This window comes from Nicotiana tabacum, chromosome 20, assembly GCF_000715075.1.
Source record: "Nicotiana tabacum cultivar K326 chromosome 20, ASM71507v2, whole genome shotgun sequence".
In the NCBI taxonomy this organism is placed as follows: domain Eukaryota; kingdom Viridiplantae; phylum Streptophyta; class Magnoliopsida; order Solanales; family Solanaceae; genus Nicotiana; species Nicotiana tabacum.
In genome coordinates, this window is record NC_134099.1 from 86,489,527 (window position 1) to 86,550,474 (window position 60,948).

The following is a 60,948-nucleotide window of genomic DNA, read 5'->3' on the forward strand; positions in this document are numbered from 1 at the left end:
AATAGCCTCAATCAAAAGCCAAGTACATATGGTCTATCATGTGAGAATGCTGCTGGAACTCAATTAGGAAACTACACTTTCACCAAGGATCAATATGATCAAATTGTCCATATGCTAAACAAGATTTCAATACCTTCATCAGACAATTCTGCAGCAAATTTGACAGGTAATCCTAAAGCTCTACTAGTCTCTGATGAATCTTATAATTGGATTATAGACACTGGAGCTACAAATCACATGGTTTCTGATATTAACATGTTAGATAAATCCTCAATAATTGAGATTGAAAATCCAAAAAAAGTCTTCTTACCAAATGGTGATATAACACAAGTCACACATATAGGTTCAAGTTCTCTATCAGATGAGAATACAATTTCTAATGTATTTCATGTGCCACAATTCAAATTTAATCTATTATCTGTGTCTAAGGCTACTAAGGAACTAAAATGTTCAGCAACCTTTTTCCCTAATTTTTGCTTCTTCTGGGATCTCCTCACTGGAAAAGTGAGGGAGATTGGTAAGGAAGAAGATGGGCTCTACATCTTACTAAGACAAATAACGGAGAAGAATAAAAGGATTGCATTAGCAGCCTCAGAAGTTGAAAATCTAAACAAGCAGCTAGATGTGGATCTGTGGCACAAAAGACCTGGTCACTTGTCTACTATAGGATTACAGAAAATTTTACATGTTAGCTTACCATTCATTAGAGAAAAGATCAGCAAATGCACGGTATGTTCTTGTGCTAAACAAACTAGGTTGCCTTTTCATTCTAGTAGCATTAAAAGTACCTATTGTTTTTACATGATACATACAGACTTGTGGGGACTTTACAAAGTGAATACATTTGATGGTAATAGATATTTTCTTACAATAGTTGATGATTACTCAAGAATGACTTGAATATTTCTACTTAAACAGAAATCTGATGTGTTTATATCTTTACAATATTTCCTTACTTATGTTAAAAATCAATTTGATAAGACAGTAAAAATTATAAGAACTGATAATGGAACAGAATTTATGAACTCAATGTGTGATAATATGTTCAAGAACTTAGGGATTATTCATCACAGGACTTGTATTTATACCCCTCAGCAAAATAGAGTAGCTGAAAGGAAACATAGACATATACTTGAAGTAACCAGAGCTCTTACATTTCAAGCTCAAATTCCAATCAAATACTGGGGTCATTGTGTGTTAGCAGCAGTATATTTGATAAATAGGATGCCTAGTTCAGTCATAGGTAACATGAAAAATTATACCAGAAGAAGCCTTCTCTAGAACATCTTAGGGTGTTAGGTTGCTTATGCTTTGCAAAGGTTGTGTAGGAACATGATAAAATTATGCCAAGAGCTAATAAGGTTGTTCATATGGGATACTCAGAGGTCCAAAAAGGATACATTTTATTTGATATTGCTAATCAGTCTTTCTTTGTTAGCAGAGATGTGACATTTAGGGAAGACATATTCCCTTTCAGTTATAGAAACAAAACTGCAGCACAGTCCTTATTTATAGATCCTACTCTGCATACAGGGATAACACTAGATGTTATACCTGAGACTAGTCTTACAAACAACCTTCCAAACACTATGGTTCAACAACAAAATCAAGACTTTGAAGTAGCAGAAACAGATACAAATACAAATACACCTTCACCAATTATAGATGTTCAGGTATACTCTCAACACTTAGAACAAACTATGACAGATCAACAAATACCTCAACAGACTCAACCTCAACAAATTATTGTTAGAAAATCAACAAGAGACAAAAATCCACCTATATGGATGAAAGACTTTGTATCACTGAATATTCACAGAGATGAACCTTATGCAATAAACAATTATCTAGGATATGATCAACTATCACCCAAATATCAATCTTATATGAGTGTGTTTTCTTCTGTTATTGAGCCTGCAAACTATTCTGAGGTAGTAAAAGATCCTAGATGGGTGGAAGCAATGAATGAAGAAATAAAGGCACTTGAGAACAATAATACCTGGGAAATTGTCACACTACCAGAAGGTAAGAAACCTATAGGGTGTAAATGGATCTTCAAGATCAAATACAAAGCTACAGGTGAGATTGAAAGATTCAAGGCTAGATTAGTAGCAAAGGGGTACAGTCAAAAGGAAGGGATTGACTACCAAAAAATATTTTCACCTGTAGTGAAAATGGTAACTATTAGGACAATTTGGCTTTAGCAGCAGCAAAACAATGGCATATACACCAAATGGATGTGTATAATGCCTTTCTTCAAGGAGATCTTCATGATGAAATCTACATGGATTTGCCCCAAGGATTTTCAAGTGAGGGGGAGAATAAAGTAGTATGTAGACTAATCAAATTCTTGTATGGGCTTAAACAAGCACCAAGGCAATGGAATGCAAAGTTGTTAGAATCTTTGTTAAATTTTCAGTTCAGACAAAGTCAATTTGATCATTCTCTATTTATAAAAAGGACAAGTGAGGGAAGTGTAATGGTACTAGTCTATGTTGATGATATGTTAATCACATGAGACAATTTGAAACTAATTGAAGAAAATAAACAGTCCCTGCATAAAGCTTTTAAGATGAAAGATTTGGGAGAGTTAAAGTATTTCTTAGGTATTGAATTTGCAAGGTCAAAGCATGGAATTATCATGCATCAAAGAAAATATGAACTAGAACTCATATCTGAAGCTGGATTGTCAGCAGATAAGCCTGATGTAACTCCTATAGACACCAACATGAAGCTCACATCAAAAGCATATGATGATCAGATTGGAAAAGGTATCAAATCTGAAGAAGATCCTCTTACTGATCAACAAGTTTACCAAAGACTCATTGGTAAACTGTTATATCTAATAGTAACAAGACCTGACATATCATTTGGTGTACAAACACTAAGTCAATTCCTTCAACAACCTAAGAAGTCTCACATGGATGCAGCATTGAGGATTGTAAAATATATAAAAAATCAGCCAGGTCAAGGAATACTTTTATCTAGCAAATCCAGCAACATTATTACTGCATATTGTGATGTAGATTGGGCTTCTTGCCCTTTTACCAGAAGATCTGTAACAGGATTCCTTATTAAAATTGGAGATTCTCTAGTTTCATGGAAATCTAAGAAACAAACTACAGTCTCAAAGAGTTCAGCAGAAGCTGAATACAGAAGCCTAGCAACAAGTGTAGCAGAGCTGATTTGGCTCATTGGACTACTGAAAGAAGGGGATGCAGATAGTAAACTACCAGTTGAAATATATTGTGACAGCAAAGCAGCTATTCAAATAGCTACTAATCTTGTATATCATGAAAGGACCAAACACATAGAAATAGATTGTCACTTTATAAGAGAAAGAGTTCAACAAGGCTTGGTAATCACCAAGTATATTGCAACAAAGGACCATCCTGTTGATCTCCTTACAAAAGGGTTTAGTAAAGTTCAACATGAATATCTAAACTCCAAGCTAGGTGTTTTAAACATCTTCATACCACCTAACTTGAGGGGAAGTGTTAAAGTATAAAAGGGTAGTTTAGTCATTTCCTATTTAGTTGTTAACTTCTTTAGCTTATTTAAACTAACTCCTTTGTAAAAAGAAGTTAAGTTTTCATTTTCTAATACAAGATATAGAAAGCTCTGCCTACTTTCTCTCTCTACTCAAACTCTCTGCTCCATCTTCTTCATACTCTTCATCTCCATATCAATTACATCTTCTTCTTAGCTGAATTATAACAGTTCGGTATTTCGGTTTCAGTTTTTTCGGTATTTCGGTATAATTCAGTATTAAATTTTCGGTTATTCGGTATATCGGTACGGTTCTTGGTATTAAGATTTCGATATTTCGGTATTTCGGTATACCGAAATACCGAATTATTTATGTGCTTTTCCAATCCTAGTCCTACCTACACTGCCTTAACCCAGCCCAAGTTTCTATTTCTAGCCCAATAAAATTAAGCTCAATCCTTTACTCTCTTACTCACTTTCCCTTGTTTCCAAGTTAGAATTAGGTTTCTCTTGTCAAACAAAGAAGTGAAGAACAGAGTACACACCGACTGCTGCGAGTGCTGCGAGTGAAGAACTTTTCAACCTTTTTTTTTACCTTCATTCTTTTGTCTTAAACTTTTCAATGTGTTTACAACTTCTTCGTTCTTTAACATTCAATTTGTATTTTAACAATTTATAGTAATCGTATTTAGTATCTTATATATAATTATAAGTTACTAGTAGTAATACGTTGCAGTGGTGTTGATAAATTTTCCTTCTCGTTGTAAATCCTTTCTCTTTGCAGTGGTGTTGATAAATTAGCACAATGTGATTCATTATGTATCAAACCGAAATCGTACCGAATCAAAATCAGAAATATCAAATCGTACCTAACTACTTTGGTACGGTATTTGGTATATACAATTGATAAATCGAATACTGAAATACCGAACCGAAGTTCTTAAATACCGAACCAAAACACCGAATGCCCACCCCTAGTAGGGGCAATGTGTTTGGATTTATTTCTGAAATAATTAATTGTTTCTGTTGGAAGTTTTGTTTTTAGAAAAACTAAAAGAGAAAATACATAAGTTGCACCCTGAACTTGTCCCGAAAAGTCAGTTTCAGAATCAACCTTTACGGGCATTTTAATACTATCTTATTCTTATCCATAGTGAAATTAATACCTCCTTCAAAGATGAACTGACAAAGAAAGTGGGTTCACGTCACTCAAAGCGCGTGGGAAGATGAAAAAATAATAAAAGCTGCTTAAATTATATAGATGTCATTTCTTTATTGGTTGTTACATTTAATTACACTTAATTAGTTGTATTTAATGTAATACCAACCCTTTTAAATTCTTTTCCTTTTTCTTTTTTATTTTTCCTGTTTTCTTCTCTTTCTCTCTTTCCTTTTCTTATTCCCTCTCCTCCATTTCCGCCGGAGAACACCACCATACAAATAGCCATCGCTACCACCATATAAACATGAAATACTCATCGATGCCACCATACGAACACCCATCCCACCATTGTAAAAGAGTTATCACCAAAAAGCTAGTTTATTGACCTAATAGCACCTTCACTGAAAAATCATCTTCAATGATTATAGTTGGTGCTTCATTAGGATAAACCATATGTTCTGGTAATGAACGATTACATAAAATAAATTTTTTCAGTTACGAAAAAAAAAACCTTCATAAAATAAATTCATTAATTTTTTTCAATTTCTCTTCAATTTATTATTGTTTAGTAAAGAGATAAAATATTGGGCGCTTGTAGATCTAGAAGCGAAAGTGATTTCTCTATCACCAAATAGCTAAACATTAGATTTGTAACAAAGGTTTTTAAATAGACCAAAATTTATAGCTTCATTGTAGGCAACATAAATTGCCATGGAAATTCTAGCAATACATGAGTAAAGAGATGAAAATACTTATTAATATTTGTTCACAATCTCTGTGCATTCACCATAATCCAGAAAGAGACGAGCTGGAAAATTTTCTCTGAAAAAGGAAAAATTAACGATGGGAGGAAGAAAGAGAGAAAGAAAGGTTCGAGTGGGGGGAGGATTATTTCAGTAAAAAGAAAAAAATAAAAAATTATGAAAATACCACGTGTCAACGCGTGTAAACACTGCTTGGGTAGAATTTGGTTGTTACATTTTAGGGGGTAAATAAATTCATCTTGGACAATGATAGGATGGTATTAGAACGCCCATAAAGGTTGAGTCTGAAACTGACTTTTCGGGACAAGTACAGGATGCAACTTATGTATTTTCCCAAACTAAAACATACACATTTGGGTTGCATATTGGTTTTAGAAAAACAATAATAACTGGTTATTTTAGAAAACTAAAAGGTATTTTCCAGGGAAATATAGTTTTTTTTCACTTTTCCCTACTACAAATTGCAAATTAATTGTCACGTCCCAACTCTCACAGGAGCCGCGACAGCGCCTAACACAACTTGCTAGAGTGAGACCATCAATGAACCTCTTGATCCTCTCTCTCTCTTAGTGGGACCAACCATATGGCATGACGGGCCAATTTCGTGAATCTCATCTCATACTAAGTCACAATCATATCTCTCTAGCGTAGCTAATCAAACTCCCTACACAACTCCTCTCTATGAGTTTGTGGAACAAACTTCTCTAAGAAGAGAATTAAAAACTCATGCCACATAAGTAGTGTTGCGCCAGCTGGCCAGTCTAACTCATAATCTCGCCACCATCTGTAGGTTGCCCCTATCAGCTGAAAAGTAGTGAAAGCAACTCCATTTATATGCACAATACCCATTGTGCGAAGAATCTAATGACACCGGTCCATAAAATCTTGAGCATCCTCTGACTCTCCCTCGCTGAACTCAGGCAGATCAAGCGTCCTAAATTGGTCCAACCTCCTCTTCTTTGCATCAGTCATAGGTAGACTAACCTCGGCCCGAGCAGCAACAACTAGTTGTATTGGTAATACCCTTGGTGTCTGATGACCCTGAGCTAGCTGCTCTAGAGTACAGGCAGCGGGAGTACGGGCTCCTCCCTAGCCTGTGAGGTAGCTGGTACAACTGGCATAGAAATCGCCTAAGCCAAGCCCGCACACACATTCAAAATATGAGCCAAAGTCTCCTGAAGGCCAGGTATCACAATGGGTACCGCCGGTGTCAGAGCTGGTCCCACCGGCTCAATGGTATCTGGTACATGCTCTTTCACTAGAAAAACTGGTGGCTCCACAAGTGATGCCCTCGCTGCAGTGTGAGCCCCAACTCGGCCTCTACCTCGGCCCCAGCCTCTCGTGGCCCTAACTGGTGGTACTGGTGACTAATCAGTTGAATGTGTTCTCACCATCTGTGAGAGGATAAAAGAATAGAGGTTCAGACTTCAAAATTAACAAATTAGCATGACAAGAATACAAGAAAGTGAAGTTTTCTAATGGTTCGGTAGCCTCTCGAAGATAAGTACAGACGTCTTTTAACCAATCCGTAAGATTCTACTAAACTTGCTCATGACTCGTGAGTCCCTAGCAATCTAGTGCTCTAATACCAACTTGCCACGACCCAACTCTCATCGGAACCCGGTGGCGCCTAACACTACTTGTTATGCAAGCAAACAATTCCTCTATAGCAGTAAATTCAATAAAACAGAATTTAGTAAACTCAACAGTGAAAATATCATAAAATAATTGCGAAAACAACTATAATGCCACTATAACCATCCCAATAATCTGGTGTCAACGAGTGCCTGAGCACTACTGAATATCAAAATACAAGACCAAATCCTCAATACATTATCTGAACAATAGAACAGTAATAATAGAATTAAATGAAAGAGAACTTCAAGGTATGCGGAGAACATAACAGCTACCTCATAGTCTCCCAAAAACTGGTACCAACATAGCTATAGCAACCATCATGTCTGGAAGTACCTGGATCTGCACACGAAGTGCAGATTATAGTATGAGTACAACCGAACTCATGTACTCAATAAGTAACAAACCTAACTTTGGACTGAAAGAAGTGGCGAGCTCAGAAGAAACAGTCAGAGACCAATATAATTAAATATAAAGGAAACAGTATGTCACGCCTCAACCTCGGGAGGCGCGACCGGCGCTCAAACGAGTAAACCCAACTAAGCAAGTCTTATCAAACACTTCCTACTCAACTCGATACGAATAAGGAAACCATGCTTTCATTCATTTGCTTAGACGAGGAAAGATAGTGCATTCTACAAAGTTAGTTCATTTTAAATCACAACATTAATCCGTAATTAAGTTCCCAAGATTACATACAATTACACTTTAGCAAAATGAGAATTTGAATTACATCATAGTTCGTAGACTCATCCAACGCCCGTACATAACCTACACATATGTCTACGGAGCCTCTAAAGATACCCAAGACAGCGATAACAATGCCGGCAATAAGGCCCCGGCTATACCTCAAAAGAGACATCTATAACAAAAGGCATGACACAAAACCCCTTGAAGGAGGAAGAGTCTCACCAAGAGTTTGAGAAGAGGATGCTCCGCTACACACGATCGGCACTATCCGCTATGGAGCCACCTACATTCATTTAAAAAAAATGTAGCGCCCCCGGCAAAAAGGACGTTAGTGCCATCGAATAGCACTAGTATGTATAACTAAACACCGTCAAATTAGAAAGAACTTTCATACAAGAATAAGAAATCACAAGTATAACTCAAAACTTTAAATGATCACCACATTATCAAATAAAAGAATCATACAACTTTCACATCATTTTCCCATAGCTTTTAGTTTGGGGCATTTCACACTATTCATTATTTGTTCACAATACCACCGCTATCTTGAGCGGAGTTTGATCTCGACCCGATCGGCTAGGTTGCCTCATTTGAGACATATGCTTCAATCACAATCTCATTTTCCTTCTTTCCCGGAATTCATTCACAATACCTTTCCAATACCACCGCTATCTTGAGCGGAGTCCGATCTCGACCCAATCGGCTAGGTTGCCTCATCAAGGCATTGTTCCCTTCTCATAAATCAATTCATTTCTCATATATTATTTCATAGGCACTTGGGGGCCACGACTTATCAAATCATTCTTGGCACTAGGCCGCATTTTACATCGTTCCCAATTTTCAATATTAGTTTTGCCAGTTAGGACAGTAGGTGCACACAAGAGCAATTTAAATTGTAAACATAGATAAGATTTCACGTAGATAGCACAATATATTCAGCTGCAACATTTCCAATACATAATTCATACATTTGCCTCTTTCAAGCTGTCAAGATAGCACGTTGATTATGTTGGGACACATTTTTCACACACATAGGGTTACAACACCAACTCATGTAAAACAATAAGAAATGCAACAATTCAACTTTAATCTTGACATGCCCACACAAACACCGATGAAGCTCAATTTTTAAAAGACGGGGTTTTAGCCATACATACCTCAATAAAACTTTCCTTATTCCTTACAAAATTCTGGAAATTTTAGCACTTCAATCTATTGTGTAAGAATTACAAATTAAATCGAGAATTAGAGACGAGATTGAGATTCTAGCTTATTTTGAGCATACTATCAAACACTAGAGGTGCATTGTGATATTAGGCCCTTTTGAGAGAAGTTTCTATCATTTTATACCCCAATTGCTTTCCTTTTTAGTTCACTACCTCCCAATATTCTATGGTGTGATATGCATGCAAGAAATTCATTCTTATACCCATGAATTACTTCACTTGTGATCCCTTATTGCTAAGCATAGGAATAAGAGCTGAGGTAATGAGTCTTACCTCTTGGGATAAAGATTTAGGTGCCCTCACTTGATTATCTTCAAAGATTTGGCAAGGTTTCATAGAGTAATTTGATTAGAAGCACTTCCCTCTCTAAGACCCTCTCTCTCTCTCTCTATCTCTCTCTCTCTCTCTAAAAGCATCAGGAAATATGCTTAAAATGAGCTATAATACCGAATATATCGATAAGGGGTCGGGTTTAAAATTTAGAAAATTAGAGCCCCGAGCCAGGTATGCGATCGCAAAAGTGGAAATGCGGCCCGCAGAATGGACCGCAAAAGTGCTCCCGAAATCTGAACATTCTGTCTGGGTATGCGGCAGAAATGCGGTCCGTATACCCGTTCTGCGGTCGCATAATGCACCGCAGAACTCTCTTTACAAAATTCCAAGGAAATTATGCGATGACTATGCGGTCCGCATAGATGTGATCGCATAATGGACCGCATATTTAACCTTAAATTTGACTAACACACTGACTCACTTTGCAGCGATTATGCGGTCCGCATACCTGATATGCGACCGCATTCTCGATCGCAGAATCGCATTTTCTGGAAAACATTATTTCTTGATTTATTATATCATAGATCAGTCCAAAAAGGTCCGAACTGCGACGAGCTTAATCCTAACTTGGCACCACGGGATCCTAGCTTGGCACGCATGATCCTAACTTGGCATCACGAGATTCGGGGTTCTAAGTAGGAAATTCACGGGGCCTTATACAGTATAGGTAAATAACTCATTGATATCATGTCCAGCTCGTTCATAATTAAGGAATTTATACATGTTTTCCAAGTATAACAATTAAAGCCCAACACGGATAAGAACATTTCATTTACCAGCTAGCATGAGGAAAAATATATTTCTATGTCTACATGTCAAGTTAATGATTTCTTAGTGATATCCTCAAGTACTCTCATTCTCGGTACATTTGGGGTGCCTCACTCAAATGCCTCACTGCATCACACTCACAATCACTCAACACAGTACGGATGCCTGGCATGTGTGTGTGTGTATGTGTATATATATATATGTATAATGCATGTGCTCAAGCGCTAGTCAAAAGCCAACATGGCCTGTTCCAGCGTGCAACCCGATCCAAATTGTCACGATCCTGGTTCGCCCTCCGTGAACCATCGTGACGGCACCTAGTCTCTACGACTAGGTAAGCCTAACAATACGAAAAATAAACCGATTTGCGGAAGAAATAATTAAAACCCGAAATAGTAAAATAAAACAGTATTTTAAAGTGTCGTTCGGCATACACAATATCGACTCTCGAAAACTAATAATATTTCACAAAACCCCGAATCTCATGATCATAAGCCTTTGAATGTAAGGAAACAAAAGTATAGAAGGGCTAATACAAAAAAAGGGAGAGTAGAAAGAGACTCTTCGGTCTGCGGACGCGGCAGATATACCTCGGAGTCTCTACAAGCGCCTCATCTCACGAGTGATAAGTCTGAATGGAGGTACCTGGATCTGCACATGAAAACATGTGCAGAAAGGGCATGAGTACACCACAACGGTACTCAGTAAGTGTCAAGCCTAACCTCGGTCGGGTAGTGATGAGGAAGGTCAGGGCCCTACTGAGATTAAATGAAATATAAGGTATAACAAAATAAGATAAGAAGTACAGTTGAAAGCTAACAGTAAGAATTAATCTAGGATAATAAGGATAACAACAACTGAAACAGAGACAAAAACAATCACAAGAAAATATCACTCTTCACAAAGACAATAACCGGGGATCTCTCAGTATCCCGAGGATTCTATATTGGTATCCCAAGGATATCTTGGTATCCTTAATATATACTAGGGATATCTTCGTATCCTGAGCATCTCTTGGTATCCTCGATATAGACTAGGGATCTCTTGGTATCCCGAGGATCACTTGGTATCCTCAATATATGCTAGGGATCTCTTGGTATCCCAATGATCTCTTGGTATCCTCGGTATCCCGAGGATCTCTTGGTATCCACAATATACGTGCCAGGGATTTCTTGGTATCCCGCAGCTCAGTTCAGATCATAAATACGTACAGGGGATCTCCCGGGATGTCGTCCTGTAGTCCCAAAGTAAAACACACAGCAATAACACAAAGAATACTCAATTAAACTCAACTTCATACTAAGGTAAAATAGGTAATTCTAACCTACCATGCTTCACATAATACAAATAAGGCAGTTTAAGCAAATAAAGAAGTTAAGTCAATTAGACATGCTTCTCTAAGCTAGCAGCAGGCTTAAATTTCAAGTAATGTAAGCAGGAAAGGAAAAAAACATAATTAAAGTTACTTCGTGAAAACAGGATTTTCAACAATTAGCACAAGTACGCACTTGTCACCTTACGTACAAGGCATTTCAATTATCACAATACAAATCCTAAGGGGAATGTCCCCCACACAAGGTTAGGCAAGCCACTTACCTCGAACCAGCTCAAAATCAACCCGAAACCATGCTCTAGCCATGAGTACTCGACTCCAAATGGCCCGAATCTATTATATTCAATTGAATAATGTAAATAACACTTCAAGTAACTGATTCTACAAATAAATTCTAAGCTAACACGTGAAATTAGGTAAAATGACCAAAATGGACCTTGGTCCCACGTCTCGAAATCGGGTAGAATTTATATTTTCAAAATCCTCATCCTCTCACAAGTTCATGCATACCAAAATTATCCAAATACAAGGTCAAATTCCCAATCAAAATTTGAATTCTATGTCTAAGAACTTTCTTCCAATTTTTCTCCAATTTTCACTTCCAATCCGAAAGTAAATGACAAAACTAACAATAGATTAATGGAATACGACTAGAAAGGGTTAAGGAATTGTTACCCACTAATTTCCTCTTCAAATTTCTCCAAAATCGCCCTCTCTCGAGCTCCAATTTAATTTTTCCAAGTTTTGAACTAAACCCTCGATTATGTCCCTTTTCTGACCAGTGAAACCGCATCTGCGGTCCTGCTTCTGCGAAGACCCTGTCGCATCTGCGACATTTCATTAAAGGGGGACTTCTGCACCTGCGACTGCTTTACCGCAGATGCGATGCGCTGACCGTATCTGCGGTCAATTGCCTTTTTGCCTCAAAGCACTTCTGCGGTTGCTCGACCGCTCTTGCGGTCTCGCACCTGCGGTCCCCAAGCTGCAGGTGCGATTATGACAGCAGCCTTGAAGCTTCAGCTGCAACTCACAACTCCAAACCTTCCCGTCAACCATACGAAATCATCTCGAGGTCCCCGGGACCTTAACCAAAAGCACGAACAAGTCATATACCACTATCCAAACTTATACAAATCTCCACAACACCTCAAATAACATTGAATCAACCAATTAGCATCGGACTCAAGCCTAAGAACTTCAAAAACTCACAAAATACGCTTTCGATCAAAAAGTCTATCAAACCTCGTCCGAATGACCTGAAATTTCACACACACGTCACATTCAACATTACGGAGCTACTCCAACTTCCGGAATCCCATCATGACCCTTAGATCAAAATCTCACTATCAAACCGAAAACTTCAAAAAACTCAACTTTCGGTATTTCAAGCCTAAATTAGCTACGGACCTCCAAAACACAACCCGAACATGCCCCTCAGCCCGAAATCACCCAACGGATCTAATGTAACCAACGAAATTCCACTCCGAGGCCATCTTCACACTGTTCCGACTATGGTCAAATTTCCAAAACTTAAGCTCTCATTTAGGGACTAAGTGTCCCAAAACTCTCTGAAACTCCAAATAAACCTTCTCGACAATAGCAAAAACAAACACAGGGAAAGCAGTTAATAGGGGATCGGGGCATAAATTCTTAAAACAACCGGCCGGGTCGTCACATCCTCCTACACTTAAATATTCGTTCGTCCTCAAACGAGCACAGAGAGATACCTGAAGTAGTGAAAAGATGAGTTGGTAGTGGTTGCGCATATCCTACTCGGTCTCCCAGGTCACCCCCTCGACCGGCTGAACCCGCCAATGAACCTTCATTGATGCGTTGTTCGTTGACCTCAGGTTTCTAATCTCCCTATCTAATACTTCCACTGGCTCCTCAACATAGGATAGATCCTTGTCCAACTAGACTGAGCTAAAATCCAACACGTGTGACGGATCACCGTGATACTTCCAGAGCATTGAAACATGAAATACCGGGTGAACTCCTGCCAAGCTGGGAGATAGGGAAAGCTCATAAGCAACCTCCCCGACATGCCGCAATATCTCAAAAGGACCAATAAACCTTAGGCTCAACTTCTTTTTCTTCCCGAATCTCATAACGCCCTTCATAGGCGATACCCGAAGCAGAACCCGCTCTCCAACCATATAGAAAACATCACAAACCTTTCGGTTCGCGTAGCTCTTCTGTCTTGACTGGACTGGAGTCTATCCTGAATCAACTTAACCTTCTCCAAAGCATCCTGAACCAAGTCTGTACCCAATAATCTAGCCTCACCGGCTCAAACCAACCCACCGAGGATCTACACTGCCTACCATATAAAGTCTCATACGGTGCCATCTGAATGCTGGACTAATAGCTGTTGTTGTAGGCAAACTCCGCCAATGCAAAAATCGATCCCAAAACCCTCCAAACTCAATCACACACGCACGAAGCATATCCTCAAGAATCTGAATAGTACGCTCGGATTGTCTGTCTATCTGAGGGTGAAATGTTGTACTCAACTCTACCCGAGTTCCTAACTCATGCTAAACGGCCCTCCAAAACCATGATGTGAATTGAGTACCTCTATCTGAAATGATGGAAACTAGAATACCATGTAGACGAACAATCTCCCGGATATAAATCTTCGCTAGACGCTCCGAAGAATATGTACTACACACAGGAATGAAGTGCGTGGACCTGGTTAGCCGATCCACAACCACCCAAATGGCATCGAACTTTCTCAAAGTCCGTGGGAGCCCAACTACAAATTCCATGGTGATCCGCTCCCACTTCCACTCCGGAATCTCTATATGCTGAAGCAACCCACCCGATCTCTGGTGCTTATACTTCACCTACTAACAATTGAGGCACCGAGCTACAAACCCAACTATATCTTTCTTCATCCGCCTCCACCAATAGTGTTGCCTCAAATCCTGGTACATCTTCGCGGCACCCAAATGAATAGAATACCGCGAACTATGGGCCTCCTCTAGAATCAACTTCCGAAACCCATCAAAATTAGGTACACAAATCCTACCATGCATCCTCAATACCCCGTTATCACCAATAGTCACATCTCTAGCATCACCATGCTGAACCTTGTCCTTGAGGAGAAGCAAATAAAGGTCATCATACTGGCGCTCCCTGATACGATCAAATAAGGAAAACCGAGAAACCACGCAAGTTAGGACCCGACTGGGTTCCGAAAGATCCAATCTCATAAACTGACTGACTAAAGCCTGAACATCTATCGTCATGGGCCTCTCCGCTGGTAGTAAATAAGCCAAACTCCCCAAACTCTCTGCCCGACGACTCAAGGCATCGGCCACCACATTGGCCTTGCCCGGGTGATACAAAATAGTGATATCATAGTTCTTCAGAAACTCTAACCACCTACTCTGGCGCAAATTAAGATCCTTTTGCTTGAACAGGTGTTGCAAACTCCGATGATTAGTATAAATCTCGCAAGGAACACCATATAAATAATAGCGCAAGATCTTCAGGGCGTGAACAATGGCAGCTAACTCGAGATCATAGATAGGGTAATTCTTCCCATGTACCTTCAACTGTCTAGACGCATAGGCAATCACCCTATCGTCCTACATCAATACCGCTCCAAGGCCAATCCTCGAGGCATCACAATAGACCTTATAAGACCCCGAACTTATAGGCAATATCAAAACTAGGGGTGTAGTCAAAGCTGTCTTGCGTTTTTGAAAGCTCGCCTCACACTTTTTCGTTCACTGGAACGGAGCACCATTCTGGGTCAACCTGGTCATAAGGGCTGCAATCAATGAAAACCCATCCACAAAATGATAGTAATAACCCGCCAAGCCAAGAAAACTGCGTATCTCTGTAGCTGAAGATGGTATGGGCCAACTCTTCATTGCTTCCACTTTCTTCGGATCCACCTTTATCCCCTCACTAGAAACCACGTGAACCAAGAATGCCACGGAATCCAACCAAAACTCACATTTCGAGAACTTAGCATATAACTTCTTCTCTCTCAAAGTCTAAGCACTGTCCTCAGGTGCTCCTCATGATCTTCCCGACTCCGGGAATATACCAGAATATCATCAATAAAAGATAATGATGAATAAGTCAAGATACGACCGAAACACACTGTGCATCAAATGCATAAAGGTTGTTGGGGCATTGTTCAGCCCGAATGACATAACAAGGAACTCGTAATGACTATACCGAGTCTTGAAAGCAGTTTTCGGGATATCTAGCTCCCGAATATTCAACTGATGGTACCTCAAACGCAAGTCAATCTTAGAAAACACTCGTGCACCCTGTAGCTGGTCAAACAAATCATCAATACGAGGCAAAGGATAACGGTTCTTCACTGTAACTTTGTTCAACTGGCGATAATCAATGCACATACGCATAGAACCATCCTTCTTCTTCACAAACAAGACAGGAGCACCCCAAGGTGATACATTTGGCCTAATAAAACCCTTATCAAGCAGTTCCTGTAACTGATCCTTCAACTTAGGAGGAGCCATACGATATGGAGGAATAGAAATGGGATGTGTGCTCAACAATGGATCAATACCAAAATCAATATCTCTATCAGGAGGCATGCCCGAAAAGTCAGCAGGAAACACATCAGAAAAATCTCATATTACTGGGACTGAATCAACGGAAGGGGTATCAATACTGACATCTCTCACATAAACTAGGTACATGTCACACCCCTTCTCAACCATACGTTGAGCCTTAAGGAAGGAAATAACTCTACTGGGAGTGTGATCTAAGGCACCCCTCCACTCAACACGCGATATACCTAGCATAGCCAGCGTTACGGTTTTGGCATGACAATCAAGAATAGCATAATGGGGCGACAACCAGTCCATGCCCAAGATAATATCAAAATCTACCATGATGAGCAACAATAAATCGGCTCTGGTCTCAAAACCACTAAAAGCAACCAAACACAACCGATAAACGCGATCCACAACAAGAAAATCTCCCACAATAATAGAAACATAAATAGGGGAACTCAAAGAATCTCGAGGTACACCCAAATGTGGAGCAAAATAAGAAGACATATAAGAATAAGTGGAGCCTGGATTGAATAGAACTGATGCTTCTCTGTGACAAACCAGGACAATACCTGTGATGACAGAATTAGAGGCAATAGCCTCGGTACAGGCAGGAAGGGCATAGTATCTGGCCTGGCCTCCCCCTCTTGGGTGACCTCTGCCTCCCCGACCTCCACCTTTAGTTGGATTAGCAGGTGGGGTAGCAACTGGAGCTGTAACCATAGCCTGAGAACTCTGCAGGTATGCTGCGGCTGAGAAGTCTATGGAGGTGCACTCCTCCCAAGTCTAGGGCAATCCCTCACCACATGGCGTGTGTCACCACACTCAAAACAAGCTCTGGGAGGATGTGGCAGTGGGAACTGTGTGGTACAGGTACTTTGAGACCCCTGAACACCTGAAACACTGTGTGAAATCTAAGATTCAAACAGAGTTGTCTGACCCACAAAACCTCTACCATGTCATACTCTTCCTCCAAAATAAGGACCAATGGGTCTCTCCAGTCTACGAGGTCTCCTCACTTCCCTATACTCTCTCTCTCTCCTGACCTTGTCTGTCATTTCTCTCCTGGACCCACCTGCCTTCTACTCGGTGAGAGGTCCTCACCACCCGCTGAACTGGGACCACAGGCTGTGTCGCTATGACACCTGGAATCCGACCAATGAGAACTCGCTGCTCTGGAGTGGGGGTGGCGGAAGTCAGGGTCCCTTCCCCGATCTGTGAAGTAGTTGGTATCACCTGAATCAACCCCGCATGAACTAACGTACCAAACATGCTCAGGAACTATGCAAATGTCTCCTAAAGTGCTAGAGTAATAATAGCAGTAGGCATATCAGGTGCCTGGACTCCGGCTGGAACTACTGGTGGCACCTCGGTGGAAGCTCGCGCGGGTGCTCTAGCTGCACTACGTGTGCGTCCTCGGCCTCTACCCCGGCCCCGACCTCTGACGGCTCAGATAAGGGGCGCGGGTGTCTGGTCACCTCCGGTAGCATGTGTCCTCACCATCTTAGGATTGTGATGTCAAAAATCTAGCACGACAGGGAAATCAAATGAAGTGGAATTTTTCTAACGGTTACATAGCCTCTCATAGATAAGTACAGACGTCTCCGTACCGATCCACGAGACTCTAATAAACCAGCTTCTGATTCATGACTCCTATGAACCTAGAGCTTTGATACCAACTTGTCACGACCCCGGTTCGACCTCCGTGAACCATCATGATGGCATCTAGTCTTTACGACTAGGTAAGCCTAACAATGCAGAAAATAAACCAATTTGAGTAAGAAATAAATAAAACTCAAAATAATGAAATAAAACAGTATTTTAAAGTGCTTCTCATCATACACAATATCGACTATTGAAAACTACTATTACTTCCCAAAACCCAGAATCTCATGATCACAAGCGTTTGAATGTCTACACGCATCTAACTCCAGAATATCTAACAAGGAAACGAAAGTACAGAAGGGCTGATATAAGGGAGAGTAGAAAGGGACTCTTCGGTCTGCAGATACGGAAAATATACCTCGAAGTCTCTACAAGTGCCTCGTCTCACGAGTGATAAGTTTGAATGGAGGTACCTAGATCTGCACATCAAAAACATGCGCAGAAAGGGCATGAGTACACCACAGCGGTACTTAGTGAGTGTCAAGCTTAACCTCGGTCGGATAGTGACGAGAAAGGTCAGGGCCCTACTAAGATTAAATAAAATATAAGGTATAACAAAATAAGATAAGCAGTACAGTTGAAAGATAACAGTAAGAATTAATACAGGATAATAAGGATAACAACAACTGAAACAAAGACAAAAACAATCACAAGGAAATACCACTCTTCACAAAGACAATAACCGGGGATCTCTCATTATCCCGAGGATTCTATATTGACATCTCGAGGATCTCTTGGTATCCTCAATATATACTAGGGATCTCTTGGTATCCCGAGGATCTCTTGGTATCCTCAATATAGACTAGGGATCTCTTGGTATCCTCAATATATGCTAGGGATCTCTTGGTATCCTGAGGATCTCTTGGTATCCTCAATATATGCTAGGGATCTCTTGGTATCCTGCACTTCAGTCCACCATATATGCTAGAGATCTCTTGATATCCCGCACTTCAGTTCAAATTAAATACGTACAGGGGATTTTCCGGGATGCCGTTCCGTAGTCCCAAAGTAAAACACACAGCAATAATACAAAGAATACTCAATTAAACTCAACTTCATACTAAGGTAAAACATGTAATTCTAACCTAGCATGCTTCACATAATACAAATAAGGCAGTTTAAGCAAATAAAGCAGTTAAGTCAATTGGACATATTTCTCTAAGCTAGCAGCAGGCTTAAATTTCAAGTAATGTAAGCAGGAAAGGAAAAAAACACAATTAAAGCTACTTCGTGAAAACGGGATTTTCAACAAGTACGCACTTGTTACCTCACGTACAAGGCATTTCAATTATCACAATACAAATCCTAAGGGTAATGTCCCCAACATAAGATTAGGCAAGCCACTTACCTTGAACCAGCTCAAAATCAACCCGAAACCACGCTCTTGCCACGAGTACTCGACTCCAAATGGCCTGGATCTATTCAATTCAATTGCATAATTTAAATAACACTTCAAGTAACTGATTCTACAAATAAATTCTAAACTAACACGTGAAATTAGGTAAAATGACCAAAATGTCCCTCGGGCCAACGTCTCGGAATCGGGTAAAATTTATATTTTTAGAATCCTCATACTCTCATGAGTTTATGCATGCCAAAATTATCCAAGGTCAAATTCCCAATCAAAATTTGAATTCTAGGTCTAAGAACTTTCTTTCAATTTTTTCCCAATTTTCATTTCCAATCCAAAATTAAATGACAAAACTAACAATAGATTAATGGAATACGACTAGAAAGGATTAAGGAATTATTACCCACTGGTTTCCTCTTCAAATTCCTCCCAAAATCGCCCTCTCCCGAGCTCTAATTTGATTTTTCCAAGTTTTGAACTAAACTCTCGATTCTGCCCTTTTCTGACCAGTGAAACCGCATCTGCGGTCCTGGGACCGCATCTGCGATATTTCATTAAACGGGGACTTCTATACCTATGACTGCTTTACCGCAGATGCGGTGCTGCTTTTGCGGAGCACTGATCGCATCTGCGGTCAATTGCCTTTTTGCCTCAAATCGCTTTTGCGGTATCGCACCTCCGGTCCCCAAGCCGCAGGTACGGTTATGACAGCAGCCTTGAAGCTTCAGCTGCAACTCACAACTCTAAACCTTCCTGTCAACCATCCGAAATCATCTTGAGGTCCCCGGGACCTCAACCAAAAGCACGAACAAGTCATATACTACTATCCAAACTTATACAAATCTCCACAACACCTCAAACAACATCGAATCAACCAATTAGCATCAGATTCAAGCCTAAGAACTTCAAAAACTCACAAAATACGCTTTCGATCAAAAAGTCTATCAAACCTCATCCGAATGACCTGAAATTTCACACACGTGTCACATTCAACATTACGGAGCTACTCCAACTTCCGGAATCTCATTCCGACCCTTAGATCAAAATCTCACTATCGAACTGGAAACTTCCAAAAACTCAACTTTCGGCATTTCAAACCTAAATTAGCTACGGACCTCCAAAACACAATCCGAACACACCCCTAAACCCGAAATCACCCAACAGAGCTAACGGAACCAACGGAATTCCATTTCGAGGTTGTCTTCACATGTTCCAACTACGGTCAAATTTCCAAAACCTAAGCTCTCATTTAGGGACTTAGTGTCCCAAAACTCTCCGAAACTCCAAATAAACCCTCCCGGCAACTCACAATAGCAGAAACAAACATGGAAAAAGTAGTTAATAAGGGATCGGGGCGTAAATTTTTAAAATGACCGGCCAGTCGTCACACAAATATAAATCAATATCCAATATGGCATGTTGCGACGTGTAACCCGATCCAAATATCACTCACAATGCAGATCTACGGCCCACATCAGTCAATAATCTCTCAAGTCTCAAAGACACACAACCTCATAGAACTCAGCCCAAATAGTACCACGTATGAAAAATAACAACATGTGATGAATTAAGCAAGTAATATACAGAGACTAAGATATGATATGTAAATCGGGAATCATGATTGAGTATATATAGTTACAGTTGAAGCAAACACCTCAAAACAATAGGAATAGCCCATTATTTCTCAACCAAATAAGCATTTAGCCTAAGCATGATTTCTATCATGGATCATAACTCGAATAATCAAACGAGTAGGAAAGATATGGATATAACAAAGCATGATAGCAATACAAGTCCGACAATAGTTTAAAGTCGACTTGAATCCTGAATACTCTAGTGCAAGCACCCCCAGAGTTAATAACCCTCAAATCCAAGTTTAGATATGTTACTTACCTCAAAACGCAGAAATCAATGGTCCAAAATGCCCCGCACACGCGAATCGGCCTCCGATCGGCTCGAATCTAGTCCAAAACAACTTAATATCATCAATAAGAGCCATAGGAAACAATCTCACATAATAAAGCTAAGGTCTTTAATCAAAATCGAAAAGTCAACCTAAAAAGTCAACCCCAGGCTTGTACTCTAGAACTCGACCAAACTCACAAATTCCACACATCCATTTCATTACGTGTCCAAATACATGTGTTTCATCCAATTCCATCTACAAATCGACCCTCAAATCACCAAATCTCACTCTCCAATAACATAGTCCAAAAATCTCCAAATTATCCTACCTTAGATTCATGAAAATTAGGTATAATAATTAATGGGTAATCAATATCTTATACCAAAATTGAACAAACTTCACTTACCTTTTCAATTAGGATGAAAAGCACTCCAAAAATCGCCTTAGGCTGAGCTCCACAAATCCAAAATGAGAAAAACACTCAAACCCTCGATATTATAGAGTTTTCCAGCAAACTCGCACCTACGGCTCATACAGTCGCACCTACGACGCCGTACTTGCGGACAGTCCATCGCAGGTGGGAAAATTTATTAGTTCCATGACCATGCACACCTGCATTCCTCCCTTCGCACCTGCAGGAATTCTTCTGCGATCCGACTTCCGCATCTGCGAAATCCTTAGGCCTTCATCCAACTCCACTTTTGCGCACTCTCGTCCACATCTGCGGGCTCGCAGAATCGTCAACACCTTCGCACCTACGCTCCTAGCCAGCCTCCATCATACATCGCATCTGCGCACATAGGCCACATCTGCAGCCAACTCAACCGCATATCCGAAAGCACCAGAAGCCAAAGCTTCAGCAAATAACACCAAGTCCTCAAATGGTTCGAGCTCAATCTGAAGTACCCCCAAGATCCTCGGGACCCCGTTCAAATATACCAACCAATCCCAAAATACAATACAAACCTATTCGATGTCTCAAATCACATAAAACAACATCAAAATCACGAATCGCACATCAATTCAAGCCTAATAAAACTAATGAACTTTCAACTTCCAAAATTCATGTTGAACCATATCAAATCAACTCCGAATGAACTCAAATTTTGTGTGAAAGTCCCAAATGACACAACAGACCTATTACAACTCCTCGAATCAAAATTCAAATCTGATATTAACAAAGTCAACTCCCGGCCAAACTTCTCAACCTTTCAAAACTTCAATTTTCCAACTTTTGCTAACAAGCATCAAACCAACCTAAAGACCTCCATATCCAAATTCGGACACATGCCTATGTTCAAAATCACCATACGAAACTATTGGAACTACCAAATACCATTCCGGAGTTGTCTACCACAAAAGTCAAATTCTAGTCAAATTTTTCAGCTTAAGGTTAAAGAAATAGAAGTTAAGAAAAGAGTAAAATCTTTAAACGATTGGGAAGAAGAGATGAACAGAGTAAAAAAAAAGTTACGGGATAATATCAGTTCATAATTTAGCTAATATGTTAACTTTACAAGTCTATAGAATAAAAGAGAGAGAGTACCGAGTAGGATTTTCACAAATATAAGATTTAACTGCAAAGAATTTTTACTATTAATGTCCAATAACCGCAACAACTACACCCATCCAGAAAGTTTTGCTAGAAGTCTTACTCAAAATTTAGAAGAATTTATAATAGACATAGATAGTAGATTCTATTCTATAATAGATCTAGCAGTACACTTTATCTACCTAGAAAAAAATAACAGAATCTGTTTAGATAAATATAGAAAACAACTATACCTAATATCGAAAATATTCAGATATCACCAGTCAATCTACTCCCACTATCAGAGAAGAAGGTTTCAAAGAAGGAGAAGAATATACTACTAGACAATTTTATTGTTCGCCAAATATATAAGTTACCATCATCTGATATATATTAGCTATAAGACCACTAGAAATTATAAAAAATATATAAGAATATTAGAATTAGAATTAGATATTTTTAATACCGAGGATTTTCAGAATTTCCTTTTTCATGAAATAGAAAGAACAAGTATTGAAATACAAGAGGAGAAAAATTATATTCAAACAACTAGAAATAAGATAAAATATATTCCACTAGGTTAAAACCATATGTTAAGACAGCATCCTATAGCCAAAGAAATAGCCTTTAACTATTGGCTTTTAAGAAGAGATATAGTCAGAAAAGAAGAGCTAAAGAAAATACTAAAAGGAACTAAAACACTACTATCATCAACTTTAGAACTAGCTAAACAAATAGAAATATCAGATTCCAAAATAAATAGAGAACAAAGTTATATAATTAAAAGAAGTATTAGCTTAGAAACTATATCAGCTTTAGAGTGGGAAATACAAAGTATAGAAGGAGAAATATATTTACAAAATCAAAGAATAAAGTTCTTTAAAAAAAGAAAAATTTGGATACCCTTAGGATAGACAATATAGCTACCTTAAAAAACCTAGAATATTTAGATTTAAAAATATATCCGGAAAAGAAGTATAGAATAGTAAAAGATAATACGGTAATTAAGTGTAATTTTAGCAGTGGAGAACATATATTACATAGCGAAGACAAACAATATAATACAATAGTAGATTTAATAATAAATTTTGGAGAAAAAACACAAGAAAATAATAAAAATTTAATAAGAACACTAGAACTAGTAGAAGCATTACAAATTAAACAGAAAAAGACTCTAGAGAAACTAGAACAAAATTTAGACTTCATAAAATCACAAGAAGTAGAAATAGACAGAAAAATACAATATTTAAATAATAAGTTTAATCTAGAAAAAATACCTACGAAAAACGAAATAGAAAAATTAATTAAAACTATTACGGAAAAACCTCAGGAATTAGAAATACAAACGACCAGGCTAATAGAAAGAATAACAGATCAAGTAGAAGTACTAAAAAGTGAGATAAGTGTTTTAAAAGAAGAAATAGACAAAATAAAGGAAATCGCTCTTTCATGAGTGATATAGAAGTAGATCCAATATATGAAGAAGCATTAAAACTTACAGAAAGAATTCAACCCAACCCAGAAGGACTAACTAGTTATATCCCTCAAGGAAAGGCAGATCAAACAATAATAAAATAAAATAATACTTTAATAATATTACTTCTAGAAATTAATAAAAAACTAGATAAAATTATTAAAGAAAAAGAGATAAAAACAGAAATCCCAAAGGTTGACGTTTTAATAGAATAATTAAAAAGAGTTGAAATAACACCACAAAAAGATAGAATTAAAATAAGAAAACCACAAAAATGGACTTTTTTCCAGGTGGGAGAAACGAAGAAAGATCAAGAGTAAGTTTTTCAGATAATAGAATAGGTAATAATATGTTAGCAAGAATCATAACTAGAAAAAGACAAGATGACAATCAGAGACTAGATGAAATAATAGATATAGACAAAGACATACAGATTTTTCAGCAGAATCAACAAAGGTTACTAAATCCGAAAATATTATATAATACGGGGTATTTTTCAAATAACTCTCATCTATATAGACATTATAGAGAATAACAATTATCAGCTATAGGAAGTAAAGTAGCTACATTAAATTTAATAAATCCAGATTCAGTAAGACAAATAAAGAACTATAAAAGGAATTTAATGCATATGGGATTAATAGTAGTCAGATTAAAAGGATTAACTAGAAAAAACTTAGGAACTAAAGTATTAGTAGTAGTATATGATGATAGATGGTCAGATCAAAAGAAATCCATACTAGGTTTAACAGAAGTAGACATGACAAATAATGGAGGAATATTTTATATCAGCCCAAACTTTATGATAAATGTAGCAGAATTTGAAAAAATATTAAATAAGAATACAGACTAAAGGATATGAAGAAATGAACAATGGAAATAATTTATTAATATGTGTAGGTTTCATAGGAAAAATGGCAACAAATAGTAATACAAGATTCAAAATTAAAGTAGACGATGTAGTCGAGGTAATGAGAAATAAAGGAATAAAACTAATAAAGCCTATTAAAATAAATCCAGAAGAATATGCTGGACTAGAATAGAATTTAGAAGATTTTGCAAAACCAAAAATATTTAAGCCAGAATCGCATTTAATGTACACAAACTCAAAAGGAGAAACCTCAATTAGATTTACTAATTATAATTATTCCACCCAAAAGGAAATAGACGATACAACGGAAAGCACAGTAGAAGATACTGATACTGAGTTTATGAACATAGAAGTAATACCAGACGAATTTGAAGTAGATATAGCACAAGAAAGAGCAAAGAAACTAGTTAAGAAAAATAAAACTCAGACTTTCCAGTGTAAAGGATGTAAACTTAGAAGGCTAACCTTAAGCGAAGTAGAAGAACACTTTAAGAAATGTGAATTGAGAACAGATACTTGGGGATATAGAAAGGAAGATATTTTACAGAAAAAATCAGAGAAATTAGATAAATTTTTTTATGAAATACAAGATAGTTATGAAGAAACAGAAACAGAATCCTTAATAAGCCTAAAAGAATTGATGGAATCAACCAGTTCTAGCCCAAGCTCCTTCCAAAGAACAACCTATCAAAGCACAGTAGATACTAGTACATGAAATGTACCTCGACAAAGAGTTTACAGAATAGATCAAGAAACGGAAATAGAAAATGTAAAACCGTCAGGAAAAAGAATGCCTATAGAAGAACCTATAAGAGTACAGGAAGGAGGAAGTAAGGGTAAAATATTAAATATAGCAGCTCATGTTCCACAAATGTGGAACTCAGTAATAGACCTATGGAAAGGAATAGTAGTAGCGGACTTTATAAAAACTTATAATGATACAGATGCAGAAACAATGTATAAATATATGGAAACTTTCTTAGGAGAATCAACCAAAGGCCTATGGGAAGCCTATAAAATAGAATTTCCACAAGATTTCCAAATGTTAATAGCAATGGGAGCAAATCCTTATAATTTTACAAATAAGATACATAGTTTAATTACAGGAGAAGATTCAAATAGTGGATTAGTAGTATTACAGAAAAATGCTTTAATAAAACTAGAACAATTAAGTATAAGTAGTTGGTTTCATATAAAAAAGTTTTTAAATGACTATTTTTATTATTGTACTATAAGCGGGAATGCTTTCAATCAGAATTTAGGTAAAAAATTATTCAATAAATTACCAGGAGTTTTAGGAAGAGAAATAGAAGAAAGATGGTATAAAAGAGAATGAGTAATACAGAATCCTCATGCAAAATGGTCTATAGGACATAAAATACAACATATAATGGAAGTACTACAAGAAAAATGTACTAATCTACAAATACAGAAGCAATTAAAACAAAATAATATGAATTTTTGTAGATCGACTGTATATACAACGCAGAGTTATGATAAAAATGAGTATAAAAGTAAAAAATATAGAAAATATAAACCGCAATACAAATAAGGATATAATAGAAAAAATTATTATCTTAGAAAATCATCAGCTAGAAAGTCATATTTAGACAAAGATAGACATGTAAGGAAATATATAACAGATAGAAATTATAAAAATAAATTAGAATGCTTTACTTGCGGTAGTGTTGAACATCTGGCAAATACATGCCCAAAGAGAATTAATAATAAAACAAGGAATTCACAGTTAATAGAAGATTTTCAAGAAACTTTAATAAATGTAGATGAATATATGTCAGATAATAAAAGCATATACTCAATAGTAAGTGTAGAAATAGAAGAAAAAACCCCGATTGACACCTCAGAATCAGAAGAAGACGATCTAATAAATGAAGTGAGATTAGAAAGACTAAATCTAGAAGAAAATAATTTTGCAAATATATCAGAAGAATGTGCCCATAATTTCGAAAGAAATAAAGGGTGAGATAGTAACCAATGTTTTATATGTAAATGGTACCCCAGTAGAAATAAAAGAGCTAAATGTAAGCTATACTATTTAGAAGGATGTATAACTTGTATAGAAAAGGATTTTGAAACTAAAATAAATAAAGAAAAAAAATATCAAGAAACAACTAATCCTACAATAAACTTGAGAATAATGACATTAGAATCCAGAATAAATGAATTAGAAAAAAGAATACAGAAAATGGAAAAGGGAAAAGAAAAATTAGAAGATATAAAAGAAACATAACAACAGTAGAAGAAGAACTAATGAGTATAGAAAGTTATGATGCACTCATATGTAATGAAGATAAAAGGTTAAGTACAATAAAAATCCTAACAAGAATCAAAATAGAAGATTATGAAATAGAAACCTTAGCTCTAGTAGATTCTGGATGCACAAGATGCATAATAAATAAAAGAATAGTTCCCCCAAATCTGATAAAAACTTTAGACAAACCAGTTGCAGCCATGCAAATGGATGGAACTCATAATATATATAAGCATTATATAGATAAATCACAGATTAGTTTTATAAATACATGCTTAGATTTTTATAAACCAAGCTATAAAGTAGATAAAATTTGGGTAAGAGATTTAAATATAAACGTAGATTTTGTATTAGGATTAAGTTTTATGTTACATAATAATGGTAGTTGTCTAATAAGTAGGGATGGAGTAATATTCTTTAAAAATCTTACACAAACACCAGTACAAACAATAGAAACTGCAACTAGAATAAGAACAAGACTAAATGCAAGCCAGAACAACTTAGAAAACCAAGAAGAATGTTGTAAAGATTGCAAAGATAAAAATACATGTTGTAAAGACTTAAAAGAATCTAAAACCTTAATATTAGAAGAAGATGAAAATAGAGATATATTAGAAAAAGATTATACCTTAATAGACATAGAAACAGAACTATACAATTTTAAAACAGGACTACAAAAAATAGGAATCATAAAAAACGAAAAGGATTTAGATAATATAATAAAGATATTAGATGAAATAGAAATAATAGGAGATATACATTTGACTTCCGCAACAATTGGTATCAGAGCCAAGGTACTGTCTAAGTATGCTCTGTGGTTGCAGCATAGTCTGATCTTCCACATCAGAAAAGATTTATCTTGGTAACTGAGTCAAGGTTCTGTCTGAGTATGCTCTGTGGTTGCAGCTTAGTCTGATCTTCCACACCAAAAAGGAAATAATCTTGATTTGTGTCGTCAGCTATTAAATAATATTTGTGTCAAAGATGGGAGACAATAAACAAGAAGAATCGACATCAAGTGTCAACAATACGTCATCATTGGCATCTTCGCTTATGACAAAAATTGTGTCAAATGTGAAATTTGCGGTAGAAATTTTTGACGGGTCAGGACATTTTGGGATGTGGCAAGACGAGATTCTAGATGTCCTTTTTAAACAAGGGCAAGATCTTGCCATTGAAGAAAAAGGACCAGATGTTACTGGAGAAAGAAGATTGGAGAATTATCAACCGTATTGCTTACGGTACCATTCGATCCTACCTTGCTAGAGAGCAGAAATATCCATACACAAAGGAAACTTCTGCAAGTAAATTATGGAAAGCACTAGAGGATAAATTTTTGAAGAAGAACAGTCAAAATAAATTGTACATGAAGAAGAGACTGTTTCGCTTCACCTATGTTCCTGGTACCACGATGAATAAACATATCACCAGTTTCAATAAGTTGGTCACAGATTTGCAAAATATGGATAAAACTTTTGATGATGGTGACTTGGCCTTGATGTTGTTGGGGTCACTTCCTAATGAATACGAGCATCTTGAAACTACTCTACTCCATGGGAATGACGAAATTTCTCTCAGAGAAGTTTGCTTGGTTTTGTACAGCTATGAACAAAGAAAGGGAGGAAAATAGAAGGGCGGATAAGAAAAAACACTGGTTGTGAGGGTCGTCCTCAAAATCAAACGAGGACAAAGAAAGGAAGATCCAAGTCAAGATCTAGACCCAGCAAAGATGAATGTGCCTTTTGTCGAGAAAAGAGGCACTGGAAGAAAGACTGTTCGAAGTTGAAGAATAAGGCCAAACATAACAATGGAAAGGCCATTATGGATTCAAATGTAGCTGATGGTGATGATGACTTCTCATTAGTTACAACAGAGCCATCAACATCATCAGACATATGGTTGATGGACTCGGCTTGTAGCTATCATATGTATCCCAACAGGGACTGGTTCGTGGATTTTCAAGAAGGAGAATATAGAGTCGTCCACACAACGGATAACAGCCCTCTTACCTCATATGGCATTGGTTCAATACGATTAAGGAACCATGATGGAATGATTAGAACATTAACAGATGTTCGATATGTACCTGGTTTGAAGAAAAATCTCATCTCTGTGGGAGCCCTAAAATCAAAAGGGTTCAAAATCATTGCAGAAAATGGAGTGATGAGAGTATGCTCCGGTGCACTAGTGGTAATGAAGGTCAATCGGAAGAACAATAACATGTACCATTATCGCGGTAGTACAGTTATTGGGACATCGACAGTAACATCTAGTGACGAAAAAGTGGCAGAAGCAAGTAGGTTATGGCACATGCGCTTGGGACATGCTGGAGGAAAATCCTTGAAAACTCTATCAGATCAAGGATTGTTAAAAGGAGTAAAGGCTTGCAACTTGGAGTTTTGCGAGCATTGTGTCAAAGGGAAACAGACAAGAGTTAAAATTGGTACAGCGATCCATAATACTAAAGGCATTTTGGATTATGTATACTTTGATATTTGGGGTCCTTCCAAAACACCTTCATTGGGTGGGAAGCACTATTTTGTAACCTTTGTTGATGATTTTTCCCGAAGAGTGTGGGTGTATACAATGAAGAGCAAAGATGAAGTGTTGGGAATTTTTCTCAAATGGAAAACGATGGTGGAGAATCAAACAGGCAGGAGGATCAAGTGTATTCGCACGGACAATGGAGGTGAATACAAAATTGATCATTTCAATAAGGTCTGTGAAAATGATGGCATCGTCCGACACTTCACTGTCAGACATACACCATAACAGAATGGAGTGGCAGAACATATGAACCGGACCTTATGGAGAGGGTACGGTGTATATTGTCCAATGCTGGCTTGGACAAAGAATTTTGGGGTGAGGCAATTACACATGCATGTCACCTCATTAATCGCTTACCATCTGCTGCTATTGATGGCAAGACACCATTTGAAAAATGGTATTGAAAGCCTGCTGTAGATTATGACTCTTTGCACGTGTTTGGCTCAACTGCATATTATCATGTGACAGCGTCAAAATTGGATCCAAGGGCAAAGAAGGCTATTTTTATGGGGATTACTTCTGGAGTCAAAGGATATCGCTTATGGTGTCCTATGACAAAGAAAGTAATATTCAACAGGGATGTTACCTTTGATGAATCTGCTATGGTAAATAAGGTAACAGAAGATACCAAACAAAATGAGGGTTCATCTAAGCAGGTGGAGTTTGAGGAAAAATTTATTTTTCCTACACAAGAAGCAGAGGAGGAAACAAATGAAGATTATCTTCTGGAAGAAGAGCCAGTAGAGAGGGAGATTCCAACTCAGGAACCTCAACAACAACTTGAATTAATAGCAACTAGCAGGGCAAAAAGGACAATAACAAAACATGTTCGTCTTATAGAGACGGTTGCTTGTGCCGCCTCAATTATAGCTGATGATGTTCATACCACTTATAAAGACGCAGTCCAAAGTTCAGAAGAAGATAAGTGGAGGATTGTCATGAATGATGAAATACAGTCCCTTCATCAAAATCATACATGGAGATTGGTCAATCTCCCGAAGGGAAAGAAAGCAATTGGGTGCAAATGGGTATTTGCAAATAAAGAAGGATTTCCTAACCAAGAAGATGTTCGCTACAAAGCAAGATTGGTGGCCAAAGGATATGCTCAAAAGGAGGGAATTGATTATAATAAAGTGTTTTCTCCAGTTGTAAAATATTCCTCCATTAGAATTATGTTGGCTTTGGTAGCACAGTTGGATTTGGAACTAGTTCAGATGGATGTAAAAACTGTGTTTTTACATGGAAACTTGGAGGAGGAAATCTACATGACTCAGCCAGAAGGATTCAAAGTTGCTGGAAAGGAAAATATGGTGTGCAAACTTGAAAAATCGTTGTACGGATTGAAACAATCTTCTAGACAATGGTACAAAAGATTTGACAAGTTTATGTTGCGGCAAGGGTACAAGAGAAGCAAATACAATCATTGTTTGTATTTGCGCAAGCTTGAGGATAGTTCCTTTGTATATCTTCTCTTATATGTTGATGATATGTTGATAGCTTCTAAGAATTCGGAAGAAATTGATAAGTTGAAGATTCAACTGAAGAAGGAGTTCGAGATGAAGGATCTGGGTGAGGCAAAGAAAATTATTGGCATGGAGATAATAAGAGATAGACATTCAAAGAAACTCTATTTATCTCAAAAGGAATATTTGAAGAGAGTACTACAACGTTTGGGCATAGATGAGAAGACTAAGCCAGTTAGTACTTCACTTGCTCCCCATTTTAAGCTAAGTACTAGTATGTCGCCAAAAGATGAAGCTGAACAGGAGTATATGTCAAGGGTACCATACGCAAATGATATTGGTAGCTTGATGTATGCAATGGTCTGTACGAGACCTGACATTTCACAAGCTGTTGGAGTTATTAGCAGATATATGCATAATCTAGGAAAGGAGCATTGGCAAGTTGTGAAGTGGATTCTACGGTATATTCATAATATTGTAGATGTTGGGTTAGTTTTTTAGCAGGAAGGCAATCAATCTGTAGTTAGATATTGTGACTCAAATTTTGCGGGTGATCTGGACAAACGAAGATCAACTACTGGTTATGTGTTTACTTTTGCAAAGGCACCAGTTAGTTGGAAGTCTACTTTGCAGTCAACAGTTGCTTTGTCTACAACAGAGGCAGAGTACATGGCTATTACAGAGGCTGTGAAGGAGGCAATTTGGCTTCAGGGGTTGCTAAAAGAGCTTGACATTGGACAAAAAAGTATCACAATTTTTCTGATAGTCAAAGTGCTATTCAATTAACAAAGAACCAAGTTTATCATGCAAGGACGAAGCACATTGATGTTCGGTATCATTTCGTACGAGAAATCATAGAAGAAGGTGGAGTCACGGTAAAGAAAATTCATACTACCGATAATCCTGTTGATATGCTGACAAAGGTGGTGACTACGGTCAAGTTTCAACATTGTTTGGATTTGATCAACATTTTTGAACACTTAAGATTGAAGATGAAGACACAACAAAATTTGTTATTGAGAGAAAATTGAAGATGTGGAATTTTGTCAAGGTGGAGATTTGTTGAAAATGTCAAAAGTCCCACATCGGTGGGTGACATATTTGGTTGGGATTTTTTCCCTATAAAAGAAGGCCTAATGTTTAGGATTTAAACACACCTCTCATTTGTTTTCTTATCTTCTTAAGGCATTTGTATCTTCTCTCTTTAGTATTATTTCACTTGTATTTTTGGAGTGGAATAAAATATCGATTGTGTCTGAGGAAGTAGGCAAAATTGGTCGAACCTCGTAAATTCTGGTGTTCCTTTTATTGTTGTTTTATTGTCTTATTTATTATTTGGTGGCTGTCATAATTTTTGGTATAGTAATTATGACTCATTCGCACTATATACCTTTGGCTTTCCGCAGTACTATTAGACTAATCTGGTGGTCTCTTGGCTTTTTAATAAACAGCATTGCTGGGATTCCAGTAATCAGACAACTGGACAAACTAAGTAGCAATTTTTTTATCAGATTGAACTAAAAAGAGAACAAATCAAGTGATAAAACAATTCCCTATGGACATAAAATTAAATAGGATATAAGATGGCATTATTGGGAATTTATTAATCATCACTGTGTGAGGAATCTAATATTAATTATTTAAAAAAGATGAACAAAGTTTTAATTAAATCGCTTATTTTATTCTGTACTAGGACAATGGCGCATGAAGTCGCCACCAATTATATGGCCTTTTTTATTCAGTACAAGGATATTAATATAATTCTATTTAGACCTCTATCTGCCATTAATGAACAAATAATGTTGCCCAAACCCTTAGCCTCTCGTTCTCTTTTTTCTATAAAGAAGAGAGTAAGTGGGAGAGCTTTCAGTTAAAGGTTAGCGTAAGGAAGTCTCTTTTGATTCTTGAGGTACTTCTCTTTCACCAAAAATCTATATTTATCTATCAGTGTTTTGGATTTGTTCATTCTTGTTTTAGTTACTCCTACTAATTAATGTTAGCGTTTGAGTTGGTGATTTTGTAAAAACCTATTAAGTCTCAACAAATATCAAATTTGAACTTATAACTTCACTATAATGAATTCGATGATAAGAATCTTAAAAATTGAACTCAATAAATTTAAATCTTGAATCCACCTCTAACTTATTACAAAAAATTTACTGTTGTAATTTTGGAAGTTTTCAGACAGGCAAGTATAGTTCCCAAGCCTTCGAAAAATCCTCCGCCATATATATACCTCAGTTTCATCAACATTTTGCAACTCTAATTCATAGAGATGAACATTGGTGTTTGTCAAGATTAGGAATTCTGCAACCACCGGAATGAAAGATTTGACCTCTTATTCGTTCCTTCTCCTATCTATTCCAGGATTTCATACTTGTCTCCATCTTTTACTACATTGCTACCACTTACTTCCACCTCCTTCCATCCCCATATTGTTACCTAGCATGGCCTACTTATTGGATCGTGCATGGTTGTGTCTGCACTGGAATATGGGTTATTGCCCATGAATGTGGTCATCGTGCCTTCAACGATTACCAACAGGTAGATGACACCATTGGTTTTATACTCCACTCTACACTTCTAGTGCCATACTTCTCTTGGAAATATAGTCATCGTCGTCACCACTCCAACACTAACTCTCTTGAGCGTGATGAAAACCATGTGCCCAAGCTTAAAGCCGAACTAAGATGGCACACCAAATACTCGAACAGTCCACTAGGGCGATTACTCATACTTGGCTTCACCCTCACTCTCGGCTTCCCTCTGTACTTTGCCTTCAATATCTCCGGTAGACCTTATCATTACTTTGCATGTCACTACGATCCATATGGCCCAATATTTACTAACCGTGAGAGCCTACAAATCTACATCTCAGATACAGGTCTAATTGCGACCACTTATGTGTTGTATCGCATTACTTTGGCACAAGGGCTAGCTTGGCTTGTATGCATCTATGGGGTACCCCTCCTAATTGTGAATGGCTTCATTGTTTTAATCACTTTATTGCACCACACTCACCCTTCATTGCCCCATTATGACTTATCCGAATGGGATTGGCTAAGAGGAGCTCTAGAGCTACTGTAGGGCGAGACTATATATGGTGCGCTAAATAAGGTCTTCCACAACATTACCGATACTCATGTTGTGCATCATCTATTCTCAAACATGCCACATTACCATGCAATAGAGGCAACCAAAGCTGTCAAGCAAGTAGTAGGAGAGTACTACCAATTTGATAGTACTCCATTCTATAAGGCAATGTGGAGGGATTTAAAGGAGTGCATCTATGGGGAGGAAGATGAAGGATCTCAAGACAAAGGTGTTTATTGGTATAAAAACAAGTTTTGAAAAGAAGAAAACAAACAAGGTTTGAAAGACGAATACCAACAACTACTTACTTGGAATTGGTTGAATGTTTAGCTTGAGTCATTGGCAAGTATTTTGGATTGTCTATTTTTGTTATATTGTATTTGTATTGTTACTTTAAATACATTAATAACTAATGTTTTGGTTTGTTACTTTAAATTCGTTGTATTGTATATTTAAATCATCGTTATATAACTATGAAAATGTCTATTTTATATAACAACCAATTGGTGTGATGGATATGTTATATCTAATGGGTACTCCCCTCAGCTCTTTTATAAAAGGCACGCATCCATAACACTCTGCAGTTGCATACCTAAACAATGGAGCCATGGAAAGAACTGAGAGGAAAAGTAGTGATGGTGACAGGGGCGTCGTCAGGAATTGGGCGTGAGTTCAGTCTCGACCTGGCGAAATCTGGTTGCAGGATCATTGCTGCCGCTCGTCGTGTTGACAGACTGAAATCACTCTGTGACGAGATTAATTCAGAGGGCCCCCGGCGTGCAATTGCCGTCGAGCTTGATGTCACCGCCAATGGTGCTACCATTGAGGCCGCTGTACAAATAGCTTGGGATGCCTTCGGACGCATCGATGCCTTGGTTAACAATGCCGGCCTTAGAGGTAACCAAATAGCAGGAAATTTTATTTTAAGAATGTAAAATAAGTTGCTACTTAATTTGACAGCGGCTATATATATATATGAAATATTTACACAAGGAGTACTATTTGTAAAACAACAACAACAACAACAACAACAACGACCCAGTATAATCCCACAAATGGGGTCTGGGGAGGGTAATATGTACGCAAACCTTACCCCTACCCCGAAGGGTAGAGAGGCTGTTTCCAGGAGACTCTCGGCTCAAAAAGCAACAGGAGCCGATATATTAGTACCATAAAAATGCATAATAAAATAACAGCAATACAAGAGGGGCATGGTTGGTGTCAAAATATGTGTGTAGACGCATTCGCGATGCTAAACGGGGTGGAGGATCTGCTATTAATATATCCTCAATTACTTGTCTTAATCGTGCACTATTTCCAGGGAGTCTTGCTTATGCTTCTTCGAAGATGGCTCTTGACATGGTCACTAAGGTACATACTAGTAATTACTTTTCCTGCAAGAATTTAAAGTTGAATTATTTACGATTGTAGAAATATGTCATTCTTAATAAGGAAAGTGTGTAAGAAGGAGTAATTAATTAATTTATATAAAAAAATTAATGGCAGATGATGGCCCTTGAATTGGGAGTATCACCCGGAGTCTTCAAATCTGAGATAACAGAGAGCCTTATGGAAAAGGATCGGAATGGTTCAACAAAACCGTTCCTTAATAGATCCGGCTTTAACATCAGTTGTGAGGTACTTCAGAATATATATCGGGCAATGTTTTCATTGTGGACGCAGGAACTACCTTACCAGGTGTCCCCATTTTCTCATCACTCTAGTCTCTACAACTAGCTAGATGAGGACATGAAGACATTGATCCAGAAATATGCAGTATTACCATGCGCACAAGAAAAATGGACATGTACGTACGTTGGAGGAAAAAGAAATATTGGTTCTGTCTCATTGTATTAATTATATTTTTCAATTCACCAAGTGAAATGTGTCTTAATTAAAACAGTTTAAATACATTCTTGTATACATAAAGATTCTTGTTAGTTTTTTTTTTCTTTTTTCTTCAAGAAATGTTGCTGTGGAAACATGAGTTATTTTTAGTCGGTAGGTGTCTTAAATAAGGATAAACTTTTGATCGGTTGTACAAGAATATTAATTTTGTTCGTTTCATTAATAAATAATACTGTTGCATCAGTATGATGCATTTTTAACCTGCTAGCATATGACCGCAGTTGTTGGTCAGTGGAGAACACTAATTTTGCTCGGATCTAGAGCTGTACGAGCGTATTAATTTGAAGGGGGTACCATAGCAATGGTAAAGTTGTTTTCGTGTGATCTATAGGTCACGGGTTTGATGCGTGAAAGCAATCACTCATACTTGCATTAAGTTAGGCTGTGTACATCACACCCCTTAAGATGCGGAATACCTTGTCCACCAGGCGATTCTTTCATTAATAAATACTAGTACAGTAGTAACATTAAGTTCAATTTGTCTAGCATATGATCGCAGTTGTTCGTCAGTACGAGAATATTAATTTTGTTCGGATCTTGATCTGTAGTTATCTCTTAATAACTTAAAAACTAATCAAACAAGTACTGGACAAAGTTTTTAATAATGATAAAAACTGGAATCTAAAGCACATGGAAAATAGCGCATGAGGCGGTGATCGCAGTTGTTCAGTATGTTCGGATCTAAATTTTTACTTATTTCTTTGAGTTTAATTTATATATAACGATAACGGAAAATGGCCAAATATGCTAGTGAACTATGCAAATTAGGACAGATATGTCCGTCATTATTAGTTTAGCATAGATGTGTTCAGACCGTCCAATACTTGCTCATTCATACCCTAAGTTAGACGGAACCACTATTTTGTCTTTCTTAAATAATTGATAATCGAACCCAACCAAAATCTATTGACTCAATCCGTTATGACCTGACTCACGCTTATTTCTAGATGACCCCACTAGTTATTCCCTAATTTTTACTTCAACTAATATATTCCCTACATTGTTACTTACAACTACTGGACCACAATGTTTTGAGTAGTTCTGATTTTGATATAATATTGCTATTTAAATGGCACATCAAAAGAGTAAATTAGCAATAAGATCATATAATCTCATACACATGTATCCGAACTTCTTAGGAAAGCAGAATCATCGAAACCACTAAAGATTCACAACCATAAAACTAGATCATCAATTAACCATAAACATAAAATAAGTTAACACAAAATCGATACAAAAAACACCAAAATAAACCCTTTTAATTTCTTAGTAAGAAAGAATAACCTCAATCAAAATTTACAAACCGAGTATTCGGATCCCATTACCACTTCACAAGTTAAAATGCTCATTGTCCACTGCTGGCGTTGCAAAGCAGAAATCTGAATCTGTAAATTGATGCGCTCTTTATCCATTCAGACAGATGGTTCCCCAGACTCATCAATCATATTAAATGTCTAATTCTTATGATTTCTCCATCTGGTCAAATGTTTAATCGACTTAAATTGTTGAATATACCCCTATGAAACTTGCGTGTCAATATTCGTCAGAAATGTAGCTCAACTCCAAAATATATCAACATACCATCAATCTGTCACCAACAGTCAGAATATGAGATTTCTAACATGTTTTACACAACAAAACAGAGCATTGATCCCTCTGGATGAAGCAACACAAATTACAAAAAAATCACGAAGCTTAGGGCTTATTTAATCAAATTAAAAGACAATATAATTCATAAAACTACCTTGATTTGGATAATTACCAATGCAGAGCTAGAATCAAGTATATCAAAAGCAACAAAATAACCGGAACTTAACCTTCAAGGTAACCACTACTACAAGAATCATAGTCTGACAAGAGCGTAAAAGACTTCCTTAATATGTAGCACAGGAGTAAAAATTCAAAATAACTCATTGTCCAAACTCATCCAAAAAAAAACAATGCTAGTGCACAAGGCCATGAGACATTTCTATTATCTTATTTCTTCTCTTCCTTATCTGCTTCAGCTGCTCTCTTCAACCTCACACCAATATGACGCGCATTTGTACGCTCAATACGCAACTTGCCATAGGCATTGAATGATTTCATTTCATCTGTGACCTTCACAAGCTCAATAGTGGGCTGCTCCCTAGTAATGGGCATGTAAGTACCCTGGACCTGAGTGGCAGTGGCAAGTTCCTCGGGGCTAGAATCACCAGCCTGTGCAATTGTGTTGGAGAAGATGTAAGTTTAAAGTAGCTCCAAGAAAATACCAATAAGACAACAACATTTTCATTGTCAACAGCAGACAGGCATGACTACAGTGATCTCAGGTTTACCTTGACTTTTTTAGCATGCCTTGGGAAGATGACTAGCTTAGCTTTGTATGTCTTGAGCCTCTGGACATTGGTCTGGAGACCTTCTAGGGATCTGTTCCTGCGCCTGTGATCCACAGCAATGCCTATAGTTGGAGCAAGTTTTTTGGGAATACCAGCTGCCTGAAAACAAAAGAAAATCTTTAGATATTAATAGATGGTAAAGAATGATGTGTTCTGGCAGAGAAAAATGGAAACAAAGGATATGACATGGATCGACTTCAAAAGTCATAGGTGCAACTTAAAAAGAGAGGTGTAAAATGGAGTCATCCCCAATCAAAAGGAATAGATAAGTAAAGAGCTTTTTGACCCATGAACTTGCTTGCACAAGAACTAAACTCTATGTCAGCTCAACATGTCAAACTCTAAATAAGCTCAGCATGAAACATAGATGCCAACAAGGAAACAAGTTCAACCCCGGCACTCTTACATTATTCCCATTTTTTGAAGGTTGTGGTTTCTGTTCTTTCTTTCTTTCTTTTTTTTTTTTTTGAGAGAGAGAGAGGGGAGAGGGGTAAAAGCAAACATCTAGTGCAATTTTAGATCGAATGAATCTCACTTTCAGCTCTTCTAGGGAGAATCCCCTGCCAGATCTGACTTTCATGTTGTATTTTAGTGTTTGTCCATGAACAATAGGTCGGAGTGGTCCAGCTGTTGGCCTAGGGAAGATTGTTGCAGCTTTCTTCTGCCTAGCTGGAGTTGTAGAAACAAAAGAGGTCAGGAAATGTAAGTATACTAGAGCCAAAGCTTAATTTGAGACTTGAAGCCATCCAACAAATGGAAACTCACCAATGCGTCTCCTTGTTTTTCGAGCAGGTTGGTTAAACCATGTCCTTACATAGTTTTGCCAATGCTTCTTAAAGTGCCCGTTGGGGATAACATTGTTATGCTTCATGGTTTACCTGTGCAACCCGATGACATGGAATGAAGGTACTAACAATTCGAAAAGCCTAGGAAATTTATGATTAGGTCAAATAATCACCAATGTAACATGAAAAGACACATAATTTTGGCAATTAAAGAAGTAGGTCTATGTGATTCAAAAATATTAGAGGCAGCCCTAGGAGACGAGAAAGCATATGAGAAGTTACTATACAAACAATAAGAAATAACTCAGGGAAAATAGGGTAAACATTTTAAGAAGTTAGATTTGAACATGTAAAGGCTCGGGGGACTAGTTTAACATTATCTGAAGTAATAATTAAGAAGCATTATCAATAGTTATAATTCAAACAACATGAACTATCTCAATAAGTTTAAGAGTTTTGTGATTTCATAACATGAATATGGAGAAGTTCAGGGAAGCATTAATTGCTGAGCATTTCTTGTCCATACAGAGCTAGCGCACGTACAGCAGCTTCCAGGATACTGAATACCAGACCATTTTAAGGAACAAAAACACAAGTAAATATAAATTGCGTACGCAACAGTATCTAGCATTTTCCTTTATCTCCACCCATATATGACATTGTTCAGCACCATAGAAAAGAAACAATATCAATAAAAGATGGCATTCCTGGAGCAAAATGAACCAAGAATGCACAGAACTTTGGTGGATTTACTGAGAGAACCTGAAAGAGCAGATCTTTAAAGGCTTACGAGATGGGGCAGTTCAACTAGATTAGTTTTAGAATGAATGCTGACTAGTAGGCCAAACCAAACCAACCAACTACATAGGCCAACCAAAATGCTCTTGTACAAGTGAATATACATTCCAACATGTTCTATTTCCACATATGGTATCTTATAGGTGTTCTAGCACAAATTTCTTAATGGTCTTTTTTATGTAGTTTTGCTTCTAGATGGGCTTATCATTATAATTCACATACCGAGGCATTCGCTTGCATTCAAGAATTATTCTTGAGATATCCCCTTGGTATTCATTATAAACAAGTTGCTATTCACAATCCAAGTTTCAGTAGTCGCAAAGCTACACAATTTCAGCTTTCAAAACTTGTAGTTAGATAAGCAAAACGTATAGCCCTGCTTCGAGTTCTACATATGCCTGATCAAAGGGCAGCACGGTGCACTAAGCTCCCGCTATGCGCGGGGTAAGGAAGGGCCGGACCACAGGGTCTATTGTACGCAGCCTTACCTGCATTTCTGTTGTTTTCACGACTTGAACCATGACCTCCCGGTCACATGGCAACAACTTTACCAGTTGCGCCATATGCCTAATTAAAATCCCAACAAAAAAAAAATCATCCTCCAATTGAACTCAAATTTTCATAAATACCTAATTGGAACACTTGCTATGATTCACGAGCTCATCGGTCTGCTAACTGAGCTTATATCTAACTAGACAGGTGACCACTTAAATTAAAATATAATCTTGCATAAATATGTACCTCATAAATAACAAACAGATAAATAATCGTATATCAATATTCCATAATTTCAGTTTATTGAATAATATGAATATCTACTCAATATGTAAGATGTAACCAAGTTTATTCAAGCATTTGATGCAATGATTTCATATTAAACTCAGTTGAAAGCTAACTTCATTTACACTACTCACTGATAGATTTGCACAAACAATTTAATAACGAGAAATAAAATGAAGAAATATACGTATAATTAAATATTTGGGACTTTGAAGGCAAAAATTGAAACTTACCTGAAACGAGCTCAGCTAGGGTTTTTCTTTGACGCTTTGGAACAAGAAGGTGGGAATAGAGGTTTGTTCTTATGTGGAACCCTAGATGAAAGACTTTTCTTGAGCTTCAATAGGCCCAGTATTCTTTAGCACGACTGGAGAATCTAGGCTGGCCCATAAAAGATTGGAAGTATTAATTCGGAAGATATTAGAAAATAGCCACTTTTGGAACTGCTAAATGCTAATCAAGCTTTAATCAGCATTTCAAAACTATTCAACTTTTATTATTTTTTACCACGAAAAAGAAATATAATAAAAAATTTAATTGTGGCTGCTAAAAACTCCAGAGTGTTATGAAATATAATTCAAAGTAGCAATATGAAACAAGGAAATAAAAGCAATTTAGTAAACATAAATAAGAAACGGAGATAGAGAGAATGAAGAGATTTTTTTCTTTAATTGTATGTATTTTTCTATTTATTACAAGGCCTTTATATAGGCATAAAAGTGAAGAAAATATGTCATGGAATATGTCATTGAACATACAAAATATGTCATTGAATATGTCATTAAGCATTTGAGATGAAGATCACGGAAGAAGAGTAGACATCCACCATAATGTGATATTTATCATAACACTCCTCCTTAGATGTCCAAAGATAATGTGTCTCGTTAAAACCTTACTAGAAAAAAACCCTATGGGAAAAAAAATCCTAGTGAACGAAAAAGAGTACACATGTTTAGAGATACGCTTTTTGGTTGCCTCGTTAAAAACCTTGCAAGGAAAACTCAGTGGGACAAAACCTTGTAAGGGAAAAAGAGTACAACGCGTATTAACTCCCCCTGATGAGAACATCAATTCACATCCTTGATCATTCACATCCCAATCTTGTACACTAGTTTCTTGAAAGTTGACGTCGGTAGAGATTTGGTGAACAAATCAGCCATATTATCACTTGAAAGAATCTGTTGCACATTGATATCACCATTCTTTTGAATATCATGTATGGGAAATAACTTTGATGAAATGCGATTTGTCCTAACTCCTTTTATGAATCCTCCTTTCAATTGGGATATTCATGATGTACTGTCTTCATACAAAATTGTGGGTAGTTTGTAACACGTCAAATTATTTTTGGCTCGAATAAGATGTATTATAGACCTCAACCATACACATTCTCGACTTTCTTCATGAATAGCAATTATCTCAGCATGATTAGATGAAGTAGCCACGATTGATTGCTTAGTCGATCGCCAAGATATGACAATACCTCCACATGTAAACACATAGCATGTTTGAGATCAAGCCTTGTGTGTGTCAGATAAATACCCCGCATCGACATAACCAACATGATCGGGATTGCAATCATTGCCATAAAATAAGGTCACATCGGTAGTCCCTTATAGATAACGCAATATATGTTTGATTTCATTCCAATGTCTCCTTATAGGAGCAGAGCTATATCTTACTAAGACATTAACTGAAAAAATTATGTCACGCTTTGTAGTGTTAGCAAGATACGTTAGTACATCAATTGCACTAAGATGTGGTACTTCAGGACCAAGAAGTTCTTCAGTATTTTCATGAGGTCTGAATGGATTTTTATTTATATCGAGTAATCTCACAACCATCAGGATACTTAATGGATGTGCTTTATCCATATAGAATCACTTTAAAATCTTTTCAGTGTATGCTGATTGGTGGACAAAATTTTTATCTTTCATATATTCAATTTGTAGACCAAGACAAAATTTTGTTTTTGTCTTTACAAGATCTTTCATTTTAAATTCTTTCTTTAAACAGTTTACTGCTTCAGGAAGCTCCCCGAGAGTTCTAATGATATTTGAATCATCAACATACACGACGATTATAACAAATTCAAATCCAGATCCTTTTATAAAGGCACAAGGACAAATTGAATTATTCTTGTACCCTTCTTTCAACAAGTACTCTCTTGGGTGATTATACCACATGCGCCATGATTGTTTCAATCCGTATAAGGAAGCTTTATTTAATAAATTTCTTGGAAACCATAATATGTTTCAGAACAATTTAAATCCTTCAATAATTTTCATTATACGCATATCAAATTTTTCATATATTGCTAGATTAAAACCTGAAATGCCAGGATATTTACAAATCTTCTTGTGACACAAGTCGTCTTTATGTCTATCGACTTATCTTTCTTCGCACAAGAATACATTTATACCTCCACTGGCTTTATACTTTTAGGTGTTTGGACTATCCGTCCAACTTCACATTTTTTCAGGTGAAATCAATCTTGATTGCATTATTTTTTATTTTATTTTGGCCAATCATTTATCTGTCCAAATTTCATGACAGATTTGAGCTCAAGATCCTCGTCAATATTAATAATATTGAGCGCTACATTATATTAACAATATCGTCGATGATCACTTTAAGTCGGTTCCATTATTACCTAATAAATACATAACTTATTGAGATCTCTTTATCTCATTATTTTCAGGTACCTGAGCCTCTCCCATGAGGTCTTATGAAGTGTTATGTCGTGGTGCTCTTCTAGGGCACTTGCCTCCTTATTATGACCATTTTGAATATTTGCCCCTCTCCTTCTTCAAGGAGTTTTATCTTAGGAACCGATTGGTCTGTTACGCTTCATGCGTGTCATAAACTCTATCTCTCATGGACTTTATTCTATTTTGGAGCATTAACAGCTGCAATATGACATTTAGCTTTGGGTCAACAAATGCGTCTGACAATAATTTATAAATGAATTATCACTTGAACTTCAAGTTCATATTTTCTCGTACGAGGATCTATATGTATTCATAATAATTCATTTCATGTATCACTTTCTCAGTCGTCCATTTCTCCCCCTAATGTTGGGATCACCAACACATTTCCCAAGCTTCTTTGGGAACTCATCTCTGTGCATTTTGGTGGCATAATTAAATCATATAGCACATCCATATTTCTATATAGAAATTATTTGGTTCCTGACCCTGAACCGATTGTTATAGGGATAAATTTTTATAACTTGGCTAGATGCGTACAAGTGTTGCTGTATATTAAAAAATACATCTCATACCAAATTTCATTTTTGAGAGTTTTGTTCTCATAACCAATGATTTAGCTATAATCGGAGGCATACAATTTCTGCTAAACCAACTTGGATTTAAACCAGTATTATCAAGATAAATCATCATAATTTATATTTTGGAACTGTGCTCTAATAATTTGAGCAAGCAATCTTGCAAAAGCCAAACTGCAAGTTGATAACAAATGCACATGTGACTGTCACACCTCCTTTTTGCGCGCCCGCCCCGAAGGGTTAAATGCGCGGGTGGAGTTTTTCCAATTTAAGTGACAATATTCGAAATGGGATTATTTATTTAATTCAGAGTCGCCACTTGGGAAAGGTTTGGCTTTTGGTGTCCCAAGTCACCGGTTTATCTTGAATCCCAAATCGAGGAAATTTTCGACTTTTCCAAATGAAGTCTGCGAACCAGAAATTCTAAGTAAGGAATTCTGTTGACCCGAGGGAAGGTGTTAGGCACCCTCGAATCCCGTGGTTCTAGCACGGTCTCTTAAATTGTTATAATGGCTAAATATCTGATTTAAATACATGTTATGACTTACGTGCTTTTATTAAGTTTAAACCGCTTTTATCATTATCACTTATTTTTATAGAATTGCAACGTCGTGAAAATGCATCTCGAACCACGTCACAATCAATGCGCCCGTGATCGTCAACACATTTGGACTTCGTTGAGATTTGGATTTGGGTCACATCAATGTGCACCCGAATTTAAGAATATGGTTTAATTAAGCCGCGCCTAAAGAGTCTAACGCGTTATTATTTTTGTGGAAGACCATGAAATTCGCTAAACGGCCTATCCTGGACTCTAAATAATTATTATGGTTATTTATTGAGGGCCACACAATTTTGCATTTTTGTTTGGCGAGGCTCGCCTCTATTTTAGAAAAGGATATCCTAAAGTGGCTACATTTCTAACTATGTTCAATCTAAAATAGAAGAAAGAAGATACATGTCAATTCAAGTATATGCTTTGGGCCTAAATCTTATCAATTTCTGATTAGTTATTTGTAAAGTAAAAGACGTCCTACTTTTATGAGAAATGTTCTACTTTGATAAAGAAATTACGTGACAAATGCTATGCTCATATCCAAAACATCTCTTGAATTGAATTCAAACTAGACTCATTTAGGCTAGGTTAAGGGAATTAACCCACTAAGCATTATTATCACTGGGGGTTCGAACGCGCTCCTATATACTGCCTAGCGGGTTTTGACGAAAGAAACTAAAATAAAACAGAACATCATTGTGTAAGGTGGAAGTATCCTATCCTATGCATATCATTATAGCTAAAACAAGAATCTGATCAGTCACTGTGTCAAATATTTGTACATCCTACGTACCACACCATTACTTAACCCATATCAACAAACAACTATAAACTAAGATACAAGAGGCTAAAACTCAGCTTAAGCATTAACTAACTGGCATTTTTACTATTGAATTATACACTGATCAATTCATACGAAAGGAGCAATAGACCACGAGCATTACAGACAGATATTTAAACTTCTTGGAATTCCTTTCATTTCATGCTTTCGAACGGTTACAGTTTACACCCACATAGGATTTGAAATGTGTACCTGGAATGCTGAAATGCAAAGAGGAAGAAGAGAATGACAGGGAAAGGTCAGCAGCAGCAGGAAACCAAATAACAGCAGCAGCAGCAGGTAACCAAATAGAAACAAAATCCCAGTGCAAGATGCAGTTATAGCCAATGGGCAGAGGTAACAAAAATGACAGCAACAAGCAGAGAAGTGGGCTCAGGATTCAAACGGTCCAACTCCAAAAGAAGGCAAACCAATAAGAACCAAAACAAAAGAAACCTAGCTGATACTTGAGGGGAAATCAGCACTTATTTGAAACAGGTTAAACAAACTGGGAATCGAACAATTAGCAAGAAGAAAAGACAGTTTCTGCTTTCTGTATATCCACCCTCTATCTCCTTTCTTTCCAAAATCTAAAACCAATCTTCAGTTTTGAAATTATACTGAAGTTATTAAAAGAAATCTTTTCCAGTTCCTGTTTTCAGAATTTGAACTCTCAGATGTTCCCTCTCAGTGTCTCTCTCTATCTCTGTATGCTCTGTCTGTATGTATATATATCTGTATGTATTTCAACTCTCTCTTTCAAAAATTCCTCACAGTGTGTGTATTTTTCTTCTCTCCAATCTTCCCAGTTCTCTGACCTCTAATCCTCTCTTTATAAGCCTTCACATTACCCCTTTTAACAGCCTGTTTAGACTATCACCATACCCCTCCCATGTGCCTTCCATTTTCAGTTCCACTTTAGCTAATTAAGTATTAACCCCATCATTCCCCTGGCAGGCTTAAACTTTCCCATTTTATATACTAAAAGCAAGCATGGGCAGCAGGATGTAGTCTGACAGCACATGCTGTCAAACCATTTTTAAATCCAAAGCCCTTTTATGCAGGAAACAGGCTGTGCACAATGCACATGCTGTGCACAAGTGCACATGCCATCAACTCAGATTTCAATTAACAATCTACCCTCAGATTCAAATATAGCAACTATAAGTGAACCTACTTGATCCTTACTTTGATTCAAACAAAGTTGCAGCAAGCAACAGGTGCAATCGTTAACATTTGAACTACTGAAATTAATTGACGACATTTGTCGACTCGACTATACTAGTTATAACTCATACAGTCGTAACCAAAAATCAAACATTTAACAGTATCGACAAGGTTCGCATTACACTGACTGAGCAGAATTGTGCTTCGAGGAATCAGTTAATCAGTACAAATTTGGAATTCAACTAATTGCTCAACAAATACATACATACACACTATCAGGACAAGTAGAAAAGGACACTTAATCAAACAACAAGGGTTCAGGCAAAGTAGACAGGACACAATTAATAGAAACTCAAAACAAAACAGACTTCAACAATCACGAACAGCTTTTAAAACAAATCACACGGACTAAAACAAGTAAAGGAAAGAAAGCAAACTCACCTTAAAACTCGAAAAATCAAAAGTTTTGAACTCGGATTTGGACAGACCTTTCTTAAGGCTGAACGGACTTTAATCGAAGTGTTTCTCAGATGAGAAACACCTCGATTAAGGTCCATTAGGCCTTAATTTCTTTGGCTCGAACAAAACACGGACCAGTGACGAAGAATCACAAAGTTCCAAAACTCAGATCTAGGATTCATGCTTCCCTGATCAGATTCGGACCAAACCAAGTATGGTTTGGTCACGAGGGGGGTCTGGGGAGTGTCTGGTGTGAAGCTGGGGTTAAACGGTGTAGATCGAGTTTTGACTCGAATCTTCAAATGAAGATTCGAGGACCTAGAGGATGATTCGAACTAAACGGTCAACAGGTCTATGTTCAGGGTGGTGAGGGGTTTCTATGGTGTTCAGGGCGAGGTCACCGGCGTTCATGCCGCCGGTTTTCATGGTGGAGGATACAGGGGCGGCTCTAGGGTTTGATGGGGATGAGGTTGAAGACGGGAGCTGGGGTATCAGATGGGGGGCAGGGTAAGGTTATAGGATTATATATGGAATAGGTGGGTTGATCTCGGCCGTCGGATTAACTGAAATTAATGGCTTGGATCTAAAGGCCTAGGGGAAACAGTGTCGTTTCAACTAAAGGGGGTTTGGGTTGGTCCGGGTGGAAACGGGTCGGGTTCTGTTCGTGGGTGTGGGAAATGTGATCTTGGCCGTTGATCAATCTGAGATCAACGGCCTGGATCACACTGGATTAAAACGGCGTCGTTTGGACACCTTGGGTATCAGGTTGGACTGGACCGGGCAGGCCTGGTTTGGGCATTGTTTGTTTGGGCCAATTTTAATAAATTGGCCCAATCCGGAAGAAGAAGAGAGATTTCTTTTTTCTTTTATTATTTTTATTTCTTTTTCTTATTTATTTTAAAAACAAAACTAAGCAAAAAAAATCAAATTAAAATTAAATACACACTCAATACAATTATTTGCACACACACTAAAATATTTCAAAACAGGTAAAATCAAACCAAAATAAAATCACGGACGAGGATGCCTATTTATGATTTTCTGTTTAACGACCGGATTACGGTTCGAATTATGCATGACACACACATTTTTTGTATTTTGTTTTAATAAAGTAAAAATGGGCAAAAATCGTAAATAACCAACAAAGTGCCAGGTAAAAATCCCAAACTTGTACAGCAGGGCCAATTATTATTATTTTTTATTTCTCTTGGAGCGATTGTCGTGCGAAACAAAAATCATGTGCTCACAGCTGCCCCTCTTTGTTCGGAAACACGAAGAGTTTTCGTGCAAAGATAAAGTGAGCGTGTATGAGCGATTTTTGCCTATGGACCACTCCGTATGAAGCATGCTTTTGAAAGATCTGACCGAATCTTGCTTCAAAGATTTCCTACATATCCTGGGCTAAACAGGAATCAGGTCAATGTAGTTCGAGAAGTTTTGGTAGCTGGGACTACCATGGGATTGCAATGCTTGCTGCTACTGCTGTTGCTGTCGTCACTGCTGCGTCACTGACCGCCTTATTATAGCCAAACGAAAATTGGAAACTGAACTAACTACTTATATGCATGTCAACTGCTAGTTACAAGATTCCTATCTATGATTCTTTTACGACTTGATCTTGGGTCTTAGCTGATTCTGCTTGTAGACTCCGATCTGAATCTTGATGCTTGCGAGTTGCGGCGACTTGTTTAATCTCTGGGATACTGAGTGAGACGCGATTGGCAGGGTTCAGGACCTTAAACAAATGTTGGAGTCAATTTGCCTTCCGTTTACTCCGATATCTCGAGACATCTTCTCTCTTTTTCTTCTTTTTCTTCGTTGATTCCGAACTGGGACTCATCTCATGGGTCATTTCGATCTATGTGGCTCAAGGTTAGACCTGCGGGAGAAAACAAACGAACGAAACTTTCTGCCCCAGTTTCACTAGGAAAATTTCGTTAATTATTCGCCAGGAAGTTCATAAAATTGATGAAAGAGGATATGCATGCTCAGTTCAGGGTTGGAGCCCTAATACCGACTAGCTGGGGAAAGGTTCAGTTTAGGGTTTTAAAACCCTAACGCCGAACAAAGGAAGAATTCAGTTTAGGGTTTAAAACCCTAATGCTGACTAAAGAAAAATTCAGTTTAGGGATTAAAACCCTAATGCTGATTACATGGAAAAGCTCAGTTTAGGGTTTAAAACCCTAATGCTGATTGCATGGAAAAGCTCAGTTTAGGGTTTAAAACCTTAATGCTGGCTGAAAGGAAAAAGTTCAGTTTAGGGTTTAAAACCCTAATGCTGATTGCATGGAAAAGCTCAGTTTAGGGTTTAAAACCCTAATGCTGGCTGAAAGGAAAAAGTTCAGTTTAGGGTTTAAAACCCTAATGCTGACTAAAAGGAAAAGCTCAGTTTAGGGTTTAAAACCCTAATGCTGGCTGCATGGAAAAGCTCAGTTTAGGGTTTAAAACCCTAATGCTGGCTGAAAGGAAAAAGTTCAGTTTAGGGTTTAAAACCCTAATGCTGACTAAAAGGAAAATTCAGTTTAGGGTTTAAAACCCTAATGCTGATTGCATGGAAAAGCTTAGTTTAGGGTTTAAAACCCTAATGCTGGCTGAAAGGAAAAAGTTCAGTTTAGGGTTTAAAACCCTAATGCTGACTAAAAGGAAAATTCAGTTTAGGGTTTAAAACCCTAATGCTGATTGCATGGAAAAGCTCAGTTTAGGGTTTAGAACCCTAATGCTGGCTGAAAGGAAAAAGTTCAGTTTAGGGTTTAAAACCCTAATGCTGACTAAAAGGAAAAGCTCAGTTTAGGGTTTAAAACCTTAATGTTGGCTGCATGGAAAAGCTCAGTTTAGGGTTTAAAACCCTAATGCTGGCTGCATGGAAAAGCTCAGTTTAGGGTTTAAAACCCTAATGCTGACTAAAAGAAAAATTCAGTTTAGGGTTTAAAACCCTAATGCTGATTGCATGGAAAAGCTCAGTTTAGGGTTTAAAACCCTAATGCTGGCTGAAAGGAAAAAGTTCAGTTTAGGGTTTAAAACCCTAATGCTGATTGCATGGAAAAGCTCAGTTTAGGGTTTAAAACCCTAATGCTGGCTGAAAGGAAAAAGTTCAGTTTAGGGTTTAAAACCCTAATGCTGACTAAAAGGAAAAGCTCAGTTTAGGGTTTAAAACCCTAATGCTGGCTGCATGGAAAAGCTCAGTTTAGGGTTTAAAACCCTAATACTGGCTGAAAGGAAAATTCAGTTTAGGGTTTAAAACCCTAATGCTGATTGCATGGAAAAGCTCAGTTTAGGGTTTAAAACCCTAATGTTGGCTGAAAGGAAAAAGTTCAGTTTAGGGTTTAAAACCCTAATGCTGACTAAAAGGAAAATTCAGTTTAGGGTTTTAAAACCCTAATGCTGACTGGCTGGGGATAAAGCTCGAGAATACTACATGATCTATTTTTGAGTTTTCTTGTTTTAATAGAAGATAAAAGGGCGTTTCGTGGAAGCTTACCTTTCGAGTGAATTCATCATTGCCGAAGTACTTCCTGTACCCATGTACCTTCTTCTTTGGGTGACACCTGCTTCTTGCACGGTTGTCTTGGATCAGACCTGTTTCAACCTTTCAGACAAAGAATCATTCGTTAGTTCGGAAATGACGGTCGGTTTGGTGACCTTGACCGTTCCCAATTGCTTTCTTGCGTCTGTATTTCTGTTGTAAAGTTCCGCCATTGATTTGATTCGAATGGCGAAACCCTTCTAGACTGTTCAGGCTTGTATTTCCAGATTCTGCGATGATTTGCCTCGTAAGGCCTTTTTTTTTGTCTTTTTTGTCCCGTTTTGATTGGAGGTTCTCAACGGGGATTTTATTGGAGGTATTCTGTGGGAATTTGTACAAAAAGAAGCTCTGTGGGGGGAATATTTACAAAGTGGATTCTTTGTGCGAATTCTGTACAATGGGGTATGCTGGGTTTTTTGTTTCAAAACGAGTTTCCCAGGGTTTGTTGGGGTAAGCTTGTTGGGGAATTTTTACAAAGGGACTCGCTGGGGCTGTGCTGGGGAAATTCCAACGGGGATTTTTTTTTTTTTATATTGGGGAGACTCTGTGGGAGATTGTACAAGGAGAGACTCTGTGGGGATTTGTATAGAGGGAGACTCTGTGGGCATTCGTCCGAAGGCGGACTTGCTGGGGGAGATTTCTCTCTTTCCTCTTTACTTTAAACACCATCAAACATCATGATTCATCAGGCTTGGGCAAACGTACCAACGAAATGAGGCGTTTTCCTTCATGAAACGGGATTCCGTGCAAACAAACCTGCCACCTGCCCTTTCCGGTGTGTCCTGAACTTGGGGTTAAAACACAAAAGGGATTCGAAGAGAAGCAAAGAAAGGAGAACACAAATTCAGGAAAGGAGTGTCCCTTTTGGGATGAGAAAGACTTATCTGAGGAAGATAACGCTGGCTTTAAATGACATGACATGCTCTTTGGACTGGACGTCTGACCTTCCATGAACTTGCGTTTTCCTGAACCAGGACAGATCTGTGATTCCAAACCGGTGGAACTTTGCCGAGACCTCCTTGGGGTGGAGTCATTCCTTTTCGGCTAACAGCGCCCTTTGCGGGTTTTCGCTGGCTGACCTCTCTCATTTCTCTTCCTGTCATCGCTTGATAGCACTCTTTGTGAGTTTTTACTAAACAAGCTCTCTCATTTTGGTTTCTCTTCTCCCGTCGCCTCGTGGTGCCCGAAGGTTTTCACCGCCGAGACTCTCTCATTTTATTTCTCTAAATTCAGAGTGTGCCGGTTTCCATTTGTGATGCTTATTGGTTCCCCACCATATTCGGTAATTGATTTGAAGGCTTGTGCTTGGTAAAGAGAGGTAGATGATACTAACTTCTAAACTGCTCGACGTGCCCCGGTTTCAATTTCAGGGTGAATGGGATTTTATTGTTGGTGTGACTGAACCTCAGGGAGAGGCTGCCTACGTATCCTTTCGGAATCAAGTCAAACGTAGTTCAGGCCTCAATCAATGTTTTGTTTTGTTTTCTTTTTTTTCTTTTTTTTTGTAGAGAGGATTGGGTAGTGTTTGGGAGTAGTGGGGGATAAAACCTTCGCCATTTTCAAATGTGTCAGGATCACGGGAGTATGATCTAGACGTAGTATCTCTTGACTGCATCTGCATTTACCGCTGTGTCGGGGTCATTTCCTTCGATATCACCTAAATACAAGGCTTCTCTCGGCAATATCTTCCTTACGATGTATGGGCCTTTCCAATTTGGGGCAAACTTTCCTTTTGCTTCTTCACGATGCGACAGAATACGCCTTAGTACCAGCTGACCTACTTCGAAATTCCGGGGTCGGACTTTCTTGTTGTAAGCACGGGCCATCCTTCGTTGGTATAACTGCCCGTGACAAACTGCGGCCATTCGCTTTTCATCAATCAACGTCAATTGCTCCAGTCGAGCCTTGACCCACTCGCTGTCTTCGATTTCTGCTTCGACAATGATTCGAAGCGAAGGAATTTCTACCTCTGCCGGTATTACAGCCTCAGTCCCATAAACCAAAAGATAAGGAGTTGCTCCCACCGATGTGCGTACCGTAGTGCGGTACCCCAATAATGCAAAAGGTAACTGCTCATGCCACTGTCGGGAACTTTGGATCGTTTTCCTCAAAATCTTCTTGATGTTTTTGTTTGCCGCTTCCACAGCACCATTGGCTTTTGGCCGATAAGGAGTGGAATTCCTATGCGTTATCTTGAATTGCTCGCATACATCTCCCATCAAGTGACTGTTCAAGTTTGCTGCATTATCTGTAATGATAGTCGCAGGAATACCGAAGCGACAGATAAGATTTGAGTGTACAAAATCCACCACAGCTTTCTTAGTGACCGACTTGAGAGTGACAGCTTCTACCCATTTTGTGAAGTAATCGATGGCAACCAGTATAAACCTGTGTCCATTCGAAGCCTTTGGTTCGATTGGTCCAATGACGTTCATGCCCCATGCGACAAATGGCCAAGGTGCGGACATGGGATGCAACTCCGTGGGAGGTGCATGAATCAAATCACCGTGCACCTGACATCGATGACATTTCCGAACGAAGCTAAAGCAATCCTTTTCCATGGTCATCCAGTAGTAACCTGCTCTAAGGATTTTCTTCGCTAAGACATACCCGTTCATGTGAGGTCCGCACACACCTGCGTGTACTTCGTGCATGATCTTTCTCGCTTCCTCGATATCGACACATCTTAGGAGATTGAGGTCCGGGGTCCTCTTATATAACAATTCACCGCTCAAAAAGAAACCACTTGCATGTCGCCTAATGGTCCTCTTTTGATCTCCAGTAGCGTGCTCGGGGTATTCTTGCATCTTCAGGAACCTCTTGATGTCATGGTACCAAGGCTGCGTATTTGATCCCGCCTCGATTACACTGCAGTAACCGTGTCTTTCCTTGATTTGGATTTCCAAAAGATCGACGTGGGCGTTGCCCGGGTAGGGTAGCATTGAAGCCAAAGTAGCAAGTGCATCTGCCAGTTCATTGTGACACCTCGGAATGTACCTGAATTCTATTGATGTAAAGCGCTTGCTGAGGTCCTCCACATGTTGTCGGTATGGGATAAGTTTGACATCCCGAGTTTCCCATTCGCCTTGAGCTTGCCGGATGATCAGGTCAGAATCTCCCATAACCAGTAAGTCTTCGACATCCTGATCGATTGCCATATGCATGCCCATAATGTAGGCTTCATACTCAGCTGTATTATTTGTGCAAAAGAAACGCAGTCTAGCTGTGGCGGGATAATGCTGACCGGAAGGCGAGATCAAAATTGCCCCAATCCCCACACCCTTGGCGTTCACGGCTCCGTCAAAGAACATCTTCCAAACGTGAGCTTCCTCCGAGATCACTTCTACGGTGTTTACTTCTTCATCTGGAAAGTAGGTATCCAATGGCTGGTATTCCTCATCAACCGGATTTTCGGCCAAATGATCTGCTAACGCCTGGGCTTTCATTCGTGCGAGTGACATAAACTATGTCGAATTCCGTAAGCAAGATTTGCCATTTAGCCAGTCTCCCAGTAGGCATTGGTTTCTGAAATATATACTTCAAAGGATCCAACCTGCTTATGAGGAATGTAGTGTGGGCTTGGAGATAATGTCTCAGCTTTTGAGCAACCCATGTGAGAGCGCAGCATGTCCTTTCCAGCAGAGTGTATTTGTCCTCGTAGCCGGTGAATTTCTTGCTCAAGTAGTAAATTGCTTGCTCCTTCTTTCCGGTTATGTTGTGTTGCCCAAGGACGCAACCGAAAGAGTTCTCCAAGACTGTTAGATACAAGAAAAGTGGCCTTCCCGGTTCTGGAGGGACCAAGACCGGGGGATTCGAAAGGTATTCTTTGACTTTATCAAAGGCTTCTTGACACTCAACTGTCCATTCGATCACTGTGTCTTTCCTTAACAGCTTGAATATGGGCTCGTACGTGCTTGTCAGCTAGGCAATGAACCGACTGATGTAATTCAACCTGCCCAAAAGACTCATCACGTCTTTCTTTGTTCTCGGAGGAGGTAGATCTCTGATGGATTTTATCTTAGTTGGATCTAGCTCGATTCCTCTCCTGCTTACGATGAAGCCCAGAAGTTTGCCCGACGGAACTCCAAAAGCGCATTTGGCTGGGTTTAGCTTCAAGTCATACTTCCTTAATCTCTCGAAGAATTTCCTCAAGTCTTGGATGTGATTATCCTGCGTCCTGGACTTGACTATCACGTCATCCACATACACCTCTATTTCCTGATGCATCATGTCATGGAAAATGGCAGTCATGGCCCTCATGTAAGTAGCCCCCGCATTCTTCAAACCAAACGACATGACCCGATAGCAGTAGGTGCCCCAAGGCGTGGTGAAGACAGTTTTCTCGGCGTCTTCTTCATCCATCAGTACCTGATGATACCCAGCGTAACAATCTACAAAAGACTGTATCTCGTGTTTGGCACAATTGTCAACGAGGATGTGGATGTTGGGCAGTGGGAAGTTATCTTTAGGACTCGCTCTGTTCAGATCTCGGTAATCTACACATACCCGAGTTTTCCCGTCCTTTTTTGGTACTGGAACCACATTCGCCAACCATGTTGTATATTGGACTACCTGGATCACTCCTGTTTTCAGTTGCTTGGTAATCTCCTCTTTAATCTTGTCACTGACCTCAGTTTTGAACTTTCGTTGTTTTTGTTGAACTGGGGGACAATCAGGATGAATCGGCAATTTATGAACCACTAGATCAACACCTAGTCCCGGCATGTCATCATATGACCAAGCAAACACGTCTTTGAATTCAAGAAGAAGTTGAATTATCGCCTCTCGCGTTTTCTTATACGTGTGAATGCTTATCTTGGTCTCCCGGATTTCTTCCGGGGTTCCTAAATTTACCGGTTCAGTGTCATTCAGATTTGGCTTAGGTTTATTCTCGAAATATTCCAACTCTCGGTTTATCTCCCTAAAAGCCTCTTCCGCATCATATTCTGGTTCTGGGTTCATTAATTCGCAGTTAAATAACTCATTGTGATCTGGGCGTGAAGTCTGCAAGCATGTCATATTTAAAGCCGCATTATTAGGACTGAAAAGGAAGATAAAAGGAAAAATAATAAAAATCAGAACAAAAGAAAGAATAGGAAAGCAATGATGATTTTTTTTATATTTTCTTTGGAAAGTTGGAAGACAACAATGTTTACAACTAAGAACTCAAAACAACAAAAAGAAGAAAACATGCAAGTTATGTCCTGGAGATAACTTGTGACACAGGAAAGGTGGCAGGACAGGTCTACCCGGACTTCCGTCTAGTCGGGAATGGCGTAGTCTCCCAGTTTTGGAGTTGGGCGTTCGGCCCCATGTACAACATCTCAGCAGTGTTTGTGCCTTCACCTGGTTGAACCATGTGGACCTCGTAGAGCATCTCTCTCATTGCCCCACATATCTCCTTGATTTCCTCAGCTGTGAAGACCTCATCATCTTCTTCTTCAATGTACCTCGGCCTGATGAAAGTTGCATATAAATCCGGCAGTGGTTGAGGTAACTTCCAACCCTCATTTTTCCTTTTCTTTGCCCACTCTTCGTCTGCTGGAGTAGGTTTGAAACCTAGTCCAAAGGGTTTCTTGATGACTGGCAAGGTAATGGGTTCTGTTATTCCCTGAAGGGTTCGTCCAAGCCCCTTCCCTGGCCTAAATCCGTGCCGGATCATCTCTTTGGCTACCATAACCGAGGCGTTAGACAAGAAAGGCTGGGGGCAGGGTATTCCCTCTTCGTGCTGCTCTGCCAGTACAATCTCAAAAGCTTGATAGACCGTATGTTCGCTTCCTTCTCTCGGTTCAAGGTACGGGATGGATGGGTCCCGATAAATGGCATGCTCATCTTCCCCATGGACCACGATCTCTCGGTCTTCGTACTCGAACTTCACCATCTGGTGAAGAGTGGAAGGCACGGCTCCTGCCGCATGGATCCAAGGTCTGCCAAGGAGGAAATTATAGGATGTGTCCATGTCGATCACCTGGAAGGTGACTCGAAATTCGACTGGTCCTATGACCAACAACAGGTCTATTTCTCCCATGGTATCTCTCTTGATGCCGTCGAAAGCTCTTACGCAGACATTGTTGGGTCGGATTCTTCCTGTCCCAATTTCCATTCTTTGTAGCGTGGAGAGCGGGCAAATGTCAACGCCTGAGCCTCCATCCAACATTACCCGCTTGACATAATAGTCTTCGCATTTAACTGTTAGATGCAAAGCCTTGTTGTGTGCTGCTCCTTCCGGGGGTAAATCATTCTTGCTGAAAGAGATTTGGTTGACGGCGAAGAATCTTTCTGTCATCCGCTCTAGTTGCTCCACCGAGGTTTCAACTGGTACATATGCTTCATTCAGGGTTTTCAGCAGGATCTTTTGATGCTCGGTTGACCTCATCAATAATGACAGCATGGATACTTGCTCAGGGTACTTGCGCAGCTGATCTATCACTTCGTAATCCGGCATTTTCATTTGTTGGAAGAACACCTCCGCTTCTTCAACACTCACGGGCTTCTTTGGAGGGAAGCGCCTTTGTGTGGCGTTGTTCAGTTCTTGGGTATTTGAATACCTTCCAATGAAAGTATTTTCTGGAAGTTCTCCCATGACCTCTTTACCTTTGTACATCACCAAAGTCTTTTGATAATTCCACGGCACTGTGGACGGGTTGGTCATTGGCTTTTGTGGCACGCGTCCGATAACCACTGGCTCATTCAGCCGAGGTGGTTGAATCGTCCCCCGAACCACATAGGCCCCTTTCGGCACGTACATAGATTTTGTCTTTTTGATTCCGAAGTTCTGCGTCTTCTCAGCTTGACCTCGTGGTATGTAAAGAACTTCATTTTTCACAGATACCACTTTCTTCTCTACCTTCTTTTCAGGCTTGCTTTTTATAGCCTTGGCCTCCTCCCCCTTTTCCGGTTTCTGGTCTATTTCAGGCCTCTTCCCCGTGTCGACAATGGCAATTATGGCTTTCAGAGCAGGGTCGAACTCTTTGTCTTCACAAATCATTCCTATCAGCGGCCCATTATTGTGAGCGGGCAATGGATTGTTAGTCACATTCGGGATCTCTTCGTCCCTTAGCACTATTTTCCCCTGCTCTATCAAATTTTCGACCATTCTTTTCAATGACCAGCAGTCATTTGTATCATGTCCCTCGGCCCCTGAATGATAGGCGCATCTGACTCTGGCTTTGTAAGAAGGCGATGTTGGGTTTTGCCTCGTTTGGGGGATTGGTTGCAAGAAACCCAACTGGACTAGCTTAGGGAACAAAGTAGAGTATTGTTCACCGATGGGCGTGAAAGTCCGCCGTCGAGGTGGCTCCTGGGGGCGGAAGTTATTCTGCGGGGGTTGTGGGTTATAGTGGTTGCGGTAAGGAGGCTGATTTCTGGGAGGTGGAGCTGGGCCTCGGTTGGCTTGTTGTGGTGGATGGTTATAAGGTTGGGCATTCATGACCATATAAGGTTGATGAGCATATGCCAAATTTGAGTGAGGGTAGTAGTGTTGTGGGGCTCTTTCCGGAAAATGGGGCCTGGGATGACGATACTCCCTTGCTTCAGAGGCTGCCATAGTCGTTTCTTCCTTCTTCTTCCCCCTCGTCGTTCCTCCGGACCCGCTTTGGATGGCTTGGGAGGTCGCCCTTATGGCTGCTTGACTCAGAATTCTACCCGTTTTCAAGCCATTTTCCACCATCTCTCCAATCTTGATCGCTTCCATGAATGGCTTACCCATAGCTGACATCATGTTTTGGAAATAGTCAGACTCTTGAGCCTGGAGAAAGGTAGTGACCATTTCCACTTCATCCATGGGAGGCTTCACTCTCGACGCCTGTTCACGCCACTTAATAGCATACTCTCTAAAGCTTTCAGAAGGTTTCTTCTTCAAATTCGACAGAGAGTTTCGGTCTGGCGCAATGTCGATGTTATACTGGAATTGTTTTACAAAATCTCTGGCGAGATCATCCCATATATGCCATCGGTACATTTCCTGATCCATATACCATTCCGAAGCTATCCCTACTAGACTTTCCCCAAAATATGCCATTAGCAGTTCTTCTTTTCCGCCGGCTCCCCGCAATTGGTTGCAGTATTTCTTAAGATGTGCAATGGGGTCACCGTGCCCATCGTATTTCTCAAACTTTGGGGTATTGAAACCCGTTGGCAGGTGCACGTGAGGGAACATGCACAGGTCGGCGTAAGAGACGCTCTTTTGCCCGCTCAATCCTTGCATATTCTTCAAACTTTGTTCAAGGCTTCTCATTCTCTTGGCAATCTCATTTTGTTCTGCAATTCTGGGGTTCTGATCCTGCCCGGGTGCAAGCTCGCACTGAGGCGGTAGAGGATTAGTGTTGGTAGCGAACCTGGTTGGTTCCATTGAGAACGATGGTGCTTGGAATGTAAAAGAGGATGAGTCAAAGCTTGGCTTGTATGTGGTAGGTTGTGCCGTAACCGGGCAAGGCGATGTAGTAAAGATGTTCATGCTCGCATCAGTGGCCGACATTCGGGGATGAGGCTCAGAAGGCGATCCAGCGGAGAAGGCTGAGGTGGTTGGGTACCCGAATGGGGTAGCAGGATAATTTATGGGGACATTAGAAGTCCCACTTGACCTGGAGAATAATTCAGAGAATTCGGGGACGACACTTGGCGGCTCTTTCCCATTGTTCCAGTCGTCCAGCATTTCCAACATGCGGAGCCGTAGGATTCTATTTTCCTCCGCAGTTGCGGATTCAGGTGTGAGGACGGCTGAGATTGAGCTCTCCTCAGAAACAGGGATCGTTTGCAATGAAATTTCTGAAGACATTTCCACACTCCCTTTTGACCTGGTGAAGTAAGTGTGAGTACTGCTTCTGGCCCTAACAACAGGTAGTTGAACACTTCTCCTTGACCTCGTGAAATATGAGTGCGAGGCCAGACTTTCACCAAACCAACCGTCCTTTCAAAAACCCTGGAAAACTTAATGACAAACGCACGGTTAATTTGTAGCAAATAACAGATAGTTAATCTCACGTTGGACATGATGCACCTATACAGTTAAGTGGATTACTACATGTTTGCTACGAGAGCATGCGTCATTCCGGCATTTTTTATTAGTTTTTTTTTTCTTTTTTATTTTTTTTTTATTTTTGCAGTAAAGGAAATGCGACCGGATCCGATGAGGATTGCCTACGTATCACGATGCCTACGTGAATCAGATCATTACGTAGTTCGAAAAACACAGATGATCGTAAAAGAAACAAACTCTTTATTGTTGAAATGTTCTATTACAAACTACATTTTGCAAAAGAAAAAGCGAACTTTGAAAATAAACCTAGATTCAAAATAGACTAAAAATCACCCTGATGGGAAAAACGAGCAGAAGATGCTAAGATACAGATTTGACCTATGAATGCATTATGGTTTTGAAAATTGGTGTCCGCGGGGCATCGTTCGGCCTCACCGCGGTCCTAGGCGTGAGATCCCTCTCAAGTTGCTCCAGCTCATGCATAGTCTGCTTGACATAACCCATTACTGCCGAGAGGACGGTAACGCTGGACATGTTCTCACATCGTAGACATCGTCTGGTGATGGCATGGGCAATGGCCTTGATCCTATCTCTGGTTTGCTTTTTCTCTATGAGTAGGCGTTTCATCTGATCGCTACATATCTTGAATACTTGAGCATCCTGTATATGCTGATGCTTCAGTCGCCGTACTTCCAACTTTATCTGGGCTATTGAGTCGTACCAGTATCTGCTCTCAATTTGGAAATCCTTAGCCTGATTAGCTGCTTTGATTTTGAGTGTAGCCAGCTCTCTCTTCATTTCAACAACAGTCTTCTCGTGGTCGCCTTCCAATTGATTCAGGTATTGGCGATGCTTATCTGCTCTTGTATCCCACTGTGCCCTGAGCTCTGCTATGATGTTTTCAGATTTCTCCAAACCATCTCGCCATTCCCTGATTTCATTTTTTAGCCTTTTTATCAGGTGTTCGTCTGATCGACGCCTTGGCTGTTTATTCGCATCCACCCTTATCTATTTGATCTGGGCTCTGAGCATTTCATTTTCTTGAATTAACCTGTTCCGCTCTCCCAGATCGGCAGCAACTTGCACGTTGTGTTCATATTTCAAGCTTTCCACTTGTTGCTTTAACCTGCTGATTTCGGCGCAATAGCCTCTTTCCTTTGCTAACCAATCCCACTGTCTTTGCGATGATTCAGTGAAATCCCGGATGTGGGGTCTCTTAGCCGACCTTTTATGCTCAAATTCCCTTCTATACCATGCAAGGTAACCTGGCGCCGTCTCTCCTTTGGCTCGATCCCGCACGCAAGTATCTGATTTCAAATATTGACACTCACTCCAGATTTGGCGAATCTTCGCTTCTGGGAATTGCCCGTTAGGACTTATCTCAACTGCTTGAGTGC

The 60,948-nt window shown here is 38.8% G+C and overlaps 3 protein-coding genes and 1 pseudogene across 5 annotated transcripts in view; 3 read left to right on the forward strand and 1 right to left on the reverse strand.

Annotated features, from left to right (window-relative positions):
- The window catches only part of LOC107777081 (uncharacterized), a 3,004-nt gene extending 800 nt beyond the window's left edge, over positions 1-2,204 (forward strand). Inside the window, exons 2-3 of the mRNA XM_075240243.1 lie at positions 1-729; positions 1,329-2,204. The exon at positions 1-729 is cut by the window's left edge and continues 392 nt beyond it. Coding sequence (XP_075096344.1) covers positions 1-729; positions 1,329-2,204 — 1,605 coding nt within the window. The remainder of the gene's footprint in view (positions 730-1,328) is intronic.
- Positions 2,205-32,782: 30,578 nt separating this feature from the next.
- On the forward strand, positions 32,783-36,222 carry LOC107805707 (uncharacterized). Of its 2 annotated transcripts, none has more exons than XM_016629778.2 (4): positions 32,783-32,930; positions 34,661-35,011; positions 35,436-35,485; positions 35,621-36,222. In XM_016629778.2, exons 2-4 carry the CDS (start codon positions 34,714-34,716, stop codon positions 35,849-35,851), a joined length of 579 nt encoding a protein of 192 aa, XP_016485264.1. In that variant the 5' UTR covers positions 32,783-32,930; positions 34,661-34,713; the 3' UTR covers positions 35,852-36,222. The 2 variants fall into 2 exon arrangements, with proteins under 2 accessions (XP_016485264.1, XP_016485265.1); XM_016629779.2 differs by having other exon boundaries at positions 34,699-35,011.
- Positions 33,362-34,654, forward strand: LOC107805708 (delta(12)-fatty-acid desaturase FAD2-like; annotated as a pseudogene).
- Positions 36,223-37,750: 1,528 nt separating the features above from the next.
- Positions 37,751-41,133, reverse strand: LOC107805709 (large ribosomal subunit protein eL13z-like). Of its 2 annotated transcripts, none has more exons than XM_016629781.2 (5): positions 40,997-41,133; positions 39,166-39,278; positions 38,936-39,069; positions 38,341-38,499; positions 37,751-38,221 (listed from the first exon to the last, which is right to left on the reverse strand). In XM_016629781.2, the coding sequence occupies exons 2-5, from the start codon at positions 39,269-39,271 to the stop codon at positions 38,000-38,002; spliced, it is 621 nt and encodes a 206-aa protein (XP_016485267.1). In that variant the 5' UTR covers positions 39,272-39,278; positions 40,997-41,133; the 3' UTR covers positions 37,751-37,999. The 2 variants fall into 2 exon arrangements, with proteins under 2 accessions (XP_016485267.1, XP_016485268.1); XM_016629782.2 differs by having other exon boundaries at positions 39,166-39,326; positions 40,997-41,128.
- Positions 41,134-60,948: the final 19,815 nt, after the last annotated feature.

Coding starts and splice junctions, on each gene's coding strand:
- LOC107805707 (XM_016629778.2), top strand. CDS start 34,714: ATGGAGCCATGGAAAGAACTGAGAGGAAAAGTAGTGATGGTGACAGGG. Junction 35,012..35,435: donor TAACAATGCCGGCCTTAGAG/GTAACCAAATAG, acceptor CACTATTTCCAG/GGAGTCTTGCTTATGCTTCT. Junction 35,486..35,620: donor CTCTTGACATGGTCACTAAG/GTACATACTAGT, acceptor AATTAATGGCAG/ATGATGGCCCTTGAATTGGG.
- LOC107805709 (XM_016629781.2), bottom strand. CDS start 39,271: ATGAAGCATAACAATGTTATCCCCAACGGGCACTTTAAGAAGCATTGG. Junction 38,500..38,935: donor TCTCCCTAGAAGAGCTGAAA/GTGAGATTCATT, acceptor TTTTGTTTTCAG/GCAGCTGGTATTCCCAAAAA. Junction 38,222..38,340: donor GGCATGCTAAAAAAGTCAAG/GTAAACCTGAGA, acceptor ACAATTGCACAG/GCTGGTGATTCTAGCCCCGA.